General features: G+C 37.4%; 2 protein-coding genes and 2 long non-coding RNA genes across 17 annotated transcripts; 1 reads left to right on the forward strand and 3 right to left on the reverse strand.

Moving 5' to 3' along the window:
- Positions 1-3,711: 3,711 nt before the first annotated feature.
- Positions 3,712-4,410, reverse strand: LOC147517070 (uncharacterized). The gene has a single exon (XM_086593468.1). It carries the CDS (start codon positions 4,408-4,410, stop codon positions 3,712-3,714), a length of 699 nt encoding a protein of 232 aa, XP_086449594.1.
- A 4,443-nt stretch (positions 4,411-8,853) lies between these two features.
- Positions 8,854-27,781, forward strand: LOC147517071 (serine/threonine-protein kinase AFC1-like). Of its 12 annotated transcripts, none has more exons than XR_015211339.1 (10): positions 8,860-9,259; positions 9,336-9,663; positions 10,665-10,899; positions 25,613-25,761; positions 25,889-25,937; positions 26,015-26,129; positions 26,739-26,803; positions 26,912-27,071; positions 27,374-27,416; positions 27,572-27,781. XR_015211339.1 is itself a non-coding variant. In XM_086589481.1 (8 exons), the coding sequence occupies exons 4-8, from the start codon at positions 25,700-25,702 to the stop codon at positions 27,648-27,650; spliced, it is 348 nt and encodes a 115-aa protein (XP_086445607.1). In that variant the 5' UTR covers positions 8,860-9,259; positions 9,336-9,663; positions 10,665-10,899; positions 25,613-25,699; the 3' UTR covers positions 27,651-27,781. The 12 variants fall into 12 exon arrangements, 3 of the variants coding, with proteins under 3 accessions (XP_086445606.1, XP_086445605.1, XP_086445607.1); XR_015211340.1 differs by having other exon boundaries at positions 9,336-9,435; positions 9,498-9,663; positions 26,912-27,416; XR_015211341.1 differs by having other exon boundaries at positions 9,336-9,431; positions 9,508-9,663; positions 26,912-27,416.
- A 6,678-nt stretch (positions 27,782-34,459) lies between these two features.
- Positions 34,460-38,085, reverse strand: LOC147517072 (uncharacterized). Its single transcript, XR_015213797.1, has 3 exons — positions 37,911-38,085; positions 35,779-35,882; positions 34,460-34,758 (listed from the first exon to the last, which is right to left on the reverse strand). It is a non-coding gene; the product is annotated as an uncharacterized LOC147517072 (long non-coding RNA).
- A 25,157-nt stretch (positions 38,086-63,242) lies between these two features.
- LOC147517073 (uncharacterized) lies at positions 63,243-68,123 on the reverse strand. 3 transcript variants are annotated; one of them, XR_015213799.1, is made up of 4 exons: positions 67,655-68,123; positions 65,894-66,275; positions 64,693-64,774; positions 63,243-63,425 (listed from the first exon to the last, which is right to left on the reverse strand). It is a non-coding gene; the product is annotated as an uncharacterized LOC147517073 (long non-coding RNA). The 3 variants fall into 3 exon arrangements; XR_015213798.1 differs by lacking the exon at positions 67,655-68,123 and having other exon boundaries at positions 65,894-66,373; XR_015213800.1 differs by lacking the exon at positions 67,655-68,123 and having other exon boundaries at positions 64,693-64,800; positions 65,894-66,373.
- Between the last annotated feature and the right edge of the window lie 3,966 nt (positions 68,124-72,089).

The following is a 72,089-nucleotide window of genomic DNA, read 5'->3' on the forward strand; positions in this document are numbered from 1 at the left end:
TTGCCAACTTGCAACACAATCTTGGCTGCTAATTGTCCTTTGTATATATGCATGGATGATAAACGCTTTTTGAAACCGTCCCTCTCATAACCTAAGGGACATTCCTAAGCTAGCACCCAAGGTGTGCATAGAAGAAGTAGAATTTAACTTAACCCCCATAGGGTTTACCAGCGCTAGTGCAATTGCATGCTCCACTCACCTAAAAAATGGCCCAACACTCGGGCTAAATAATTAGTAGTAGCAGGCAATAGTTGTTTACTACCTGCGGCTCCAAAGATTTGACCTTGTTAAGAGAACGATACAATGGTAGTGGTGCTTTCGGTGGTCTTCTATACTAATCTCCCACACTAGGCATAGTTTCCCTTGATAGTTGACCTGTAAGCCAACCATCTTCTGATCGTCATTTGCTTAATTGCATCATAGACTTGGTCTTCAAGCGCCAACCATCTTCTTCTTTTTTTCGATAATATCTTATATATATATATATATATCAAACAGGTTCCGTTTACCATACTTTTTATACCATAGTTTATACCATGCCCCACAATTTCACCTACAACGCGAATTATAACCTAGTTTTTTGTGGATGTGTTCAATTAACCATGAAGATCACCTCTATAAAATTTCAACTCATTTGATAATGTTTAACTATGTCAAAAAATGATTGCAAAATTGAATAATCTGACCAGTTAAAAAAAATTCAAAGTTGACAATGATTTTTAACTAGGTTAGAGATTTCCAAATGAGATGAATTTTTGTGTAGATGCTATCTATGATTAGTAGATCATATCCACAAATTATTAGCCCTTAACTCATTTTGTAGGGGGGTGTAGTATAAACTATGGTATAAAAAGTGGTAAACTAAACCTCAATATATATATATATATATATATATATATATATATATATATATATATATATATATATATATATATATATATATATTGAGAGCACTAAAGCATTACAGGCATAACATTGTTTGTCAGTAGGCATTTTGGCAGCTGACACTCTTGTTGTCGATTGTTAAACCACTTCGCCAACAAATGTGCCTCTCCATTGGACACCCTACTGATCCAATTAAACTTACAAAACATGAAGGATTTACTCAAGTTTAAAACATAGTCTCTTAGGCTTTCAAGTAGCCATGAACAAGTAGAGGTATTGAAAGCTTTGATGACCTCTGCACTATCTCCTTCCAAAAGAACTGCAGTCCACCCAGAAGCTATTGCTAGCAAAATTGCCACCTCAGCTGCCACCATTTCGGCTTCTTCTGCTAACTTGGCTTTAAATCTTCTGGTTCCTGCTCCTACTATCTTTCCTTCATTGTCCCAAGCTATGGTGCCAGCTGATGCCCATCCTGTTGTGGGCTGGAAGGATGCATCAAACCTGAGATTAATACAGTCATTAGGGATACTAGGAAATATAGATTCAAACCCAGCTTGTTCATAGTAAGATACATGAGGTTTAGAGTTTAGATGTTTAGGGTTTCCTGTTACAAGGCCTGTATAGCATTTGTCAGCCTCCATAGTACTTCTCCTGATAGTTATTTCCCTATTAGGCCTTCTCTTATCAAACTTAGCTTCATTCCTTGTTATTCATAAGTTGTATAACAAGTAGCATGCTTTTATCCCAGCTTGGGATATCTCTTGATTCTTGCAATGACACCAAGAAATGAACTTAGTGACCCAAGATTTGGCCTTATTACTGCCTTGACCCTCTATTCTCAGACCCAAGTCCGATGAGAACCACATAGCTCTAGACCAGTCACAGCCAAAGAATAGATGGCCATCAGTCTCTAAGGTCTTGTAACACAAAGGACAGGAGAAGTCTCCACTCATTTTCCTTGTTGCCATCTTGTCCCCCATAGGTAAGACATCCATATAAGCTTTCCATAAGAACATTTGGACATTGGTTAGTAGTTTGGCTTTCCAGAGGAGTTTAATAGTGTGAGAACTAAAGCTGGAGCTCTGTCCTACAACTTTATCCTTAGTTAAATGTTTGTAGGCAGATTTTACAGTGAACCTCCAAACTTGTCCTCACTCCACACCATTCTGTTCTTGCCAATGTCCAAAGGTCTTATCAAAACTTCTTGGATTCTCTGGGCTAAAAAAAGAGGGAAGAGGGAAGCTAGCTTGGCCTCATCCCAACCAGTCCCATCTTCTCTAAACAAGTCTGCCACATGGAGGCCATTCAAATTGGAATCCTCCACCCTTAGCTCCCTTAGAGTCTTAGGCTTTCCATTACATAAAACCTAAGGATCATCCAGGACTGAAGTGGAGGTTCCACTATGAATCCTCCAAATCAAACCCCCACTGATGAGGTTATAGGTTCTGTGTATGCCTGTCTAAAAGTAGGAAGCATACCCAGGAGGTTTCTAGATGTCTCCAATCCAATTTTTCCCATAAATACTTGCTAAAGTTTTTGTCCATATAGAGTTTATATCCGTTGCTGCTTTCCAAGGAAGCTTGGCAAGCATTGCCAAGTTCATATCCCTCATCTTTCTGAACCACAAGCCTCCTTCAGACTTGGGTTTACAAATGTTATCCCACCCAATGGTGTGGACAGTTTTAGAAACTTCAGTGCCATGCCAGAAAAAGTCTCTACATGCTTTGTCTATCTTATTACAAGTAGACACAGGAAGCATATAGGTGGCCATAGCATACAAATGGGTGGCATGTACTACAAACTGGATCAGAGTAGCCCTACCAGTCTGAGATAGTACCTTAGCCTTCCACCCTTTGATCTTATTGTGTATCTTGTCTACCAAATAATCAAAATTCTCTGCCTTTTTATGAGATAACATAATAGGGATACCTAGATACTTATCCTTAGGATCAAACAATCTCATCTTCCAGAATTTCTTAAGCTTGATTTTATTCCTAAACTTCACATTTCTACTGAAGAAAATGCTAGACTTATCAAAATTGATAAGATGACCAAAGGTAGTACAGTAATCTTGTAGGATGGTTTTCAGGTGAACCCCATCCTCAAGGTTGCCTCTGGTGAACAAAATCAAATCATCTGCATAGAGAAGATGGGTAATAGGAGGAGAAGCTCTCCTGATCTTAATCCCATGGACTTTCTCATCCATTTCAGCTTTTGCAATCATCCTGGACAGGGCCTCAGACATGATCATAAAAGATATGGGGAAAGAGGATCCCCTTGTCTGAGGCCTCTTTCTGGGATGATCTTATTGATAGGACAACCATTCAGTAAAACTTGAAAGGACACAGAAGATAAGCATTGTTGAATAAGATTTCTCCGTCTTTAATTAAAGCCCAGTCTCTAAAAAATATGGTCTAGAAAAGACCACTCCACCCTATCATAGGCTTTCGCCATATCCATCTTTAAAGCCACCCACCCATGATTCTTAGACTTCATGTTCTTCATGTGGTGAAACAGTTCACAAGCCAAGCCAGTATTGTCTCCTATATTTCTTCCTTTTATGAAGGCCTCTTGGAAAAGAGAGACAATTTTATTCAGGTGACACTTAAGCCGATTGACTAGAATCTTGGAAATCACCTTATAACAGAAATTGCACAGCCTAATAGGCCTAAAATTCTCCACAGCCTCAGGATTACTTACTTTGGGGATAAGAGCAATGAAAGTTTCATTAAAGGTAGGATTAAGCACCCCCTTGATGAAGAAGTCCTTCACAAAGGCAGACATACTTGTTCTGACAATGTCCCAAGAGGTTTCGTAGAAACAGCCTTAGAAGCCATCTGGCCTAGGGGCCTTCAGGCTGCCCATCTTCCTAACCACTCTCCAAATATCCTCATTTGTAGGAACAACAGTAAGAATATTATTCTCCCTTTCTGTAATACAGGGCTGAAATAAGTTGAAAATACTCTCATTATCCTGAGGTTGGTTAGAGCTAAAGAGATTTCTAAAGTATGTATTAATGTTAGCCCCCACTTCAGCTCTCCCCATGCTCCAACCCCTATCCTTCTTTTTAAGTTTATCAATCTTGTTTTTTCTTTTTCTAAAAATGGTGAAAAGGTGGAAGAATCTAGTATTTCTCCCTCCATCTTTCAACCAGTGAGTAGTGGATTTTTGTTTCCAAAAACTCTCCCCCTTAGCCAACCAATCAAACAACTCAGATTTAAGCACCTTAGCTCTTTCATAGTTGGTTGAAGAGAAAGGTTTTATCAAAACATCCTCCAACTCCTTTTGTACTTTATTTATGTTAGTGAAAATATTACCAAAAACTTTCTTATTCCATATAGTAAGGCGTTGCTGAGTAACATTTTGTTTAAGAATCACATTCATATCAGGCATATCATGCATAATAGATTTCCAAGCAGTATCTATAACATGCATGCATGTCTTATCAGAAAACCACATAGTATAGAATCTAAAAGGTTTCCCATGCTCAGTTCTATTATCATCCTTATTATTGAGATTAATCATAATCGATAGATGGTCAGATGTCGCATTAACAACATTATTAACTTACATGTGAGGAAAGTTAAGGAGCCAGGCATCATTTGTCATAGCTCTCTCTAATCTTTCAATGATATGATCCTGTGGGGCTCTATTATTTCTCCAAGTATATTTTGGACCTTTGAACCCTAGATCAATAAGGCCAAGATCATTGATCAGCTCATTAAACTCTAGCATGCTTTTATCAAAAATACTTTTTCCCCCTATTTTTTCATCTAGTGATGTTATAGCATTAAAATCTCCAAACATGCACCAAGGCCCAGGGATCATGAGGGCAACATCCCTAAGCTCCTTCCAAACTTTGTGTCTATTACATGCTAAACGCTCTCCATACACAAAGGAGAAGTACCAAGATTCGGTGCAATGGTAATTATTAAGCTTACCTGTCACTTGGTTTCGAATTGCTGCCAAGATTTCCAGGTCCACTCCCTCCTTTCAGAGAACAGCAAGCCCACCACTAAGACCCACAACTGGGACACTGAAGCAACCACTGTACTTAACCATTCTACTAACCCTATTAATTCGGTCACTACCCACCTTTGTTTCTGAGAGACACACTATATCAGGATCATACCTACCTAACACTACACCATAATAGGATATTTGCAACACGCACCTTTTTTATTTTGCAACGGTTATTTACCGTTAGTAAATTGCCAACGCTATATAAGCGTTAGCAATCCTACCTATATTAATATCCGTTTCTCCCACAATGCTCACATTGAACCACATCAGCAAATTTTTCAAAAAAATCCATATTTTCAAAATATTAATTTTTCTTCTTACTAAAAATACCCCTAAAATTGGTCTATTTTGTAATATATAGAAATCTATTAAGTCTTTTCACATATGGTGAGAAAAAAAAACTAAAAATACGCATCATTTGAATTGTATGTCGGGGGTAAGTAAGTAATTAACAACCGAAAAAAGAAACCCAAACTGTCGTCAAACACCAAACTCTCTCAAATCTCCAAATCAGAAAAAAAAAAAAAAATTGAAACCAAATCTCACCGTCACCTACGGGTTCCTCTCTCAATCTCTTGATTCTTCTCGGAACTGACATATTAGGTGTGGAATTCTAAACTGTGAACATGTTACTGAATCAGGATTCAGAGAAACCTTTAGACATGATATTGACATTGGACGGTTTTAGCCACCTGGTTGTAGGAATCACAACGAGAACCTAATAATTGTTTCACATGGTCTGACATTGAGAGTGTTTCTAATGAGGTGGTATAAATGGACTGTGGAGCAATTTGAGGATCTCAACAACTTTTGCAATGGAGGCATGATTGCCATGCAAACTGGATATGGTGGAAGGTAATGTGATGCATATTCATATATCTTCTTAATGACGGAGACTTATTTTCTCTGATTTCTCTGATAGGAGGTTTAACTGTTTCTTGAACACCTATCTTCATAAGTAGATCTTGATCTACTGTCTCCCCTGATATCTTGGATTTTTTATTTGAACTTAAGCTGGATATGCTGGATATACACAGTGAGCCGACTTTTTTTTATCCAATTAAATGGTTGGAAAAAAAATAAGCTGAAAGAAATGGTACTATACAAAATTGTGAGAATGTGAGTCAGATTTTAACAAATTGAGACCATGAGTGCCGACTTGGGATATGGAACAGTGATTTCATCATGCATTTTGATTCGTGTTTGAGCGATGTTTGTTATCCCTGTGTTCAATTTGTATTTGTTATAGGGTTCAATTACTAATAATCACTTACTAAGTTTATCAATTGATATGATGACGAAGACATGGATGGTAAGGGATTGACCGCGGAAGAGCAAAAAGCTTTAAAACTTCTCATTCAGGAGCATATGATAGAGCACTGCAGAGAGTAGGCCCATTGTACCAAGGAAATTTGGTACACAAAGGAAGTTCACAAATGAGAGGATGGGAAGGGATCTGTATGCGTTAAGGCTGGATCCCAGTTCAGCTATTAACTATGCTCGAAGTAGATCCGTATCTAGGGGCAGAAAGAGGGAAAGGTCAATGGCAGGTGGAGCTGATGATATGGATGTTGCATTGATGTTGAATAACCCAACAAGAAGCTGCAACTGAGGTCTCAATCTCGATCGAGGTTCGTGTCTTGACCTCCTGGTGAAGTTGTGCCAGGAGAAGGCTTCAAGGACTCTCAACAAAAATTGAAGGCTGTGAAAATGGGTTGGAATTCTATCAAGAAGAGGAATAAAAATGCTAAAAGGGGAGAAGGGGATAGGGTCATTCATAATCTCAAGCCAAAGCATCTGTATTTTGGAAAGTGCAGAGCTGGGAAAACTGATCGGCGTTAGTTTGTTTATCCAAGGTAGACAACTTTCACACATTTATTATCAGGCAGGAGTTTTTCTTTTTTTTTTGTTTAATTTCCATTTGTCTGTCATTTTACACTTATTTGTTTTGGATTTTTATATTTCTGAATTGATTTTATTTTTAGTGATTGTCTCCTCATATTTGATACACACTCTTAATCTGTTAAGAAGATGTGACAATTTGAGATTGTAGTATGTTGTATCAAAAAATTTAACTTAATGGGATACCTGATGGTTCATGCATAAATTGGTTGGACATTTTTGTGTTCGTATATATCCTTTAATCGAAGTAAAATTCATCATATCTGACAGACCCATGAGCAATCAGTAGGTATGGCATGATCTAGGAAAGTTTCCCTTAGTGAGGTGATGTTTTTAAGTTGCTAACCATTGTTTTGGTTGTTGTTGTTACATCTTCTTGGATTATATCGATTACATAATCCTTTTATGATGTTAAGGCTTATTCAGTATTTAATGTTAGGTATAGGCCACACACCCTTCAGTTTGAATTATATGTGTTATAGAATGTTTATGAAATGCTCTAAAATGATATTTGTTGAAGTGGGATCAATAACTTTGGTAAAAAAATTGACTTAATTTAAGGCTAGAATGATTCATGAACTAGAATTTGCAACTAGAGTCTCTGGAAGCTACAAACCCACGTCCATCTTGCTTACGTTGGTTAAGCTTACCTTGGCTAAAAAAAAATTGACATGAAAAAAAAAAAAATCACCAAATTATATAGAAAACAACCGGAAGGTAACTGTCACTAAGGCCATATGTAAAGCTTAAAAGTTCAATTGAAATTGAAAGAAAATCATAGCTTGATTATGTAAGAGTAATAAAATGTCTTAATTTGAATTAAAATTCACCCTTTAAATTCAACTTCATATAATCATAAGCCATTTATATTGGAGGGAATGCAATGTAAAGTTCACTTACAGTTTTGTAGGCTATGTAGAATTGAACATTTGATGTTGTTCTTATCTATTGTCTCATAGCTGCATATCATCATTTATTTCAGTTTTGTATTTTGCATGATCTTATTATGTCAAGCTCAGCTTAGCCAACTTAATTTTATAACTGTTATTAGCGTCGGGTGTCAAAATGGTGTTGATGGTCAGGCAGCCAGATGAAATTTTATGTCATTTCTATCAAGTCCCTATCAATAGAAAATACTTCGTTGGAAAAGTTCTTGGTCAGCTGGATGGGTTGATGCAGTCTATAAAGATTGGTGAGACAGGGATCAGAGAAATCACAATGTACCTCCTGGATTATGATCACTCAATCTACTAATGTTCCACATACTGCCTTGGTCAAGATCACACACTATGTTTTCAACCTCAATGAAGGGATGGATGAGAAGAAACAGGTGAGCAAGGTGAGCACAATTGCAACGTTCAACTATTCGAGTAGTTTATTCTGCATGACTTTGATGTACGTGATGGGATGTTAAGTTTTCCCGTCGTTGTTGTGCATAGAATTGGGATTTTAGATATAAATCAAAATCTTTTGGTTAGGAAGCTTGATGGGGTTGGGGTGTTTGATCAGTAAGAGCTCATTCGTATCGATCATGGTCGATGACAGTGATAAAAGTAGCTATACGAAGCCAAAATGGCTTAATGTTTTTGGACACCATATGGCCAGGTTATTCATGTTGATTTATATTTGTATTCTTTTATTTCATTATAAGAATTCAGCTAAGGTATAATAGTTCATTTCAAATGTATATATGACTTTGTCAATGGTTTTATTGCTATCTTTTTCTGAAGTTTATATATAAACAAGGAAATTGCAAGTTTGTCATGTACAAAAACACTGTGAACGCTAACTTTTAAGACTAAAAGTACCATGACATCTTTCTTCAATACAAACTTATGTGATTAATAACAAACATACCCAAAATATGAATCTCTATAGTAGTAAGTCTGGCCATAGGACATGCAGATTAGCTAGTGTTGTAAAGCGTTACTTTATTTTGTTGAATTTATGAAATTAATTGCTAACGCTTGAAAATCGTCTGAGAAGTGTTACAAATCCAAAAAACCAAAACAACATCGAAATTTCGAAAAGATGGAAACAAAAAAAAAATCGCGCTCGGTATGTAAAAATAGAAAACCTCTCTTTCTCTCTCACAGCAGCCGCTAGGTCAGGGGTTTCTCTCCTTCAACCCCTCCTCCTCTTCCCCAGAACAATCACTTCCTACCTTCTTCTTCCTTTTCTAATTCCCAACAAATGGATTGTGTTGAAACCAGTCCATCCCGTCTTCTTAAAAAAAAAAAAATCTTGACTGACCTCGAAGCTAATAATAATAAATCAATCAATGGCTAGAAAATTATCAATCTCTTCCTCATCATCCAATAATCGTTGGAGATATATTCACCCATCTTATTATCTACAACGTCCTAAACGATTAGCTTTCCTTTTCATTTCTTTCGTTTTCCTCACTTTCTTCGTTTGGGATCGACAGTCTCTCATCAGAGAACACGAGGTAACACTTTATTCTTCTTCCTTATTATTATTATATTTTTAACTAATTAACATGATTATTGATTGGCACTTGGCAGGCAAAGATGACCAAATTATCTCAAGACTTGCTTCGATTGCAGAATCAGCTGCAAGAATTTAAATCTGGTTCAGCTGAAACTATGATTACGACGAATGTTGGTAAAATCTATATAAATCCAAAAGCATCGTCCTTTTTATTTTCTTCTCCTATTTGTTTCTAGGCACTTGCAGGGCGCTTTGCGTTAAACAAATCCAGCGGTGATTACGTGATAAGGCCCTCCTCGTCTGGACTCTCCAAAGCCACCATTGAGTGCCTTCGTCTATTCTTCTCTGACCTTGAAGGCGACCATATCTCCACTAAATCTGGGGATTTTCTGAATTCTCGTTGTACTACCCTTATCATCCACTCATTATACTTTCAATCTCTATTGTACTCTTGCTAGTATGTGTCAGTGGTCTCCATTTTTGTTTTGTTTTCTTCAGTCTCTCGTACTGGCGTGGAACTTTTTTTCTTTGTTGTCTGTTTGTTGATTATCGTAAATTGCTGCATGTATATGTAATATTGTTTTTCTTGTACTTACCTGCGTGTCCGGACATTTCTTATGCTTCTACTTTGTGATACATATTGACTATTGTCTTTTAAAATGTTCTACATATTTTTCTTTTCAAATTATTACTTCAAACACGGCGTGATTATGAGGTGATTCATTGAGAATTTGGTTGTTATTCTCATCACATGCTCTATCTTTTGTATAAAAGGTTCCTATGTATTAAGATGTGTCTCAGGGTTTTTACTACAGTTTTAATAAGTTTCGTTGACATGGATATGTGTCTGATACTAAGTATTCACATCTGCCACTGCAAAATTTCAAAAATTGAGGTATATCACATACCATTTGTGTATGTCCAGTCTGAGTATTTTTAATTAAAATATGGCATGTCCTTGTAACATAGGTTTATATGTTCCTCTCATCTGCTGTTGGTTCTTATTATCTGCTATGGGTTTAGCATTTGTCTATATTATCACATGGACACACCATATGTTAAAAATAATCTGTGTCAGATTTTCATGTAAACACAACGGAGGACACATTGATATACCTCACATTTGAATAGTTTGCCGTGTCGTCCACTTTGGATCTCATGTGGAATATGGACACATGTATCCGTGTCAATGTATCTTGGGTATCCTTTTTTCCTTAAAAAAGAAAACATGAAAATATCCCTTCTCTTCATTGGTCTTTGTTTTTTTCGACCATCAAATGAGATCGATATTTTATTTTAATTTTTTTGAATGTGAGCTGAGTAAAGTGACTTTTATGTTTTTGACTTGCCTTTTCAGTCTAGATTTTTCGTATTCTAATGAAAAATGCCATTTTCATGCACAGATCAGGTTCTCGGAGAAGTAAATATAGGTCAGCTATTTATGCACTTTTTTTTTGTACTTATGCACGATTCAGGTCTATTTTTCTACTATTCATGATTAATTGTGATTGTGACATTTTCCATTAATGATATGATTTCGTAGTAATTTTGCAAGTTATTGTTGCTTATTCCAGTAAAAAAAATTTGTATTTCAATAAACCTATCTGTTTTATTTGCTCCTATCACTCTTCAGGTGAGCATGTTGATAATGATAAAATGAGTACTCTACCTACGAAATGAGTGATGAATTCAAAACGTAAGTAAACTAAAACTGAACTTTTACGAGTCTATTATCAAAGCTTCTACTCTCAATGCGAATTGCACTAAATGGAGTATGAAGTTCGTTCCACTCCTAGTTCCCTAGCATGTATTGTTTTCTAAGTCTAAGAAATCACCTCTAAGTCAATGAGAGCTTTACGAAATGTTATGCTAACAAGACGCGTTATTTTAAATAACTAGATATAATAAATAACAAGATAAAATATAACTAAAGATAATCTACGAAGCTACGGAAATACGATTGTTTGACTCTAGATAAAGAAATAGAGGGGAATTAAATCCACCTCGACTCCAACTTAATAACCTAGTATAGATTGTCGTATCTCGATTCTTACGCTTTAACGGCAAGAATTTCGAAGTCTAATCCCTAGTGTTCATGGCATTCCTACCGGGATACTAACTAGCATGTGAGGTCGCCCACCCATTCTCATGGCTAAACACGACCTTCTAGAGTGGAATAGATTCTACTACCAAATTCTATACTAACCACTAAGTTTTCATCAAGGCTTCATCAACCCTCTAATGGAGGTTTAGCCTTGAGTCATCAACCCAACATTTCCCATTGAATCTAAACTAAACATAATGTAAGAAATTGAGATTTACTTAGTTAACAATAATGAATCTAATTTAATGGCTGGAATGGAATAATAACAAGAATTTATTTAGATCTAGAATGGAAATGACAAAATTCAAATGGACAACTAACTATTTTATTTATCTAATCAATCAAGAACAATGATTCAAAGATTTAATCTAAAACAAGAATTGAAATAGAACTAAAACTTAATTTCTTAATAAAACTAGATCTAGAATTCTATATATTAATTTAGGTCTAACTAGCTACCATTAACAAAGAGTGAAGCTTTTGTTTTATACATCCAGATCCAAAAATCGTGCATGGGCTTGGAGCCATGTTTTGGGCCGAGAATCGGGCCCAAAACCCAATTCTTCGATCCCAAAAGGCCTCTTCAGCTGCAGTTGGCTTCCACAGACTTTTCGTCCACTTCTGCTCCTCTGATTGGGTCAAGGATTGGACCATTGGAAAGCTCTTTCCGAGCCGGTCGTTTTGACATAAGGTAGGCCCAATTCGAGGGTCTCCGAGTCCAACGATATGGCATTCGAAGTTCTACCGACCGCTGTTGCTCATTTATCTCACTAAAGTGGCAATTACGCACATAATGGACTTCAAGCCCGAAATGCATAAAAACACGTCAGTATTAACTCTTACTTATTATTCACATAATTGGTCTAACAAGATGATTATTAAGGGGTTAAAACTACAGTTTTGGGCTCTTATCAAACCACCCCAAACAAACATTTTGCTTGTCCTCAAGCAAAGATGAGAAATTAGAATAAGTGACCAAAAATGGAGTTCTAACTACTCTCGTTTACTGAGTGCGATTGCATTGACCATATGCAACAAGGCCTTAAACCACTAGGAATTCCCTAGTGGACGAAGTTATAGCCTCATGAGAGTTTTCCAAAGAAGGTACTCACAAACTTCATCTATACTACAACGACTAAGAAATAAAACTATTGTTTTCTCATTCATGTCTCAACTATCTATACATCTCACTAGCAAATACATAAGAATAACCCAAATAACCCTAAGCTAATATATGCATAATAATCAATCATCTAAAATAAACATATAACAATGAGTAATACTATGAAATGTAATAGCGAGTCCGTTTAAAAACTTCGAATAAGCGTCCTTAAGTAGGTCCTCACATAAATGTCAAGACAAAACCACTCTGATTTTTCCACTCAAGTTTTCAAGCTACTCCAATTGTGCGATGGGCACACTTTACCTTACAATCTCAATGACAACAAGGAAGCCGGGTCGATCAAACACATCTGCCACTTACTATCACACTAACCTATTCCTAATTAAGCTAGAGGTCTTTATTAGGTGTTCATGGGATTAGGAGATGGTTTAAGAAGGAAGGAAATGGATATTCAAAAAGACACAAGTCCGAGATAATAGAGTCTTCATATTATGTAACTAGAGAAACCTTGTTATTTACTTTTGCTTCTACACTTTGTTTCCATCCTTAGCCATATTTTTTCTTTTTTTTTTTCTTTGGCTTTTGACTCCCTTTATTCTATTTTTGGAGTTTTGATTTATTTCTATTTTTTTTTTTTTTTTCTTTGGATGGAAACTTCTTTTCTTTATTTCCGGAAGCAACTACTAATTTTTGTTTACACAGGTTTTTCTCTTCTTCTTTCTTCATCATTCTATTCTCAGACTTATTCTAAATTGGGTAGGTTGATTTATTATTATTTTTTTATTTTGTTTTGTTTTTGTAAATGGGTAAAGGAATTGTGGTTTATGGAAGGCTAAAGAAAGGCTCGAGGGGCTTACTATCGGAAAATAATTCATAGGTTTGAATTTCTAGCTATATCGATCCAAAGAGGGCCTAAATTCTCGCTTAGGATATGGCATAGTGATCAAGCAAGTGGGCGTGTGATTTCTCTATCCGGATTTTACTTCTCCCTTGTGTCATTTCTCAAATGTTTTTTTCGTATCATATAAGGCTTTAGGCTATATTCTCACAGGATTTGTAGAATAAGTACTCTAGCCTAGATTTCATAAACTTCTTGCCAAACAATCATAGATACTCATGTAATATATTTATAGATAGATGCAAAGATTATTACCTACATATTAACCTAAGTTTCTAACTATTATTCGATGCAAAAGCTACTTGAGACTTCTAGATTGTTAAGAGAGCATAGAAAAGAAAACAATACAAATATTCCTAAGTGTATAGCATACTTTTTTTTTTTTATTTATATTTTGAATTTTTGAAATTTTAACTAGAAAACAAGTGCATATTATACCTATCTATATCCTAACAGATGTCTTAATTACACGCGTGTTTCTATGCCCCCCAAACAAGAAGCATGCTTTGTCCTCAAAGCATTTAAATAAAGAGGGTAGGAAAAATACCATTGAAACGCTGTGAAATCGGGAACATCTGCAAAACAAAGTTAAAACATACAAATATAGTAATAAAAATACTGACGCAACTCTATAAGAGTTCCACCCATTATGGGGTTAACAGAATTAAATTGCTTAGGACATAAGCAGACACTAACTTAACTAAAACTTACCTGCACCCAAAGATCTACTCGTCATCCTCCTCTTCTATATGAGGTTCTTTTCGATCCCGCCATGCCATAACAACTTGCCACGCCCGGCCGTATGTATCATCAACTAGTGCTAACCTCTCTAGTGTTATTTGGTCTTATGGGGTGTAAGGGGCACCAAAATGTGGTTGCACCCCATCCCGACCAAGTCATGGCTCGGAATGATCTTACCACCACGATTGGTGGGTCTCATGATTTCGACCCTTTCCCAATCTGGTAATGCGTATACGAGAATCTGGGTAGGCAAGCGCCGCGATAAAGGCGACAAACCAAGACAGGCATAAGAAGGTACTTATGCCTCAAGGAATGGCCTCGCCTTCGAGTAGCAACTAAAACTTCGGGGAATGTCATACCGACGACGTCCCTCGGCTAAAGCAAGGAAAACGCCACCAAATGATATTATTGGCGTATAAACTGCCGTTCCTAGAATGTTCATCATGATGAACAACATGGTTGGGCCTACATTCAGCGATAGGCTACTCGATGCGATGTTATATTGGTCTTGGTCCATGATATTTTAAACACCCTCCCCCCATAATACTCATGGAAATAGGCATATTCATATAGGTATGAGTTATCCGTCATATATCCCCCACGTGTGCATAGGGTCGTAATGGCAATCCCGAAACCAAAGCTATCAAGTGCTTATCAAATTCCATAGTCGTTACCATCAAAAGCAAGGGAAAATTTTTGTTCTCCTTCTTGGGTACAAAAGAAAGTAATATTATTATAGAAGAATTCAGTTAGCCCGTGAAAAGAGTCGTCATCACTTACCGTAAGATGCCGCCATCCTAATCGCCGCGATCCGGCCGCTGAACGATGCTCCATAGGTATAGGTTCCCATCAAGTCTTCAAATGACTGCTCAGAATCACTATAGGTGGTGTCATCTCAAAACTACTCAGAGAACAAATTTCTGCGAAACACGAAGAAAACTTCGAAAATCGAAATTTCACATTAACTTATCTTGAGAGAGGCGCTGGCGCTTTCGTATAGATGCCGAGTCGCGCTCTTAGGTTTTGAAATTACAGTTGTTTTAGCGGGTCGTGCTTTCTACTTGATGCTTGGGCGGCTCGATTTTTTTTCGATTTCCGGTGTTTGGCGGTCGCTTACTACTTGAAGCGTGGCTTTAGTGATTTTTCGATTTACTGATGTAATAGGGCGAGTCGCTCTGCTTGAAGCGTGGCGCTTCGTAAAGCAGAAAAGTGAGTTTCTAAGAAAAACAAGAAAAAAAAAAAAAAGGTTGGAGTGAAAAGTGAAAGATGATTATGGGGTGTAGTGTGGGTTGTGAGTGTAGTATGATGGAAGTTTAAATAGGTTACGGGTTTCCAAAACGAATCGGCAAATTGCCAAATTGTTTTAAGGCAATTTCGAAAATAGAAAACTGCCAAACCAAACCGAAACTAACCATAGTTTTGATTTCCTAACAACCCGGTATCTAAACTCTCCTACATATCATGCTACCACTATTTTCAACTTTTACTCCAAGACAACCTTACGAAAGATGATCAAAATAAATTATATTAAAATAATATGAAATCCAAGCAATCTAAAACAAACAACTTAATATTTAAATCTAACTACTGAAATAAAATTCCACTAACAAAACAATAAAAACGATGAAATAACAGGACACAACTGATGGTGAACACCTAGGCGTGTGAAGAAGATGGTCCCTGAGATGGAGACTGGCTCTGTGGTGACGAATGGCTTGAGCCATCTGGCCTGCGGCGACGACGCTCATGCCTCTCAGACTCAGCTGAGACAGACTCATCCACGAGTGGCATGCGTCGTAGCATCTCTATCCTGAACAAGCGCTGTGCTTCCATCTCAGTCTTGAGTACTGCATACTGGGCTTGGTGATTCTGGTGGATAATCTCCAAGTTAGACAAGATATCTTCCTGACCCCTTTCGAGCATTTCAACTCTCGTCTGAAAGTTCGTTTGCTTATTTCGAATTACAATTTGTCTATGTCGGATATCTTCACAGATACGATAACTGCATCGCAACCCAGTTTGCAGCATTATCATTCGTTCTAAATTAGAAGTATGACTATCGAAATTATCCTCAACCAACCATGTCATATATTAAGCGCTTCATTATTCGACTCAACTGTATTCTCTGCGGAGACAACGGCCAAGTCTCTTGGATGCATTCCTTATAAATACTTGCATTAGAATGCAATTTGATCTTAATAGGAGCAGATTTAGCGACGGCTCTAAATGAGAGCATAATCTTAGTGATCAATACGGGAAGAGGCGCCAGGCTCTTTCCCACTCCTCTAATCACATTCAAAATTAAATCAAGGATGCAGAAATTACACTCATTCGTTTGCAAAATCCAGAGAACGTGCAGACACTGAAGTCCGATGTCGCTGACTTTGTCTTTCCCGAGGACGTTCTTACCAATCCACTGAGCTACAGCCAGTTGATTGGTTCTCAGGGTCGTCTGGCGAACGCAATGAGATATCGTATTGTATTCACCCTCTATGACCGTATCTTTCATCAAAACAGGAACTGCAGTATACTGGGGTTCCTGAATGGTCGTATCTAGGTTGGTTACAGGCGTGATTCCTAATAGCTCAGCCAACAACTGTCTCGTAACTTCCCTCCGCGTTCCTGCTATCCTAATGAAAATCCTATTTCCCTCCGATTCTCGTTTCTTATAAAACTGTTCTACCAAATCATAGTGATAGAAATCCTCTGTCGAATACCACAGTCCGTTCCAATGTCTCTTAAACATCTGCGCGTCATAAAATGGCGCGAAACTGTCGGGAGCAAACGCGTTTTCCGGCAGAATTCTACGTCGTAGCGCCATTTAAGTTTGAACTGATTTGGGGTTTGTAGATGGTGGTGGATGCGAGTTTGATGAAAACTAACTAAACACAACGGTGGTGGTTGTGGTAGGTACGGCGGCAGGTTCGAAAACTTGAATTGGTGGGTGGTTTCTTGGTGGAAACGGTTGGAGATTGTGTTGGTGTTTGACAATGGGGGTTGGGTGGTCTTTCTATTTTAATGTATTCTATTTTTATTTATTATTTTTTTTTTATTTGGGTTGCTAGGGTTTGACTTTAAATTTGGACAAGCTGTTGGAGAAGATGAAGTCGCGATCTTCTTTTTGGAAAGGGGCTATTGGCTAGAGATGAGCCGAAGTTCGCCCAAGCCCATTTCGATTTTTCGAAGTTTAAATCGATTTTAAAGCAACTTCAAACTAAATTTCCCGCTTCGTTATCGGTCCGATTTTTGCGAATGAGATATGGAAATGATCAGGAAAGAATTTTCAATCCAATGATCCATAAAACACTCGATTCCAACCATGGGTGACGTATGAGAGGGTGGAAGGACGCCTCGAAGTGCGTGTGTGACGTAAGTTATGCGAACGAATGAACACTAAATTAGATGACGTCAAACCCAATGAACTATACTAATAGACCTAAGCAACGCAAAAGGAAGTTTCGAGCAATCCGGATGCAAGGATCGACTGCCCACCCCCAAACAAATTTTTAAACACAAAATTTGTTTACAACGTGGGTCGTTTAAAGTCAGATTCCCAAGACTTGTTGGATTGCTATGTCTATGATTTTTAAGAATTTTAATTTTCTTTTTTTTTTATTAAGAAACACGAAAAACAATAAATACATAATTCACTCCATAGAGGAACATGACTCAAAAATCGAGAAAACATGCGAAAGTGGAAAACGTGAATGTGAACTGTGGACTTAGGATCCGGTGCTTACAGCCACACACTCCATAGGGAGGGCCCGGTTACCTGAATGGTGCACTTACCATTAAATGGAAGTGAAAGGAAGTACACCAATGACAAGGGTCATTCCTCATATATAGGGTCCGTAAAAGGACTTCCTCTATATCGTGGGGACGTAGTTCGTGAAAATGTTTTAACCGTTGACCGTTAACTTGAAAGGTACTTGTTGTCCTTGGGATTTACCAAGGTAATTGCCCCCGTAAGGGGGTGACTTCAAACGACTTAAAGGGCGGACCAACGGGTTTTAGTTTCCACAGGAAAATATGTAGACGGGGAGTTGTAAAGCAAAACCTTTTGTCCGACTACAAACTCTTTGCGCAAGATATGCTTATCATGAACACGTTTCATGTTGGCTTTATAATCCTTCGCGAGATTGTAAGAATCGCTACGGATTTCTTCAAGCTCATTTAATTGTAACTTGCGTTTGACACCCGCCTCATCAATATTGTAGTTAAGGCTTTTTATTGCCCACAGAGCACGGTGCTCTAATTCAACGGGCAAATGACATGGTTTCCCAAATACAAGTCTAAAGGGAGACATACCTATAGGGGTTTTGAAAGCAGTTCTATATGCCCATAAGGCATCCGATAGACGCTTTGACCAGTCTTTCCTATCAGGGTTTACTGTTGTTTCTAAAATATTTTTGATTTCCCTATTAGAAACTTCTACTTGTCCGCTAGTCTGTGGATGATAAGGAGTTGCTACTTTGTGTGTAACTCCATACTTTTTCACTAGGGATGCAACAACTCTGTTGCAAAAATGTGTTCCCCCATCACTAATGATGGCTTTAGGAATGCCAAACCTACAGAAAATGTATTCTTTAATAAAAAATACCACGGTCTTATGGTCATTGCTACACAAGCTAGGGCCTCTATCCATTTAGACCGTAGTCCACGGCAACTAGAATATAAATATAACCGTGGGAAACAGGAAAGGGCCCATGAAATCAATACCCCAAACATCAAAAATTTCTACTATCAAGATTGGATTTAATGGCATCATATTACGCCGTGATTAAGCCCAAGTTGTTGGCAAATCGAATACACGCCTTGCAATGCACTTGGGCATCCTTAAAAAGGGTAGGCCAATAAAATCCATTATTGAAGAACTTTAGCGGCTGTTTTCATTCCGCTAAAGTGGCCACCACACTCTTTTGTCATGGCGAGCGATAGAACTTCATTATATTCCCATCGGGGAATGCAACGACGAATAATCTGATCCGCACAATACTTAAAAAGGTAGGGCTCATCCCAAAGAGTATAACTTGACTCTGGCCAAGAACTTCTTATGTTCATTTCTTGTCCAATTATAAGGCATAACATCAGCCGCTAAATAGTTTACGATGTCCGCATACCATGGTGATGAAAAAATAGCATACAGATGCTCATCAGGAAAAGAGTCCGGTATGGACTCGGAATCACTACCGCCGCCATTTGTAAGTCTAGATAAGTGGTCGGCAACTACGTTTTTCGACCCTCTTTTTTGTCCTTTATTTCTAATGTGAACTCTTGCAGGAGAAGAATCCATCGGATTAATCTCTGCTTAGCATCCTTCTTTGCAAGAAGGTACCTAAGGGCTGCATGGTCCGTGTAAACTAAAGTTTTAGAACCAACCAAATAAGGACGAAACTTATCTAAAGCATAAATGACAAACTAAGAATTCTTTTCAGTAGTTGAATAATTTAGTTGAGCATCATTTAATGTTTTACTAGCATAATAAATAACAATGGACTTATTATCTAGTTTACGTCCCAAGACAAAGACTAACCGCATAGTCACTAGCATCACACATGAGTTCGAAGGTTTAGACCAATCTGAGGTCAGTATAATAGGTGCGATGGTTAGGGCGGCTTTTAAGGTTTCAAAAGCCCGTTTACGCTTAAAATTAAAATCAAAGATTGCATCCTTCAAAAGCGTGTTAGTTAAAGGCCTAGCTATTTTCGAAAAATCTTTAATGAAACGCGCTATAAAACCCCCGCATGGCCTAGAAAGGCTCTAATCTCACCTGACAAACGTGGTTTAGGTAGAGGTCGCTATCTTATCTAGTTTGGCTTTATCTACTTGATGCCATCACTAGATACAATATGACCTAGTACTATGCCCTTTTGACCATGAAATGACACTTTTCCCAATTTAAAACGAGGCTCTTTTCTTCACACCGTGTCAAGACCTTAGGACAGGTTAGACAAACATTCTCAAAAGGAGTCTCCATAGATAGAAAAATCATCCATGAACACTTCCATAAAGCTCTACCATGTCACTAAATATATGAAGCATACATCACTTGAAGGTACCGGGGGCATTACAAAGGCCAAAAGGCATTCGCTTTATAGGCATATGTTCCGGGCGGACATGTGAAGGTTGTCTTTTCTTGGTCATCAATATCAATAATAATCTGAAAATAGCCGAGTAGCCATCCGGAAAACAATAAAAGGCATGACCGACTAGACGTTCTAGCATCCGATCTATAAATGGTAAGGAAAGTGGTCCTTTCGTGTCATAGCATTTAAACGCCTCAGAATCAATACTGATTCTCCATTTCATAGGACCTTGAGTGACAACATAGTCACCCTTCCCGTTACGCACCATGGTAATTCCCGATTTCTTAGGAACTACATGAATGGGACTTACCCATTCGCTATCGGAGATTGGGTATATAATACCCGCGATCGAGTAATCGCAAGACTTCTTCCCTAACCACCTCTTTCATGGCGGGGTTCAAGCGTGGCGAGGTTCGCGAGAAGTCTTCGCGTTATCCTCCAAATGGATACGATGAGTGCGGACATTAGAATCAATGCCCTTAATGTCACTAAGGACCAACCAATCGCAGACCGATGTTCCCTAATCACCCTTATTAAAGATGTCTCTTCATCTCTAGTTAACAGAGAAGATATAATTATCGGGTGACTACCATCCGGATCAAGTTGAATATATTTTAACTCCGGGGGAAGAGGTTTAAGCACTGGTGTGGACGGAATGTCCGTTGATGTTTCATAAGTGTCCTTATCTTGCGTAATGAAAACTTGCTTAGGTAGCAAGTCTTCATACTCAGTATATGGAGCAACCGACGGGTCTACAATTGGTGTGGATTCCAGGATGGTGTTGACCTCCTCTAAGTAGGAGTCATTCACAAAATCTGAAGTTCCAAAAGAAAAGAATTTGTACATATTGTTTTCAGGAAACGTGTTGTTAAAATAATCTTGAGCTAAACTCTCGATCATGCTAACCTCCCCATCTACGAATCATTAATCTGCTAACCGCTTTCATCATTTTAAAAACATTTACCTCAACGAAAGATGGCCAAAAGATAAGGACATCTTTCCATCGCGACAATTTATAAAGCGCATTGGCAAAATTGCCAAGAAGGGCGCCCTAAGATGATCGGTACAGAGTCATTAGCGACTTCTGTATCGAGGATAACAAAATCAGCAGGATAGTAGAAATCCTGAACTTTTACCAGCACATTTTCCACTACACCTTTAGGATACTTAATTGACTGTCCGCTAATTGCAACGTTATTTTTGTAGGTTGCATTTCACGTAGACCTATTTGTTTATACAAGTAATACGGAGTAAGTTAACACTTTCGCCCCGTGTCTAATAAAGGCGGTAAATCGTCGTAGGAATCTCCTAAGGTGCATTTGACAAATGGATCGACCGGTGGTCCTTGTACTTAACAATTCCATTATTTTCGGATAAAGTTGGGAATTGTTCGGTTAAAAAGCGCCTTTGGGTATGTTGGTCTTACGCCTAGTAGTGCACAACTCTTTAAGAAACTTAAGCGTGGTTAGGTAGCTTTTAATAGCTTCGAGAAAAGGAAGGTTTATCGTTAGATTCTTGAAAACGCGTTCCTAATTTCCTCAAAGTTTGTATCCCCGGTTAGCATGGCTAATTTTTGAGGAACGGTGGTTTTAAGCTCTATATTTCGCGATATGGCTCTACTTGCCGTGTAACCTTGGCTTTCGGTTTCTTTGGTTGTGATTTAACCGGTACCTCTACCGTGGTAGGCTCTTCGGTTTCTATTAGGTATCTAGTTCGATGTCCGGTGTAGGAGTATCGATGGGGTAACTACACAGCGAAGTTACTTTGTTATCAACCACTCTTCCGAACGGAGAGTGGTGATGATGCATTTAGGTCACCTACGATTGTAGTTTCCGTTACTAGAATTACCGCTTACCTCAAAGGCCGTGTTTGCCGTTTTAGGGTTTGGTATCGCTTGACTTGGAAACACGCCTTTTGGTTGGGCTTTCTCTTGGGCTAACCTTGTTGTATGCCCCGATTTATGGATTGTAAAATCTGTTGGTTTGATTGAGTCATTGTCCGGAAAAGTTGTTGGGTAACTTGTATAAAGGCCGATACGATCCGGTTGTGTAGGTGTAGTAGTCACGGGTGGTGTGGATCGAACTATCTCGTTGATTATTTATGGGTGGGTTGTGATAGTTATTATTATTAACCGAACGATACCTCTATTGGTATTATAATTATTATAATTATTCTGACCTTGTGCTTGACCTTGTCGGTGGTTTTTGGTTGTTATAATTATTATAATTCCCTTGACCTTGTCCTTGTCCTTGTCCTTGCCTAGGTGGAGCTTGGTTATAATTGTTTGCTTGCCTAACGTTTTGATTATTGTACCCTGGAGGTGTTACTTGTTGATTATTTCTCCAACTGAAGTTGGGATGTTGTCTCCAAGCGGCGCTTAGGAATAGGATAGTTATTAATAGAGTAAACATTATCTTGTTCTGGTGGTTGTTGTTCATAAGCTAGAGGACAATAATCGTCAGGGTGCTCTGGACTCAAACAGAAATTACATGGGTTGGAGTTTACATTCATGACGGGGATAGGCTTTTGTTGAGCGAAAATAGCCTCTACTTTTTAGTTAGAGATTCGATTAGATTTTTAAAGTTCGGATCGGTTTTCTTCTCAAACATACCGTGGCCTTTTCTTGTTGAAGAAGAACTAGGCGAGCGGGGATATCATCACTACCCCCAATTATTATTCCGTTTAGTTTGGTCTTCTAAAATTTATAAGCCTCGGTGGCTCCTTTACTTAGGAAACTACCCCCATTCATTATGTCAAGGACTTCTTTATGGTGGTGTAGAAGACCTTTGAAAAGGCACGAACTAACGGTCTTTAGCTAAGTTATGATGTGGACACTCTATAAGGAGATCGGTGAAACGATTCCATGCCTCGAAAAATGATTCATGAGGATTCTCATCGGAAAAAATGAATCTTTGAAAGCATCTCATCCGTCTTTAGGGGTGGGTAAAATGTTCCATAAACAAATTTGAACAAGTTTAGCCCACGAGTCCACGTAATTAATTAGGCTTTGGGCGCTTAACCAAGACGCCTTTATCGGCTAGGGTGAAAGGGAATACCCTCGGTTTAATTTGTTCGCACCAACCGTAGGATGGTGGAATGTCGTAAGGACTTGTTCAATCCCACGCGATAATGCCGATAAGGTTTTTCATGGTCTAACCCATGAAAGACGGGTAACAAATTAAATATGTTTGGGGATTCAAAATCCCCAATCGGTCCGCTAGAACGATGCACGATTTAGGGCTATCGCCAAGGCTTTGTAAAAGTCGGAGAGAGGAGTCTCTCTTTCTTCACCATTATGTCGGGTATGGTGTGTGTGATAGTAGTTAGAGGTGTCGGGGTTGTGTACTAGATAGACTTGTTTGTTGCCGTGTAATTACGCTTTGTTGTTTTGTTCGACCGCACCTAAATCTCATGCAAGACTAAGTTGAGCTTAACTAAACATGCAACACTCCAAACAATTCTGATATACTAGTAGAAAACCTCTAACCGGAAATGCGAGGTATGGAAGAAAGGAATACCCGATAAATGTCCTTGCTTCGCTTATGAATAAGCGTCTTGTGTATGCGCGTGTTCGGTGTATATAAGATATTAGAACACTGAAAAATATGAAAGATCAAAGTTTGAATCAAAACCGTGGAAATCCGAAATTTTAACATCGGGCCGGTCAGCATAGAAGATGGCCTTCGCCCGGAAGTAATTTTCAGTTCTGATGTTTTTAAAGGCGGGTCGCCAAATGGGGAAGTCGAAGTTCCAGTGTTTGGCTGGTCGGCGCTTTGTATGTATGCGCTGGCGCTTCGGGGTAAACAAAATTCCAGAACTTAGCTGGTCGCGCCTCTCTCCTGGCGTGCGGCGCTCGCGTTATTTTTTCGCGGAATTTGTCAATACTGAAAATGGGCAAACCACAAAGATGAAACAAACAAGGGTGGGTGGGTTTAATGGGACTTAAAATTGACTACTTCTACTATGAAAACAATGCTAAAGTGTAACTAAGACGGCAGCGGCGCCATTTGATAATGATAAAATGAGTAGTCTACCTACGAAATGAGTGATGAATTCAAAACGTAAGTAAACTAAAACTGAACTTTTACGAGTCTATTATCAAAGCTTCTACTCTCAATGCGAATTGCACTAAATGGAGTATGAAGTTCGTTCCACTCCTAGTTCCCTAGCATGTATTGTTTTCTAAGTCTAAGAAATCACCTCTAAGTCAATGAGAGCTTTACGAAATGTTATGCTAACAAGACGCGTTATTTTAAATAACTAGATATAATAAATAACAAGATAAAATATAACTAAAGATAATCTACGAAGCTACGGAAATACGATTGTTTGACTCTAGATAAAGAAATAGAGGGGAATTAAATCCACCTCGACTCCAACTTAATAACCTAGTATAGATTGTCGTATCTCGATTCTTACGTTTTAACGGCAAGAATTTCAAGTCTAATCCCTAGTGTTCATGGCATTCCTACCGGATACTAACTAGCATGTGAGGTCGTCCCACCCATTCTCATGGCTAAACACGACCTTCAGAGTGGAATAGATTCTACTACCAAATTCTATACTAACCACTAAGTTTTCATCAAGGCTTCATCAACCCCTCTAATGGAGGTTTAGCCTTGAGTCATCAACCCAACATTTCCCATTGAATCTAAACTAAACATAATGTAAGAAATTGAGATTTACTTAGTTAACAATAATGAATCTAATTTAATGGTTTGAATGGAATAATAACAAGAATTTAATTTAGATCTAGAATGGAAATGACAAAATTCAAATGGACAACTAACTATTTTATTTATCTAATCAATCAAGAACAATGATTCAAAGATTTAATCTAAAACAAGAATTGAAATAGAACTAAAACTTAATTTCTTAATAAAACTAGATCTAGAATTCTATATATTAATTTAGGTCTAACTAGCTACCATTAACAAAGAGTGAAGCTTTTGTTTTTATACATCCGGATCCAAAATCGTGCATGGGCTTGGAGCCATGTTTTGGGCCGCAGAATCGGGCCCAAAACCCAATTCTTTCAAATCCCAAAAAGGCCTCTTCACCTTTGCAGTTGGCTTCCACAGACTTTTCGTCCACTTTTGCTCCTCTGATTGGGTCAAGGCTTGGACCACTGGAAAGCTCTTTCCGAGCCGGGTCGTTTTGACATAAGGTAGGCCCAATTCAGGTGGTCCGAGTCCAAAGATATGACATTCGGAAGTTCTGGCTGACCGCTGCTCCTTTATCTCGCTAAAATTAAAGCCGGCATTAAGCATAATGGACTTTGAAGCCCTGAAATGCATAAAAAAACACATAATCAGTATTAACTCTTACTTATTATTCACATAATTGGTCTAACAGTATGATTATTAAGGGGTTAAAACTACAGTTTTGGGCTCTTATCACATGTGAAGGTGCTAAAGTGCGTGGACGCACTGGGGCCAAATCTGGTTGCCATCAAAGTTTTTCACGGTAATAAAGGTAGTCACGCCATGGGCGTGGTTGATATGCTCACTCCCCTAAAGCTTTCTATGCATGACAAAGGGGGTGTGAAGTGAGTGTCTTTTCCAAAATCTCAGAGAGCCTTTATTTAGTTTTATGCGGTGTTTCTTTGTAATGTTTATTGCTTGAAGCTGTGTTCTTTTTTCCAAAAGTGCTGAAGTTGGCCAATATTTTTGTAGTTTCGTGCAGATACAAACCTCATTTATGCATTCTAAGCATTTTTGTATTGTAAGTCTTTTGCCACTTTTTGACAGATTAGTTTCTCAAATTATTAAGACTAACGTTGCTTTAGTTTGTTTAAATAGGTTTATGAGTGTCTTGGACCAAGCTTATACAAGTTTCAATGCCAAAACAAGAATGAGCAACTTCCTATTGAGTTCATTCACAAGCTTGGCAGAGAATTGTTGCAATCCATTGCATGTATGTAGTAATTTGTAGCTTCTGGCATTTGTTGCTCTTCGCGACAGTCTGTACTCCATTAATTTTGAAACTACTGCCTTAACGCTACTACTTTTTTGTGTTTGGAACTATTTGTTATGGGTAACTTAAAATTGTGGGTACCCTGAGATCTGACAAGCCTGTTCAAATTTTCAGTAATGCATGATCTGCATTTCGTACATGCTAGTTTGAGTCCCGCACATGTACTTTTTGCTTCATATTACAAGGAGGATACTTTCGCCTTCAAGGCCAGTTTATATTTTTCTTACTGCTCTGGGTTGTTAGATACTACTGGCTGTAAGGTTTGCTAATAGGAAATATTGGCAGTTTCCCTGTCAAAGGCTTAGTTCTGGTTTATTTACCCGTTATAAAAGTCCAGCTGCTGTGAAACTGATAAATTTTGCGTCCTCGTTTTTTGAGTACGACGATATTCCTTGTATAAAATCAAGACGTCCCTACCGTGCCCCTGAGGTCATCCTCGGTATGTCTGTTTTTGTAGTTTCCTTGCTAATATTTTACATAATATATTTGACAAGAATTTGCTGTATGTTTCTGACAATGACATAACTATTGCGTTTTTTTCCCTGACAGGTCTCCGCTTGTCCTGTGCTTGTGATGTATGGAGTGTTAGCTGTATTTTGGTTGAGCTTTGCTTGGTGCGATTTTTTATTCTTAGCCGACGGTTTTCCATTTTCGTAACGACATTTGTCAGTCAATTATTAATTCATTGTAGTAAATACATGATACTCTTTTTCTTTTGAAAGGGGAAGCAATTGTTTAGAACTGCTGAGGACTTGGACCACCTTGCCATGATGGAGTGTGTTTTTGGGAAGTTGCCACAATACATGTTACAGAAAGCTGCTTACGTTTTGTTTTGTTGATCATGATGTTTTGTTACTTAGGTTTTCCATTATTTGCCTCACAGTAAGATTTATTCTTATCCCTATTGTCGTCTTTGTTGTATAGTTCTAATGCAGAGTGATGCATAAAACAAAAGAGATGCATAAAAAACAGTGAACTGCTTAATGACCTGGGTCTAACTTTTTAAACCCAAAACCGGAACTCGGGTACCCAACACGTCCCACATCGTTGGTTGAAGAGTCAAGAGTCAAAGTCTTTTGGTGGGGCCTACTACTGTGAAATCATCATCCCGTCTTCTTAAAAAAAAAAAGAGCTAATAAATCTTAAAATTTATTAATCCGCAAGTATGGTCTCAAGTGCTGCAGGCAGTGCTTCCGAAGCAATGCTAAGGAAATTGGCTTTATCAAGGTATGTTTTTAGTTGACACTAATGGGTTTTAGTCTTTTAGATCAAAAGAAAGAAAGTGGATTATTAAATTAGGGACATGCTTTCCCTTCTCTCCAAGGCTATTGAATTAATAAGATGCATATTATGATTTGTTGCTATTGTCTGCACTTTTTCAGTATCGCTAAAGGGTGGAGTCGGCGTGCTATGCTGGTGGAGATTGTTGTGATGAAGACATTTTTTTTTGTGGTGAATTAGGACCTTAATAGACGATAAAAAGTTTGATTTCAGTCGATTCAGTATGTTTAAATCTGTTGGAGCAAGATTAATATGACAATCAGTTGTACTGAAGATTCTCAGTAATTCTAGTTTATCATGATTACTGTTCCCATCTTTATTTGCTATTACTTGATGTTTCTTCTGGTGTATCTTGATTTGAATGTTTGCTAGGAATCAAGATGGGATTTCTCTGGGTTCATCTGCTGATACTTATTGGCTCTTTGATTCAGCGAGTGATATAGGTGTAGTAGATTTGTCTTAAGCTGTGGCTAGCTCCGTGAACCGATAGTCCCTCAGCCTTACCTCTTTGGCTCCAACAGATATTTATAGTTGTGCTGACACAATATTAGCATCGTTTGACCGTGGTTGGGGCAGGTTTAGCTGGTTGCTACAAAATATGAGAATTATTGTTTTTTATTTGCAACCCATTAGCAACATTTCATAACCGTTACAAATTTAAAAATGTTACTAAAATTTTGTACCAAACAGGCATAAACAAGTGTTACAAATAATATTTGTAACGCTTAAAAACCGTTGGAAATTTCTATTTGCAATAGTTAATAAGCATTGGAAATTTCAGTTTGCAACGGTTAATAACCGTAGGAAATTTCTGTTTGCAACGCTTATTAAGCGTTGCAAAAATTTCCAACGCTTTACCCAAGCCATATTTGCAACGCTTAAAAAGCGTTGCGAAAATTATTAGCAACGGTTTTTTGCCGTTGCAAATAGCCTGTTATGGTATAGTGTAACATGTCCTTTAGATTTTGAATTGCCGTGGAGAAACTTATTCCCTGGCAATTCCAGGCGTGTATCATTTTTGAAGAGGCAGTTGTTTGGGAACAGCTACCGTGAACTCTGGAGGAGGACCACACAGACCCCCACTACTACTTGAACCATTACTGACATAGCTAGAACTGACATCACCACCATACCCACAAGTAGTGCCCCTGGTTCCTTTGGAGCATTCACCTCTATTTTTCTTCTAGGAAGTGAAGTTGAGCTGCCTCTTCACTGTTGAGTCATCCCATGGCTGAGGTTGAGAAATACTATCCTCAGACTCATAACCCAACCCATCAAGGCTTCCTTGTACCAAATCTAGAGGCACATTCCCTACCGAGACTTCCTCATGTTGTTGATTATTGTACACCACCATATTGTGACCATCTTCCTCTGATGGGTCCTCTTCTTCTTCCTTTGAGAACACATCCGAAGGGATATCCTCTTCAGGAATGTATGGTCCAGAGACTTCAGAGGGGACACTAGAATCCAGGGAATGACCAGAGAAGAATGGTTCACTAGATTCCATCGTGTCACTAGAGACAGAGATGATGGGTGCATATTTCGGAATTAGCAAATGCCCCAACCCCCTAGCCCTCAGATCATCAGCTTCAAGCTTTGCCCTCTTAGACTTCTATTCAAACAACCTTAGACTAATCCTTCCCCACCCATTGTCATCCATTATAGCTGCTTCTATTCCTGTTCCATGATTGCTTACTGATTTTCTTTTGTTCCCCACACAAACCTTTAACAGCTCCTTCCTACTACTTCTGGAGAACCCACTCCTTTTTTATCCTCGGGAAGCCAGAGATTTGTACCCCCTCCCACGTGTAGGTAAGCCAATGAATCAAAAACTTGGCGTACCAACTTCAGGCTGGGTATGATCACACTTAGTCCCATCTGGTTCGTTGTTACCAAGGTAAGAAATAATAGCCTCGGAAAGGTGAGAGGAATTGTATTTTTGCGAGGCATAATCACCCCCTAGAGCTTTTCCAGTTCCAAAGCTAGCACCCTTCGAGACTAGGTCTCCTGTATCCACAGCGCCACAATCCGCGACTTGTAAAGTCTCAATCCTTCCAGAACTTGGATCAATATCTTTGACTATCTCAAAACCCGAAGCTCCCAAGGCCCTACCCAAACCCACTTCCGGCCCAAAGGCCCTATACAAGTCCCCATCCACCTCCATACCCGAGCAGTTCTTTCAAGGTCCCAAACAACCAAAGCCCCTACTTGTGGCCCATCTATTTGCAAAGGACCCTCCCTAAGTCCCTCGTGGGCTTGAGTTTGTATCATAGGCCCAAGGGTATTTTCAGGGAAAGATAGGTCCTCAACATCTGAAACAGAAACGGTCACTGACCCAGAAGCCATGTTACCAGAGATAGCCGTTCTGACCACTCCCCCACTACTCTCTCTCTCTCTCTTCCGTACCCACCGACCTGACATTAGACAGATTTTCCACATGCGCACTTCTTGGTGGTGTTGCCAGGAGCCCGACCCCATGCCAGTTTCTTTTCGCCGGTGAACCTCTATTCCTCGCTGGAATCTAATCATACCTTGATTTTTGTGGTGTACCGGAGACCATGACTGATATAGGGCATGAGCTAGCAGCTCCATTGAAGAACACATTTGCTCGCAACAAAAAGGAAAAGTTATTCTTTACATCTCTCGGAGATCCTCCGTACTTTCTTATATCCATGCTATACTTCTCTCGTTGATAACAGAAATGAATGTCATGGCCTATACACCCACAGAAATAACATAAAATATCCAACTTTTCATATTTAAAAGTTACTGGGATCACTTCCCCCAATTCCGTTCGAAGGTCTATACCTTTGAGCAGCCTTTCTTTTATGTCCATCTTTATTCTAACCCTTGCCACCGGTTTTTTAAACTTCGTTGAACATAGGAGGTCAACAGTTTTAACTTTCCCCAGGCTTTGCCCCACCTTGTTCTCATTCTCTTCATTAATCCTATTACTTGGAAGCCCATAGATCTGAACCTAAAAGTCCACCAAATCAAATTTCTTTTCCTCAAGGATTAACTTGGTGGATTCCCATTTTTTCATAGATAAGATAAAACCTTGAACCATCCAAGGGCCATTTTTCCGTACATGATCATATTCCATAGTACTCTCAAAAACCATCTTATAGAAGCCTTTTGATATAGCCTCCATCTTTATACTTCCTCTCGTTTGCCAACATCGGTGCAATTCATCTGCTAGCTCCTGTAAGGACAAGGTTTTACTTCCAAACAGCTTACCCAACAAGGTGGTGTGGTCCGCTGGACTGTCTTCCCCATTCTTACAACCAATATCAACCACCCGTTTTTCCTTAGAGCAGAAGAGATTCTGCATCTCAGATTGTAGTTGTTCAATCTTACCTGGATGATTCTCCTGGCTCCGACCCATTGGTATGGTCTCCTTCCATCAGATCCATGAGACCAACCAACCTTAGATAGGGAAACAGGGGGGAGGAAGGGAAGGAAAAGGGAGTATGGATGGGGATAGGGTTAGAGACCAGAGATGTGAAACTACCAACCCACCCTTAGCAGACTTCATGATAACCTTTCTCTACCAAACGCCTGATAAGTAGCTTTTAAGAACAAGCTTTAAAAGAGTAGCAGCTTAATAGGAAGAGAGATAGAAGATATCAGCTTGAGAGAATTTCAGAAATAATTCAAATTTGAAGTTTAGGGAAAGAGGGGGAAAACTGCTTTCAGCCGCAACAGAGCTGTTGAGTAAAAAATTCCCACATGGGATATGTTAAATCACTCATAACAATATGTAAGTCTTGGGCTTCTCCACAGCAATTGGTTTTAACTTAATGCCTATTTTCAATATATATATATATACAGTCACAAATTCAGAATTCGTAGTGAAATTCAATAAAAAACAAATCTGGAAAAATTGAGAAAGTCATAAATAGTTTAATTTTAACATTAAATATTATGGCAGTGTACAAAAATAAAAATAAAATAAAAAATAAAAATCTTGGCTTGGATGGAAAAGGCTTGAGTTAAAATAAATAAATAAAATTGTGTGTCATGTTATGGTTACTTTGAGCTCGCATATATCAATCCAAAGTCTATAAATATATTTTCAATGTTGTTTTTTGAAACATTTAAAGGTTTAAAACGGACCCACACTGATTACATTGAAGGACCTTAATTAGTCCGAAAGCTCATCAACCCCAAAGATAACCTAGCTTAAAGACTCTGGCCACAATCTCTCCCATGAGAAGAGGAGTACACAACCAATTGAGCTAGAAGCTCTTGTATTCAACTAGTTTTCGTACCCGTTTAACGAACGGGGACCATTTTTATATATTTGTTTTGATTTTTGTTAATTTTTTATAATTGAAGTTTAAAAATTATTATGTACTAAAAATCTCAACTCTAAAATATTGTAATGATTCAAGTTTTGATCAACCAAAATTTAGTGAAAAATGCAACAAATTATGTCGCCTCTTTTGGGAAGCTGTAAAAGATGAGTAATTTTAACATATCATTATAAGTTTGAAATTCAACTATAAAAAGCAATATCCAATTCCATGTAAAGCATAATCGGTTGAAGATCATTAGAGAGGCACAACAAAGAAATCACAAATGATAGAAATCTTAGACGAAAACACAATTTGTTTTTCAAAGGCCACCATTTGATTTTCTGATCATACCGTATATGAATTTGAACTTTAGAAGGATCTATATAATTTTAATTAGTATATTCACAGGATATACATCTCTCTTCATATATCATTACAAAATGTTAGCTAAATGTTGTTCCATGAACGGGTGCAGTTAATAAAATAGATATTTTTGCTAAATATTTTAAATTTACTTGAAATTTTATGCCTGGAATGTATTAAATAAAGTTAAGCAACAAAATTTTAAACAATTTCATTCATGTGAAAAAGATGACCCTTTTTCAAAATTCAACACTTTTAAAAGAAAATAAATTTCTCCTTAACAATCAACATTGTTTTATTTTCTTGATTAAACATACTCAAAAATAAATAATCGACATGAAATCATAATTGGTTGATGAATGTACGTTATGAAGTAATTATTCTTGATTAACATTTTTTGAAAATTATCATGGTTAGTTTCCAGTAGTTACATATCAAACATGAAAATTATGCAATAAAATGTGTATAATATCCTTTCAATGCTTTCATTGAATAAAATGTGTACCTTGAATTTAGAAAACAAACTCGAAGATGCAATTAATTTTTCCCTTTGTTCCACCTACAAAACTCATGCAAATCAAGAGATAAGAGAATATATTTGCTTTTTCATTCCATCAATAATTTCTTAAGAAAATAACAGCAGCAAGGGTATCCATTTTTAACTTTTCCACCTGCAACTGTTTACTTCCACCAGCGGTTTTTCTCAGTTTCAGATTTCATGTCAATCCTCAACTCTTCCACCTGCAAATAAAATTGATTTTATACTCAAGTGAGTGGAGCTCATGGAGATTAGAGCTGGCATTGCACTTTGAATAATTGGACAGAATAGTACACCATCTTACTTTGTGTGTGCGCGTCGCATCAGTTCATGCTGATTACGCAGAGTAGGTGTGTATCAAATTCAATTGCATGTACTTTATAAATAAAGTAATCAATGACAGGAGACTTCTATAGAGTATTGGCTATTATGACATTGCTTCATTTCAACAAAACTAATCAACAACCTATATCGATTGTTACAATGTTATAGTAATGGTACATTGTAAATACTATGGCAATGGCCAGACTACAATAACTCTAATAATTATATAAATTTACTCTACAAATTTGGCCAAAAGACAGGGTCAAATTTCTCCTAACTTTCCCACATTCATTGAATAGTCCATACTCATCATAATTTGACAAATAATGGTAAATAAAACTCGCAAATGCAATGAAAACGAATGGAGGTATAAAAGCGTGTCAAATGTGAAGTACTACAAATATCAACATTCTATGTGGCAATATCCATACGATAGTATGCATTACGAATCCAAAACATCAACTGCATTACCAATTTGTTAATGTTGATTAACTCAATAATATGTAAGATTGTGAGTATAATATGATAATAATCCAACACATATACCATTTATTTGTCGTAGAATGGGAACCATTTTCCTCACGCAAGAGCATTAGTAGCCGATGAAGGCATTATTCCAAATAACCCAAATGTGCCCTTTATGTTTCGAAGTCCTTATAGAAAAAAAAATGTTGAATAAAAACATAACCAAATTGCACACGACAAAACTAAGAAGAACAAAGTGAGTAGATAGCCAACAAAATAAATCGTGAGAAAGAAATAGAGAAGTTCAGTCCATGAGATTCATGGAAATGATGGAAAAGTAAAACCTTCATATTGTGGAATGCAAGAGGATATTACAGGGTGGGGCTCAATGGCATTGGATACAACTCCTGTTACATATACATTCCATGTAATACATGAAGTAGCTCCATTGATTAGTAGCACAAAAGTTTGTGCACACCCCCTACTATGAATATGGGCATATGGCAGTGCAAGAGGAATTTGGACATATTATACTGTCCTAACATGTGGTTCAGATGATAGCAACCATATGTCTACGACACTCCTCTAATATATCAGATGATAGCAACCATATATCTACAACACTCCTCTAATAGAAACATATCTATACTGAAGAATGTCGATATATACCGAAGACTCGAGTAGTAAAATACTCCACAATCTGAATACATTTACAATGTATAGCATAGGGTAGAGTAAAATTATGTCTTTAAGGAGCAATTACATATTCATGCTACACAAACTTCCCTTAGAGTAGTTGTGATTTCAAACCTTACAGAAGAATATCTGTGGGGGACATACTTGTGTCCTGGCCAACTTCATTTTCACTCGACCATTAGCTACTATAGGCTTTTAAACGGAGGTTAAATACCAAAGGCCACATCTCAAAAATGCTTCCACAGTTCCACCATGAACCATGAATCTGAAGAGTTCATCCACATTAAAAGAGAGAGAGAGTAACCACAACAGTTTAGATCTAAATCTAAGATCAACAATAGCAAAGTCTATCTGCGTTATATACCATTCAAAGGGAGGTGGGATTTAAGATACAAAGCAGAAAGCTATGCACTACATAATTTCCATTTCTAGGTTCAAAACATATTAGTAAATTAATTTAAATATCACACGGCCGCCATGAGTGCCATCATATATTTCAATATACTTAGGACTTTGGGCCGGTTTTCTTGACAACTTCGCAGAGCTTCAAGTAGTCCTCGGGATTCTGAGTCTTCATCAGTTCTCGCTCAGCTTCAATCCTCTCCTGCAGAAATAAATGGAATTACGTTATATGACTAAATAGACAGAGAGCTAGGTTGACTCATTGCAGTTTCATGACCATTTTGATCACCTATCTGACCCTTTCACTTTGGTTGCTAGTAGCAATTCCCTGACATGAAGATAGTAGATTAAGTGTATATTGGTTAGCGAGGGGTAGGAAAATGCGCATAAACGTTTCAATGCCAGACCAAGGGGGACATTGCCAATTATGCGTGGACATTGAGACTCCACACATAATTATGAGCCCTACAGCCTACTGCTGCATGGCCATTTGATCACACCTCTTTGGGACCCTCACTTTATGGTTGTTAGAAGCAATTCAATGCTCTGAAGATTGTAGATTGTGTATTGGTTAGTGAGGGGCGGGAAAATACACATAGACATTTCAGTGCCAGACCAAGAGGGACATTGCCATTTGTACATGAACATTGAGACCATTGAGACTCCACATAGTATTATGAGCCCAACAACCTACTTGCTGCATGACCATTTTCACCTATGGGACCATTTTATTTTGTTCTCTTACATATATAGTTACATGATTCTCTTATTTATGTGTCATTACAATTACATACTTGCACCATTAGCTACTGATGAATTGTTAATGTTTGTTTGTGTATACACTATAATCAAGGCGTGAAAGTTAATCTTATAAACAAAGCAGTTCAAAAGCAAAACTCCAGAGTGAGGGCAGGACTATTGTGGTTTTATTACCACAGTAGCTATGAACAGAGAAGCTATTGCAGCTTCAATTAAGAGACTCTGACATGTGAAAGAGTCTTCTGATACCCATTAATAAATTATAGGTAGTAATACCTCACGTTTAATACCCATGGATGCAGTTGTTTTCTAGCAATATTGACATTTCTCCAAACCATATACATTAGAACAGTATACATATTTGTTTCACTTAACCAACTATGATCATAAGTCCACAAACACCACAAACAAATACAAAAAACAACTTTATCTCATAAAAAATAGGTAAGAGAAAACAATGTACCTGGTTGTTTCTAGGACTTAGCTTATCAGAGTAATTTCCTCCTAGAAGATCCTCTATTCATTTCCATCTTCGACGACACTTCAGACTACTGAATCAAAAATCTTCTGCATTAAACATAGCCGGCAAAAAACTTTAATTCCAAACCATCAAATTGTAAGGGAATATAAAAATAAGAAGACATCTAATAAAATAAAAAAAAATCGCCAACTCCATTGAACAGAGTATAATCGCTTTCAGCTCAAAAATCCAATTAAATAAATCAAAATATTCCATTTAACCATCAGATACGAAGTAAAAAAGAATAGGATTATTAGAGTAACTTAATTCAAATTTTTAGGCAATATGATGTTGGGGGGTGATAAACGATAAAATTGATAGTCTACCTACGAAATGAACGATGAACTCAAAACGTAAGTAAACTAAAACTATTTTATGCTGCCTATGTTTTATCAAAGATTCTACTCTCAATCCTATGAGATATAGTGGAGTAGAGTGATTCGTTCCACTCCTAGTCCTTCCGCATGCTTGTTATCACGTGTAATTACTCTACTTAAGGTCTAATGAGAGATTTACGAAAAGGCAACTAGACTACGATGCAACTACCCACAAGATGCACTAGTCAACTATTAGGACAACTAAGGGAATGCTACGTTGATTCTATGATAAGGAGTTAGAGGGGGATTGATTCCACCTTAACTCGACTTAATCCTATTAACGACGAATCGTCGTAATCCGAATTGAACTGCTTCGCAGAACAATTGGTTCTTCCTACCCACAAGATGCACTAGTCAACTATTAGGACAACTAAGGGAATGCTACGTTGATTCTATGATAAGGAGTTAGAAGGGGATTGATTCCACCTTAACTTCGACTTAATCCTATTAACGACGAATCGTAAGTAATCGAATTGAATCTTCGAGAACAATTGGTTCTTCCTAATCCCTAATTACACATGGCATTCCTACCAATTCATAACTAGCATGTGAACGATTAAACCCATTCTCATGGTGAACTAATCGTTTCTAGAGTGGAAAGGAAATTACGACGATTCTACGATAGTCGGAATCAAGCTTTCATCAAGGCTTCTCAACCCCCTCTAATGGAGGTTTAGCCGAGAATCATTACGTAATCATTTCCGATTACATTTAAACTAAACATGATATAAATAATTGAAATTTACTAATCTAAATTAAACAATAATTAAAATCTAATTAATAACTAAGAATTGAATAACAAGTAATAAATGAATCAGATCTAACACAAATGTAAATGACAAGAATCGAAATTTAACAACTAGCTATTTTATTAATCAAACTAATTAAGAGTAATGATTCTAATAGTTTAATCTAAAACAAGAATTGGATTGAATTAAACTTAATTAAAAACAATTAAATAAAAACTAGATCTATAAGCTACTTTAATGGCTACTTTTTACTCTAACCTATCTACCATTAACTATCTACCATTAACAAAGAGCTAAGCTTTTGTTTTTATACTTTCAGATCCAAAAATCGTGCATGGGCTTGGAGCCATGTTTTGGGCCAGAGAATCAGGCCCAAAACCCAATTCTTTCAGTCCAAAAAGGCCTCTTCAGCTGCAGTTGGCTTCAACAGACTTTTCGTCCACTTCTGCTCCTCTGATTGGATCACGGCTTAGACCATTGGAAAGATCTTTCCGAGCCAGTCGTTTTGACATAAGGTAGGCCCCATTCCGAGGTTTGATTCCAAAGATATGGCCTTGAAGTTCTGGCGACTTTGTGTTTGTGTTTTACGCCCGTCGACTTTTCAGCTTTTGGCCCGGGCTTTAGAAAGGCTTTGTCTTCTTGAATCTTGGCCTTTAATCACGGAACTCCTTAGTAACCGACCTTTGCTCCTTTATCTCGCTAAAGTGGCACATTTCGCACATAATGGACTTTGAAGCCTGAAATGCATAAAAACACGTAATCAGTGTTAACTCTTAATTATTACTCACATAATTGGTCTAAAAGTATGTCTGTTACAGGGTTAAAACTACAGTTTTGGGCTCTTATCAGGGGGTCAGTAAAATAGATATTACCATCATCGATCATCTACAAAACTGTATGTAGTCATTGATTTGAGATAGTGATTCGTAGAGGAAAAGAAGAAGCATACCTTACTAAATATCTCGTTCTTAAATTGATGATGACGAAGGTGAACATATATGGTGTCAATAGAAATTAGATCGGTGATGAGTGAAGAAGCAAAGATGGTTTGCCGTTTTTTTTCTCCTGCAAAAACCCATATTTCTCTTGCTTCACTCACGATGGGTTTTTTTTTGTTTGGTTTGTTACGTGGGGATATAATAAGGTAAGTACTTGATGCATGGGCATGGAATTAATAGTATTTAGTTTAGTTAGTTATTATTTTTATTTGTTATGTAAGTAGTAGTTTCCTATTAGGACTCTAAATAGAATTAGGGACAAGGTTTATTACATAAAGGCATCTAAGCCTTCATTGTTAGGTTGGTTCTTTTTGGATTGTTTAATCAAGAGATTGAATTAAGGAAATTCGTTTTCCCTTTGAAACCCTAGTTTTTGGGTGTTTATCAATTTTATTCATTGGTGTTTATCATCGAAGTTGCTTCCGCCTTCGTACACATCAAATTGGTATCAGATTTTTAGGTTTTTTCTTGGTTTGCTCATCATGGACACTCAACAAAGAGGACGCGGACGACTACCAACAGTAACTACACGACTTAACCGTGTAGAAGAAGAACTACAAGGTAGCAAGATGGAATTGCGAGAGATGTTGTCGAAACTCGTACCTAATTATCGACGTACCGCAACTGTTGAAGAGCAACTCGTGCCAAGGGATGAAGACGATGCCCCTAGTGATCACAGTTTGCATAGTTCCAGTTCTGATGTCGATGTACGCGACCCTCTAGCACCTCGCCAATGTAGCCACGCACCTTCTAGACCACATTCACCCATAGTTTCTAGCGATACGGAACATCGTATTGCTCAATGGGTGGATGCCCCACAATCGCAGCATATCAAACCCACCATCTCCAATTCGTGGAATTCAAACTCCCTACCATACCCACAGAGTTAGAAATCACAGCACTTACAGCAACAAAAATCTTGATTTTGAAGGAGAAAATATAAGAACTCGCCACCACCAAGTTCCAAATTTGATTCCTCCAAATCAAGTTGGCAACTACCTCCATCAACGCAATCAAGGAGGTCGCCAAGAAAATCAGCAAGCTTACCTCACAGATCAAGCTTTTACTCCCCTGGCAGAACGTCTTCCATAGCCAGTTCGTCAGGGAAGAAGACCTCTTCTTTCTATGTCTGTTTGTGAGATTGAAACCCCACATTGGGCTTCTACTGACCAAGCCCAATATGCTACTAGCACTGGCCCAAGTTCTAATTTTGCACCTAACTTCCAACTGTGGCCTTATCCAGACCAGGCCCAAGGCTGAGCACAACATGCTTTCAGGCCCGATCCTAATGGTCACGCCCACCATAATTTTAGATGCCACTAGGGTGCTACCATAGCCCGTGGTCGACGAGCTTCACCACCAAGTTCTCCACGACGAAATCGACGACAGCCCCATTGCATTGCTCCTGATTTTGATCCACCTAATCCTTCAGACTTCTCATCTAGTCCATCACCACCTCGTCGCAATGGGAGAAATTGGAGAAATCCAAGGCATCGAAATTTTCATCACCCCCAGGTAATTTTGATATTAATCGTTTATTGTGCATTTTAGAGAAGAATCAGATGGGTGATATTAAATTGGATGTGCCTGAATTTGATGGAAAATTACAGCCTGATGCTTTTGTTGACTAATTAAATAAGATTGAAAAGGTTTTTGATTATAAAAATTTGGAGGATCTTAAGTGTGTTAAATTAGTTGCGACTAACTTAACGGGCTATGCACTTGTTTGGTGGGATGAACTTCAATTGACTCGTGCTAAATTGGGTTACAATAAAATTACCACGTGGGATAAGATGCGCCGAGAGCTGAAAAGAGAATTTATTCCTCATGATTATGAGAGGGATTTATTTATGCGCCTCCAAAATTTAAAACAAAAGCTTACGAGTGTGACTGAGTATACTGAGGTGTTTCTTTTATTGGTAACTAGGGCTGATTTATCTGAGACTATGGCATAGAAGGTAAGAAGATATTTGAATGGTTTGAACCAATCAATACAGAAAGATTTGGCATTTAAAAATATTTTTGATATGTCTGACGATATCAAATATGCTCTTAAAGCTGAAGAATTGCATAAATCTTTTGTTTCTATTGGTACACCACATCCAGTTTCTGTTCCTAGAAGCACTTTTGAGGCTACATGTTTTAAGTGCGGCAAAGTTGGACATAAGAAAAGTGATTGTCCACAGTTAAAGAGAGTGGCGTTAGTCCATGATGATCATAGTGAGATCAGTGCTACACAATTGCCACATAGTATGACTCAGTCTGTGATTGTTACACCTCCTGATTCTAGTGTTCCTGCTTTGATGATTCGTCGTTCCTTGGTTACATCTTCTTTTGATAAACCTTCATGGCGTCGTTTTGCCATTTTTGAAACTCGTTGTATTGCTGGAGGCAAAATTTGCAATGTAATTATTGATAGTGGTTCTAGTGATAAGCTCCAATTGAAGACTGAACCGCTTCCAGAACCATACAAAATACAAGGTTTGAGCAAGGGTAGTGCAATTGAGGTTACTCGTCGTTGCTTGGTTCCTTTCTCCATTGGCTCCCTTTACAAAGATAAAGTTTGGTGCACTGTGATTCCTATGACTACTATTTGCCATCTATTATTGGGGGCGACCATGGCAATATGACAGAGATACAACTTATGATGGCGCTGCCAGCACCTATTCTTTCATTTTTCAGGGCCAACAGGTTGTATTGTCTCCACTTCCTCCTACATCTACTGTTCAAAGTCTGCAACAACGTTCTCTCTTTTCTTCTTCTTAAACTCGAGGACGAGTTTGCTTTTAAGCCGGGGAGTATGATGCATGAGCATGGAATTAATAGTATTTAATTTAGTTAGTTATTATTTTTATTTGTTATGTAAGTAGTAGTTTCCTATTAGGACTCTAAATAGAATTAGGAATAAGGTTTATTATATAAAGGCATCTAGGCTTTCATTGTTAGGTTGGTTGTTTTTAGATTGTTTAATCAAGAGATTGAATTAAGGAAATTTGTTTTCCCATTGAAACCCTAATTTTTGGGTGTTTATCATCGAAGTTGCTTCCACCTTCGTATACATCAATATTGCAGTAACTTCTAAAGTATAAAGCAAATAGCATGAGGAGATCTATCTTCAGTGATATCACTCTAGCTATCGTCTAAAATTGATAATCACATCAATCACCATACACCTAAGAAAAAAATTTCTAATACTATGTCATCAAAGGATTCTAGTGAGTTTAATATCCCTTTGCACCACCATACACCTAAGAAAGATTAATTATTCTGCTACTATCATGTTATATATTTGTTTTATAATTTATATGAGCACACCCAATAAATCTTTTTCATATTCAATATATAAGTTTCACGACTCTTTTTGCTTTACTCATAGGCTTGCGGTAAGTGGAATGAAATCTAAGTTTAGAACGATACCTTAGGCTGAGCAGGATAGGTCACATGCATTTGAGTCATATGCATCATTGCAAATGGCATAGTTCTTCAATAATTTTTGTATGCACTTCCTCCAAACTTAGGAAAAAAAACATGTACACAATTTTAAATTAGAAGAATTGATTTATCACATGAACGTGCTCTTCGATGAATTAATGCATACAAAAGAGTATTCTCTTTTAAGAAAAGGCCTTCACCTATTTTTAGCTATGTGGTAAAACCTGATATTTAATTAACTATAGTAAACAAATAGTTATGTGGTAATTCTAATCAAAGAATAGACACATTTGAGTTAACTGAAATTCTTTAATGGTGCTTTCTCGAATATCAAAAATGGAGGATTGGCGTGATGCATGGGTTACTTTCACAACAAAGATCACCTAGGAAATTCAGACAGGAATTAAACAAAGCTCTTTTGCATAAGTATCCCATCATTGCCAAGATTTTTTTAAAAAAACTGATTCTTTAGCAAAAATAACAATCCTGTGCAGCCCATTCAAGTCAGAGAAGTACACCTTGACTGCGTACTTCTTTAGTTAGACGTTTCGTGATGGCTTGGACAGAGACTAAAAAGAAAGAATTTCTAAGACAGAAGGAAATGATTACAAAATGATAATAATAAGACCTAATTAGATAATTAGTTAAAATGAAGACATGTCTAGATATGTAAAATCCGACTTGCGCCTTATAAGGATAAATTGTTACCTGAGCTGTGAATGTCGACAGTGCTGGCTATGTTGCCGCTACTTGATCTGTTAGCTAGCTTAGCGAAACCTTCAAAAGTCATAGTGCAGCCTAACTTGGGATCTCTAGGTAACTTTATTGCAATTATATAACCTTGTAGTTTAGAATGGTACGGTGAATTTGCTTGGTGGCATGCATAAAATCATCTTGTAACTGAGACAGGGATATTACCACTGCTATCTAGACTTTCCAACGTCTTTAAAGAAAGAAATAACATAATCAGAAATAAACCAAATTGAGAAGCTCAGATATAGATTTAAGGTAATGCAAGTGAAAACCTTTTCTGATTACTTCTTGACATTGTGTCACAAAACAAAGAAGACACGTGCATTGATATTATATAAGTTCTTATCATAAGTATATGTTCAATAGAAAGATTGAATTAAAGCTTCACATGAGTCTAGTCATGAAACTTATACATTGTGCACTAGGGGTGTGCATAAAACCGATGTATCTGACTAAACCGACCGACCCGACCCGACTCAAGCCATACGAGTCGGTTATCCATTTAAGACGGTTCGGATCGGTTTGTTAAATGGCAAAACCGACAGGGTCGGTTCGATGCTCGGTTTGGATTTGGTATAACCGAATATAACCGACCCGATCCGCAATATCTTAATATACGAATTAGTATAAAATTAGAAATGTATCGTACCAAACTACCAAATTACCAATTAGTAAAAAGTAAAAACCCATTAACTAGGGCTGAGCCGCTACATCCCCCCACCAGTCTAGCCGCCACCATTCCTCCACCACTCTTCCATCAGTCAGCACCATCAACAAAAGGTAATAACTAATTATTTGGTTTCTTTCTTTCTTTCTTTCTTTTTTTTTGTTTTTTGTTTCTATGTTTCTCTCAAAAATAGTAGAGCCAAAACCAATCTAATTAATGAATTAACAACACCATCTAAATGAGCCAAAAGCATTGATGGTGTGTTTCTACAACAGTATTCCCACATCTAAAGTCCGGCCAAGTTATTATTGTTTCGTTTTTGCTTTTCCCTCCACACTTGTTTGTTGAAACTTAGAAGTGCTAAAATAGTTTGCAGACTTGAAGTATCGTATTTGTAGTTTCTTATCAAAGTAAGTACAACTCAAAGAGGCAAAGTCCCAACTACCAAGCACAATATTTTTTTAAGGTATTCAACAATGAAAGATTGGATGTGAATGTATTAATCAATTAGCTGCTTTAGGCCTTGGGGGTATTATTTTTTATGAAATCAAGTGTTGGCCCCTTTCTCATTGAATTCTAAGTTGGTTTATTAATATCAAAGTCTAGATAAAGTTTTTTGTTTTGATTTGAGCTAGTTTACAAAAGCAGGTGGTCCTATTGTCACTTTAAACTTTTAAAGAGTTATTATTCTATTTCCTTTCTTTATGAAATGGTGACCCCTTTCTCATTGACTACATATCTCGATTCAATTTATTTGTCACATGGTTCCCTATTTCCCACAATTAAATATAAATGAGTGCACTTTCAGTTTTTCACACTTGCTAAATTTATCGATCTGTCACAGGCTTTTTGTTTTATCTCGATTGCTAATATGTGTCATTTTTATTAGATGGCTTCTACTGAGGTTCCTAGTTATGGTCCATCTCTATAGTCAATTGTCAAAAATCTTACGGATACGGTCGATCCTACTATGGCAGGTAATAAAAGAAAATCCTCATCTTCCCCTGCTTGGGATCATTTTCATAAGATAGAGGGTTGTGATCCCAAAAATCCAAGAGCCAAATGTAATTATTGCCCTGTTAGTTATGCTTGTGCTTCGAAAGGTAGTGGAACTTCTAATATGTTGAGTCATATGAAAGTATGTAAGAAAAATCCTAACAATAAGGTGGTGGCTGATAAATCGTAACAAATATTGTCTTTCAAAGATAAAGAGCTTGTTGTTGTTAGTTTTAGCTTAAAAGCTTATAGAGATGCTCTGTCTATAATGATTATTATTGATGAGTTGTCGTTTAGTTTTGTGGAGGGTGAAGGGTTTCGACATTTTGTGAAGGTTATACAACCCAAGTTCACAAATTTGCCCTATCGGACTCAAGTTGGTAAGGATTGCATCGAACCTTACATGTAGGAGAGAAGAAAGTTAAAGAGTTTTCTGCATGGTAATAGAATATGTATAACAACTGACACTTGGACATCTATTCAAAACTTAAATTACATGGTTTTGACTGCTCATTTCATCAATAGTGATTGGAACTTACAAAAAAGGATTCTGAATTTTTGTCTAGTTCCAAATCACAAAGGTGCGACAATTGGAAAGATGGTAGAGAAGTGTCTTTTAATTGGGGTGTCCATAGTCTTTTTACTATAATTGTTGATAATGCAAGTTCTAATTCTGTTGCCATTGATTACTTGAAGAAAAGCAAAAAAATTGGGAAAGACACCGTTATGGAACATAAGTATTTACATATGAGATGTTGTGCTCACATCCTGAATCTTATTGTTTGTGATGGCTTGAAAGATGTTAATGATGCTATTTTTTTCGAAAGCACGCATCTTTGCAGTGAGGTATGTGAGGTCATCTCCATCTAGGTTGGCCAGGTTCAAGGAGTGTGTGAAGGAAGAACAAATAGAGTGCACCAAACTTTTATGCTTAGATGTGGCAACTAGATGGAATGCGACATTCATGATGTTAGAAGTTGCTGAGAAGTTCCAAAGTGCCTTTGAGATATTGGAGCTTGAAGACCCACAGTACACCCTTTACTTTGATGATGACAATATCAAGGGGCCTCTAACCTTAACTGATTGGAATAGTGCTAGATTATTTGTGAAATTTCTAAGAGTTTTCTATAAGGCAACATTGCAATTTTTAGGTTCTCGTTATGTTACCTCGAATAATTTCTTTAGTAAAATTCTAATTGTTCAGAAGAAATTGATTCAGTTTAATGGAAGTGAGGATGCATGTTTGAGATCAATGACGCTGCGTATGCAAACTAAATTTGATAAGTATTGGGATATGGATAAGATTAACATTTTGTTATATGTTGGTGTTGTGCTTGATCCCCGCTTCAAGATGAAGTATGTGTCACATTCCTTCAAACAGTTGTATGAAGAAACTAAAGCTAATGATGAAGCAAAGAAAGTGAAAGATGCTTTGGTTGCGTTGTATGAGTGGTATGTTGGGCACTATCCTTCTTCAAATCAGCCACCTATTGATGTGAACGTGAGCCAAACAGCAAGCCGAATGGATGTTGACGATGATGAGCAAGATCCTACTATACTAGCCGCCGAATTTCAGCAACACTTGCTAGAGGAAGATAACTTACAGAATAAGTCTGAGGTTGAGAGGATTTTGGCTGAAACTAATGAAGTTGGTGGGGATAAGTTTGACATTTTGGGTTGGTGGAAGATCAACCTTTCTAGGTACCGGATCCTTTCTCTTGTTGCACGTGACGTTTTGGCAATTCTGATATCTTCCGTAGCTTCTCAGTCGGCATTTAGCACGGGGGGGGGGGGCGTATAATTTTCGTAGTTCGTTAGCTCCTAACACGGTGGAAACCCTTATTTGTGCACAAGATTGGCTTCGTTCTCCATCAATTCCAATTAATCTTCGACAGTCAATGGATGATATTGAGCAATATGATAAACTAGATAGAGGTAATAATTTGCATTGTAATGTTTAGTCTATCGTTATTTTCTTATGTTAAAATATGTACTTGTGTAGTTCGACTTACGTATGTATATGCGTGTGTTCTTTTTTTTTTTTGCAGAATTATTTGGATCGACTTCTTCTGAGCCTAATGCTGCGGAGAATTGATTGGTAATCAGGTTTTTAAGTTTATTTTTTTGTGAAGTTCATTCACTATGTCTATTTGTGAACTTGAATAAGTTGAATTATTTTTGTTTGTTATGAAATGCAGTTGTGCTTAGAGCTTGATGGTGTGGATAGGCAGATAGATGTAGATCATGTGGATAGCTTTTGTTTTGATAGTTGTGGCTTGTGTGGATAATTTTGGCCTTTGTGGATGCTATTGGTTTTTGGTTATATAGTAAGTTATTTTTTGTTTTGGTTTATGATCCATTTTTTCTTTTCATTTTTCTGTTTTAGATTTGTTATATGGTATTTGAATATGCATGTGATGAGTCGGTAGAAGCCAAATGAGCATGGGCTTGAATTTAATCCAATTTCTAGCCTACAGGAGACTACATTAGTGTAAGCATAGGAAGAAGAATGTCTACATTTTTTTTCACTAATTGACACACTGATAATTTGGTATAGTCACTCATAGAGTCATAGCATAGGGATCAATTGGATGATTTGAGAGATCTTCAAGTGAGAATCGATAATTAGCAATGAAGACACACAGCCAACTTATTTGTAGCAAACAAAATCAATCTCTTAATTCTCTTGAAAATGCCTATTGTTTGCCACTTTGATCTTCTTATCCTATGTAAATAATTAGGTGTACTGTGAGCATGAAGTGATAATGATGAAATTTGAAGTCCATTGCCTCATATATGTGTAGGGCATCATTGACTCATTGCTCATTAGTCACGATAAGGTTGAAAGATGTATCCTTCTTTAAGTCATAGGAATGTTGACATTGGCGAATTTCTTCACTGGTTCTACTAATAATGTTTAACTGCTAAACTAGCAGTTTGTGTCGAAGAACAATATGCATTATGCAATCAGGACATTCTCTCAACGAATGCTTTTCAAGTTAAATATTGACTTCTGAGACTACTAGGCCAGAAAAGAGCTTCTATAAAAAAAAATTCCGGGTTCAAGTAGTGTTCCTCCAATATAGAAGTGCTTTACATAATAATTTCTATGCATTTGTATATCAAAAATACAATTCATTAACCTATTGTGCCTGCTAATGTGCTTGGCAGGTCCGAAATTGTGGCATTCCTGTTTTGTTGGTAGGAAAAACAAATTATTTACCCACTTTACATAATAATTTCTATGCATTTGTATATCAAAAATACAATTCATTAACCTATTGTGCCTGCTAATGTGCTTGGTAGGTCCGAAATTGTGGCATTCCTGTTTTGTTGGTAGGAAAAACAAATTATTTACCCACTTTACATAATAATTTCTATGCATTTGTATATCAAAAATACAATTCATTAACCTATTGTGTCTGCTAATGTGCTTGGCAGGTCCGAAATTGTGGCATTCCTGTTTTGTTGGTAGGAAAAACAAATTATTTACCCACTGTCTCTCTGAAAAAATTAATTTCTTCGCAGATTTTGGTTTATCTGTGATGGAGCATCTTTTGGGTCTTCTCAAAATTTGTGTCCATCGAGGCATTAATCTTGCTGTTCGTGATGTCTGAAGCAGCAATCCTTATGTTGTTTAGAGAGTTGCAAGCCAATTTGAAGTTGGGCTTAAGTTGTAGCTATTTAAACTTCTTCAGTATTATGGTGTTGGTATACTATCTATTTTGCTCTCAATCTATGTGGCTTGTTTACTAAATGATGGAAGAATTTCAGCTATTTGCTTTCATGCGGTCCCTTTGCTTTTAGGAAATTGTGTTCCGGATTCAAGTTTACAGCAATTCAGCAGTCACATGATCCATAATTGTCTTGCAGGAAATTTATTTTTCCTTCTGAGAAATGTAAAAGTGTAAAACAGCCGGTCACCTTTCCTGTAAACTGGCAACGCACGTACTCCTATTGTAGATCTATTAGCAAACTATTTATGCAGTTGTAAAATGCTGATGTAAACCTGGTGTTAAAGTCTCTCTCTTTTGTAACTTTCATTTGGAATTCTGTAGAAACTATTGGCTACCTGTTGATTTTGTAACCCATTGTTTGTTTTGCAAGTTGCAATCAGCTGTATTAAACACATGATTAAGAACATATTCTTTCGTATAATATGATTGCAACATTCTCGTAAACGTGGCATTTAACTATTCAAAATTATAGATATATAGTATCCAAAGTATACACTAAAAGCTGAGCTATACCATAGTGAAACATCACAATGCAAAATATTCAACAGAGAGTCAGAGACAAAAGACTAAGAAAGATATATAAAGAGCTATATATTGATCCGTACAGAAAATTGGAAAATTACATTTTTCAAATGTAATGTTGTGAACCCCAGGTAATGGGATTAGGCTAGGTTGTTGATAAAGTTTCCCTTGTACATACGTAGTTACAACTTACAAGAAGGTCTCCAAGCCTGTTAAAAACAAAGGAGAATAACCTTTTTTTCTAGACTAATTTTCTTTTTCTGAACAAAGGAAAAATACATTATCTCCCCACGGCCCCACTCATTGATCATTTGTCATTCATGGATGGGTAAAATCTCCTTTCTAGCTACACCCTTGAATGCCCTCGAAGTGACAGTCGCTTCCATTCAATCTCTGTGGCTTGTTTGCAATTGATCTTTTGAATTTGGGGTCGGGTCAGTTATAATCGGTAAACCGACCAACAGTCGGTTTTGGTCGGGCATTGGTTAGAACAGAATCTGGTCGGATCAGTTGCAGGTTGGTTGAGTCTATAAGGTCGGGTCGGTTCAGTGGTCGGTTTTAACCCAAAACCGACCCGAACCGACCTGTGCACACCCCTAGTGTGCACGTCTAGTCAATAACCAATGTGCACATGGTCACCTTATAAACTACCCATGCTATGTCAAGGCAATATGGAAACCTCTAAACTTATTCTTGAGAACAATAGTCAAACACTTCCTCATTTTCTAATGTATCTAATTTAGTTCAAGAACATGCCACAGCCTGAGCAGTCCTTCCTAAAGTAGAGAAAGCAATCAATAAGGCCAACACAATCACCATAGATTTTGGTGTCACACCCCGAATTTCGACAGAATTCGGAAAAACAATATTTGTTCCCGACTCTTCGATCTTCGAGGTGTGACACACTCTCAACTCCCAAAAACCCATAAACAGTTTAAATATGCGGATAATTAAAAACCAATAAAAATTTTAACTTAAGCAAAAGTCCTCTTCATTACAAAAATTTACAAATAAGATTAGGTTACAAATCTCTTTTCAATAACTCTTTATTTAAATTTACAAATGAAAATACAAATAACCTTGTCTCAACTGAAAATCTATATCACCCCCGGGAAAACAAAACATATCCTAAAATGCAACGCTAACGCAAACATCAAGCAGCAACCAACCTTCTTCAACACTAAACCTGTCAAGACTTATCAACTATGTTCATTTTATGAACACACCCGATAAGCAAACATGCAAATCGGGTCAGTATCATAAAAATGCTAGTGTGAGAAGCTCTAAAATACAACATATACTTATACATATACATACACAATCCATAAGGCAGTTAGTTCCTCCACCGAGGCGCCTTAACTTCCAATAACTAATACGACATTCTTAACTACAATAAGTAAAGTAGGTAGTTCCTCTACTGAGGCGCCTTAACTTCCCACTAACCACACAACAAACCATACACATAATAAAAAGGCATTTAGTTCCTCCATGAGGCGCCTTAGGTTCTAACTAAACTAATAACCAGCCAAGCATATTCTATACTTACCACATTTCATGCTCAATTACAAAGTGGGTCGTCTCTGCCCAAGTAATTAGTTTGACCCACACTTCTGCAAAACTATATACAATCATCTATCTAAAGATACATCATTAACCAACACATTACCATAATTATATTAATTAAGGCTTTCTTTGCGTGTCCCTAAAATCACGCCGTATCTATGTCTTACCTAGTTTCCCTGGCTACCACAATCGCTTCCCAACGCCGAACATATACATCCACATGCCTCCCCTTACATAATGAAACACTCCGTGCGTAACTACCCTGAGCGGGATGCCGCACACTAGGTAACCCTCACACGAAAGCCATTATGTAAGTACTGCCACTATTCGGCATAAAATATCGCACGTCTCGTTCTAATTTTGCGAACGGAATAATCAAGCCACTATTCGGCTATGCCAGAAGGGCCATTCAGATTCACTGAAACGCCAGAAGGGCCAATCATATCACGTACGCCCATCACTAGGGCCAAATCACATGAGTTGTGGTAGCTAGGTTCTAGGATTTTCGTTACGTAATTTATTCAGGTGTCATACCTTTATATCTCAGAATAATCATTTCACTATATCCCGTGCATGTCAAATACATTATTTCACTAAGCAAAATATATTTAGAATTATCTCAATACATCTCATAACAATTTTCATTCTTTCACGTGCCAATATATTATTGCACTAAGCCACAATCCCGTGGGAAAATATCCACACATACTATACTACCTCATAGTAGCATCTCACATATATAATAATGGAGCGTTTATATCCATTTATTTCTCCAAAACTATTGCATTTAATATATATATCCCAACATGTTATATAATGTCACAATTGCTTCAAACGTATCGCATAACAATTTTATAGCGTTTTAGGAATATTGTATCTCATAAAGTTTCTATCTCGTCACGTGTCAAAATATACACAATATCAACGTCAAATCTTTCTTAGATAATGACAACCAAATTTATACAAGCTTCCACAGTATTTTAGCATTTGATTTGTCCATACAATTTACAACGTAAAACGTAGCACAATTAAACAGTCCACAGTCCACAATCAAAGCCCAAAAATCTAAAGTCCATGAATCTAAGTCCGTATGTAGTTTAATACTCATAAAAACATATATATCTAAGTCTTATTATCATAATTCCCCTCTTGTTACGTGCCAATATTTATATGCTTTACACACTACTTACGTCAAATCTTAATTAGATAATGACAAACAAGGTTATACAATTTCCGACAATATTTTATTACTACCTTTGTCCATATTCTTAAATATGTGAAAATCTGGAAAAAGTCAACATTCCACAGTCAACGGTCAACAGTCAATGGTCAACGATCAAAGTCAAAGTCAACACGTCATTGTCAAAGTCAAACTATCGTTTCCATGTTCAACAGTTCGTGGTCACAACCATGGTTCATGGCTAAGGTCAAAGGTGCATGGCTCATGGGCTCATGACTAAGGTAATGGTTCGGACCCACCTAGCCAAGCCCAAACCCAAACCTTAGAACCCAGCCCCAAAAGTCTAAACTGACCTAATGAATCAACCTGACCCACTTTAAAACATATGGACCAAGCCCAAAACAAAAATAGAAAAACCGGTCCAAAGAAAACTAATGTGAGCCGACCCAACAACAATAGATAGAACTGGCCCAAAACAAAACAAATAGAAAATGACCCAACCCACTAACTAACTTAGTCCGGCCCCCAGAACTAAAACTAAAACTGATCCCAAAACTTAATTAAACTGGTCCGGCCCAACAACTAAAACTAAAACCCAAAAACTAAAACCGGCCCAAACCAAATAGATTCCGGCCCAAGCCCAACTAAGAGGAACAGGTCGTCCTCTTCCTTCTTCCTTACAGCAGCCTCCACCACCGGATCGACCACCGTCAACCTCCACTCATGCACCCATTTCAACCAAGCGGTTGGACTCCTCAAGAAAAACCCACCATCTTTAATTCACACCAACACCGGTTTTGGCAACTATTGAGATCACTCTCCAACAGATCTCGACCGCCATTGCTGGCTGTTCAAGCTTTCATCAGCCTACCCCCCCGCCACTCTACAACACTCAACCATACCCCCTACAACCAATAGACCAACCCACCATACAAAATAACAGTTCAAACTACACAAATCCACACCACCACAGTATCGCAGTATCAACCTTGGATCCGACCGCCATTGTCGCATCCTTGAGCTTGACAGCACCCTACATCACCCAAACATCAACCCACAATCTTCCCCTACCACCAACAGTTTTACCCAATCCCACAATCATAAACCAACGTCACAACACAGTAAATATAACAATAAAGGTTCAACTAAAATACTGGGCATTTTCTTGCTGTTGGACTCGCGTCACCGCAATTGACGAATCTCCAGAGTTCCAACCATTCCAACAGTTTCAATAATCTAAGCAAAAGATACACTAACATTACCTAGTTTAACAATTCGACAATATCGCCAAATAACTACAGCCGAACAAACAGAAAATGAACCGAAACATTTGACAGTAGAATTTTGTCTATATACCAGTAAAACTCTGGATTCCGTGAAATAGAAAAACTATCTACTCACCTTAATTAACAGTTCAACGAATTCCTCCTAGTCCGAGTCGTCGCGCTCCAATGCTCGAGCAAACAAGCCGCCTCCATTTTTATTATTTTATTATCTAAGAACTCTATTCTCCAGAACAATACGAATATATACTTGGGTTTGAAACCCAAGCCCAACACAGACTCGGGCCTAGAAACCAGGCCCACATATCCCAAATCCAATCCAATCAAATTTTAAATAAATAAATAAATACGTATTTTAAATACGGGCGTTACATTTGGTCTCATTACCTCTAATTAACTATATTAGGTGAAACCTGCAAGTACCATAGTGAATTTAGCTAAGGGCTAAGACCATTAATTATTGATCGAAACAGAAGAGAAAATAGTCAATATGAAGGAGGAAAATAAATTTAGTAGTGTAGAATTTATTGATTATATGGTTAAGCTAAAAGTTGATTGAGGCGACACGTGCAAACTTTGGACGTGTTAAATCCTAAACTTTGACGTCCAATTTCAAGATGAAATCACAAAAAGAACAACATAAAGTTTATGAACATACAAATCAAAGTCCTTCTCATAATAAGAAAATAAGAAAAGACAGATGCATTTAATCTCTTCTTCCATGATTTAGATACCACTGAACTATGTAGAAGAACTGTAGCATTCCTCATATCAGTATAGTTAGAAAAAAAAACACTTATGCATGAACTTCTGCTTCTTAACAACGTTTCAGCTTTAGTAGAAATAATAAATCGCTGACTTAGTTCCGATATTCCCTTCTTTGTTTTTTTTTCCTCCTACTCAGTGAGACATTGTCACAAACACTTAGACCCCAAATCAATTCAACAACTATTACTAATTGAAAATAAATAAGGGAACAATTGAAGAAGTTGTCAAAAAGATTTTTTTTACTTCAAAATCACTGAGGAGTAGAGCAATACTCTGAGGAATTCGTGAGTGATTAAAGAAACCACAAAATTAGCAAAAGATCTCACCTGAAAAATTCCTCACCAAACCCCAAAAATTTAATGAGGTTGAAAAGAGAAATTAATGACTTCTCTAGGTGTTTGACTCGTTGATGGTAGTGGCCAAGCTTACAGAAGTAAACCAGTGAAGATTGAGAGAGACAAAGACAGAGATGAAAGGAATTAATACATAGTGTTTCGGGAGGCGAAGGATTTCTTTTTTTGTTTTGATTTCTCGAGCTCAAAATAGGTAAAGTTCCATTTTTGTCTCTTGAGTTTTCATAATACCCCTGCTGACATGGATAGCCTCAGAGAGCTGGAAAGGGGACTGCTATTATATATATGACACCATTGAACATCCCACAATTAATTGTCCATTGGTTATTTCTAACTATGCAAGTGATCAAATCATCTAATGCGTTTCTAACAATGCATGTCAGATAATTGAAAGCGTTTGAGAGTGCCTCACATAATAAAAAGCTAAATGAGGATACGTTTCAGATATATATCCATGTACTAATATATGTGTAGCTTCCTTACTCCATTACCTCTTGCCTCTTGGCATTCAACTTTTTTTATTGGTCTTCTTTTCCAGGAGGGGTGTCTATATGTAATCTATACCAACGTATAACATATGGATAGGAGCATAACCAAAAGGGAAATTTACACCAAGAACATATGTACGTGTAAGTTAACCTGCAAACAAATCTAGTGAACATACATGCCTGTTGTGTAAACAACAATGAATTGGTTATGTAAATTAATGTACCCAGAATCACGTGTTACAGATTAAATAACCAAACTAAACATGATGTAGGCTTCCTAGAGATGATCTATTGGCAATGTTGCTTTCTACATAGATCATGAATAAGTTCGGACTAATCTTAAATAACATGGAGTTGAAAAAAAAAAAGGTATCTTACATGTTGCTTCAATCAATAAGATCCAAAACATTGTCACTCAAATGAATTTGTGCTGAATTGGAGAGAGGCCTCATCAACAAATAACCTACAACCTAATCATTTTTAGTGATGCAATAGCATATAGTCATATGGTTTGTAATTAATGTAAGTTCGAACATTTTCTCTAATCTTAAATAAGAGTTAGACAAACAAAATAGAAAATCAAAACTTTGAATAAGAAGAATCAACTATGAAGAAAAGGATTTTAACTAAAAACATACAATAGAATATGAAAATTAAAGGCTATGTGCAAGATGTCATAGCTTGACTGTAAATAACTAATCATCTATTAACCAATTATAATCTAAAAACCTGACACCAAAACTATCACCATAAAACAAGATCTTGCATAATCACTTACAATATAGATGTACTCCAACGTCTTGCATTAATTGGATGTTGATTAATCTTCATGAAGGTTTTGATGACCTTATTATATCACAGCGGATGAGGTCTTCAATTTTCAAATCCATTTCTTTGGGAACACGGAATCGATATGTATATGACGTCCCCTCTTCTTGCTTGATATGGGAAACCCTTTTTTCTTTCTTTGTGGAGAATGAGTTTTTTTTTTTTTTTTGAAGAAGGGTTTTAGAGAAAGTTGGAGATAACACATTCAATTAGGCTGAGCTAAAGAGAAATTGGGAATGGAGAAGGCCGACTTTTTCAGATTTTAGCCATGCTATTTTTTTTTGGGTTTAGGCTTTCTAAAATTTGAGACGTCCCTAATTTCTCATAACATTCCTTTTTTGTCCTCCTGAATTATCGTGAGTACAATTTGACGTGGACACCTTTAGAGAGCTCTAAAAGGGAATGAACAACTTTACTTTTTAAATTAAATCAATCTTTGAGTAAGAGGAAGCACTTGCGACCATCTCAGTTTGATGATCAGAGAGCTACACCACGATGGAGATGAGAGAGCCAAGCTGTTTAATCGTGCGACAATCTCATTTTTTCCATTTACTAATTTTTTTGGTTTTAGAGTTTTATTAGTTGTGCAAATCTATATATGTTTGGGTTTTCTACGTGAATTTAGAGTTGGAGAAAGGTGGTTTTGTGGGACTTAATAGGGTTTTGCTTGAGTACAGAGGAAGGTTTTTTCATTAAAGATTTTTTCCAATTTGTATTCCATTTTTTCTCCTGATGACGTGGACACCTTCAGGGAGCTCAAAAGGGGCTTGCCATGTATGATGTGAACAACTACCAATTTGCTTACAATGTAGTATGAAAGATGTGAACATTCTCTTATTCAGATCGGAGTTCACATTGCAGACTACTTAGTAACCACTGTAGGTAGTTCACCCACACTATATCATACTTGAATTAAGTAATGGATTAAGTGAAAAATTTACATACCTTTCCAGTGTCTTGCCGAGTAACACCAGTGGTCGACTCAACAGTAAAAGCACCAAGTGTAGCCAACATAGCCCACCTTCCATGTATCAACTCACACTCCCTAAACCTTTGCAACCCAAAGACTTCATTGTATGGTTGAAATGGAGTTGATTTTATATCAGCATCCTCAAACCTGGTCCTTATAATATCTCCAGCTAACTTCTTTGCCAAGTGTCCAAATCAAATTACAAATATTCAATCAGCTAGTTTCCCTAAACCGAACGGGTCAAATCCGTAATCACCTACCAAAGTCCCATCCAAATATTCAGGCGTTTTTGCACCCGGAAACCACAGTGGCCGATCGGTAGTGGGCTTCAATACTTTCTTTGGTGTTGCTTTCTTTTTATCGAATCCAAACTGGGCTTGGAATCTACCAGAGTTTTAGATAGTGGTTTCTTGTAAACGGGTGCTCGAGGAACTTACCATGAATCCACTGATTTCTGTTGCTTCCGTTATTGTTGTTGGGTTGGCCGTAGGGCTGGCTTCTATTGGACCCGCAGTTGGTCAAGGTACTGCGGCAGGCCAAGCTGTAGAGGGTATCGCGAGACAACCGAGACAACCAGAGGTAGAGGGTAAAATAGCTTGAGGCTAATGTGTACCAAGTGTGGTGGTAATAGCGGTGAATAGGAAGTGGTATGGTGATGAAGAGTGGATTTATTAGAGATTGAGGAAGAAGAGATAAGCAACTTTTTCAGTTTTTGCCGTTGGTTTTTGCTTGGGTTTAGGCTTTCCATTTTAAATTAGGGACTGATTTATCCTAATATTCCTTATTTGCCTCTTGATTTCTAGTGAGTAACAAAATGATTTCTAGTGAGTAAAAAAATGACGTGGACACAGTGAGAGAGCTCAAAAAGGGACTGCTATAAAGAAACATGTTGTACAAAAACATAAAAATTTCTAAATTCTTACTTTTACTGACAAATGGTGCTAGCTAGGTAACAAAATTCATAACAAATAACTTTACACTCGAGCTTAAAGCTTAAAGCAGATAAATTTAATCCGTGAAAATCAAATTAATAAATTGTCCAAACTTTAGAATATAAACTCAAGGAATCAATTAAATATATATATATTTAAAGACCTTGAAGAAATCAATTGTGCCTTTCAATCATCCGTTAGTTGCACTTTCTTATATGGGGCAGCCCTCCTATATATTGGTTTGTGGAAATAGCCCATCCTACTTCATGTCTCCAATATCTGTTATGTGGTTGTCCTACATACTAAAGTCGCTTGTAGTACGTAACTTGGACTTCTTTCAAAGGGTCCTTCATCTCTGCCATTAAAACCAAAAGGTTCAATCAAAAGAAAAACTAAAATTATTTCCATATAACTAAAGTTTCGGAACTAAATTACGGAAACATGTACTGACCTTTTTGCATCAATCTCCCCCTTTTGAGTCAGCAATAACGTCACTGCCATGTGTTATCTACTACTCATCAATATCTTTTGTTTGTCTGATTACTGCTTGTTTGCAATCAATATTTTTGAAATTAAGGCTATCAAGAAAATCGAGCCTACATTAAAGAAGCGGCTTCTTGTATTGAAATTGTTGGTACTACACTTGTATTATGTGCAAATATATAACACAATAATGCAAAAACCAACAAAACAAAAAGAATAGGCACAATAGTATTATATTTGCTAAACAAAAAATAATATTTAGTTAATAGCAGCTATAAGCAATATTAGCGCTTAACCGTCCCTTCAAGTCTAAAAGCTACATCAAACAATCTTATCCAGTGCCCATATAAAATCAATATTTCATTAACAGTAGTGGGCCCTTCCCATGCTAGTACATGATAGACAGGGAGGAACGTAAGGCGACAAACACAAAGATCAAAACAGAATGACATTCTTAGGATAGTCTTTTGTTTGTTTTGAAGGCATTATGTGAGGAACGAACAGTTTCAAAAAAAATTAAGAACTCCATTGCACACGATGCTATAATGCTAACCTTCTCTTGCAAGAAGTCCAAAATTTTATTGTTAGTTCCATTTGTACCTCTTTCCTGATATATACTTTCCTTGAGATCCAGGTACCTTTCACAGAAAATCCAATAACAATTTCCCTGTGCAATGCAAAATGCCTAATTCCAATGTTTTTTTTATAACATGACATGCACATGTAAACTTGTAAAGTTCAATTTTTATCCAATCAAGCATGCATGTTCATCCCCAATCCTATCAAATGATGAATCCCCAAACATCCAAAAATAAACACGTTACAACAACTACCTAGAATCAAATAGAGTACATTAGAATAATATAATAATATGACAGAAAACTCAATTACTATTTTTCAAGGAACCTAGAAGTTCATTCACATAACATAAATAAACCAACATGTAGGCGTAAGGTTAAAGGCTGCATAAATAAAAATCTTGCATGGCATATATATGATTAATTTTGGGCTCAATGATAGTAATTCTTGTAGCAGATATTTGAAATAAAGCTTGCAGTCAATATAAAACAGTGATGCAATATGCATGCATGAATGTTAGATAACAAAAAATCTGAATTATTTGTTTTAAAAAGCTTCCATCCTCTCCATAAATCGAGGAACAATAACTTCCACAGTGGTGGTAGTAACAACAACGTGGTGGCTTCCACTGCATCCACAACAAAAAATCATTTGCAGCAATGTTAGGAGGAAAAATGTATAAAAGAACAATGTAAATAAAAATAAAAATAAACAAAACCTCCAAATCTTCATTGAGGAGTACTTCTAGCATACTCTAACATTCCCATTGGTCCACCAACATCAATTACTCCCTAAATCCAAATTAATTAGGAAACTTGTTTAAAACGGTCTTCAAAAAGTGATGTTAGTTATGGTAACATGAGAATTGCCTTGTCCAATGGAAATACAGTCATCACCTATGCCAATGACTGAGTTCGAAATTAAAACACCTGTCGACCTCTCAATGTGAATCCCATCTGTGTTAGGATTGTTGGCTGGAGCACTGATTTTGATCCTTATTCCATGGAAGTCCTTACAATCTAGTAGCACAATGTGGAAGAACTTGCTGTTCGTAGACGTTATCCCTCTCAATCTTGTTTTTGTCATTGATAAAAACTTCACATTCTAGAACCATGACAAAGTATTTCAAAAACTAATCTATAGCTAGATGAAAACATCGTTTTCAAATTATAACTAGTACTAAGACTGGAGGACTAACTAACTGGCAACTCATAACTGAAAATGAACAACTACCAAGTTACATCACCAGTAGACTCACATGCTGCTTTCCAAGCCGATGTGAAGGCCTAAATTCAAAACCCCCAAAGCATTGTTAGACAGTGAATTGTATCAAACAACTGGAGAAGGAAATCGAGCAGCCTTGGAGCTGCTTTTATCATGCATATAAATATGATGTATTGATTTACATAGGGGAACTGAAACTTTTTTGCCCTAGTGCACTTGGACCCCGGTGTGTTTATCAGTGGTTTGTGACTTAAGTCTACTCTGTTGCTAGTTGCTACTACTTGTGTGAGCCTCGTTGCTGATTCAAATGGTAATCGCATAAAATAATCATATTATCAATGAGGGATGTAGTGGAATTGATAAGGGTGCTGAGAGACAGAGAGAACTAATAGAGTACATACATTTGTTGTTACATCAAAAAGTAATTAAGCATTATATAACTCAAGTTATTACTAAGCAAGTAAACATCTACAGAGTCAATATTAACTAAATGAATTATGCCATACAAATATACAATAACAGTCAAAAAGTATTCAAACACTAAATGAGATGATGACAAAAAGAAATAATAAGGTAAAGAGATCAAAAGGTCATACCAGTGTACGTAATGGAAAAAGGTCACTAACCCACCACTTCGAGTATAGTACTAGATTCACTATAATGTACGAAAAGTAACAACAAAGAATTGAGAACAGAAGATATAATTATATTGGGAGTGAAGATTTTTTTACTCTACTTTTGTCGGAATTTTGATTTTGAGGAGAAGCATTTTTTTGAGCGGTGAGGAAACAGGAAAGGACAGTGCCGTGGTGATTGAAGAGAAGAAAGCCAAGAGTAGAACTTGAAGAGAACAAAATATGGATTTGATCTTTTGATCAAATTCATTTCCTTTTCTCTAGATTCTCTTTTGCTAGTTTTGGGTTTCATAATTGCTTCCAGCAGAACTCGGCAGCGAACTAAAAATGGAATCCTGCTCGCAATTCTAGCTTTTCAAACGCGTTTTTCTATTTGAAATAGGTGATGGCTATAAACTGATTTTGATGTTGGCACAAAACCAATAGATTAGAATAGGGCTATGGAGAATGGAGACCGAGCGATTGAAAAGAAATGGCTTCGTGGTTTTGATGAAACGTTTTTTATTTTTGTTATTTATGTATTTGGCATTGGATTTGTTGGTTTAGGTTTTTTTTGTTTTGCTTTTTTCATTATTATTTGTTTATAAAATTAGAATTTGGGGAGGTCATAATGATTTTAAAATAGTAGAGGGAGAATTAAACAAATGTAGGGAGGTGTTACTAATTATTATTCCATCCTATTTTTTAAAAGCCAATCATATTGCTCAGGGTGCAAAACAGAGCGATATGGTGAGGAGAGAAAATATGTGCGAGCTTTTATATATATATAGAAGCCTCATTATTATTTATAGAGTAAATTAGTGATTCCCCCACATTTGGAGATGACTTTTGTGATACCCCCAATTGAAGATGATTTGCAATACCGTATTAGGGATGTCCATCTTGCCCGAAATCTGCCCAAAACCCGAACAAAATACCCGCACCAAACTTTGCCCGAATCCGACAATACCCGAACCCGAACCCAAACCGAAATACATAGGGTAGGGTTTGGTTACACTCTCTAAACCCAAACCGACCCGAGCCCGACCCGATAATTTAGCCATAAACCCGTTAAAAGGGCTAAAAAACTCGAAACCAAACCCGGATCAAAATCGAACCCCAAATCCGGTTTCAATTGCATACTACTAATCTCATATAAAAGAATGAGTTAAATAAATATTTGGATTATGATCTCATACATGTTTACAATGATGAGTTATTTAATATATTGGATTATGAAAAAAATTATGTCGGGATTTCCAATTTTTTCAGTAATTACACGTGATCATGTGTTTATAGTTCATTCCGAATCCATCTATTTTTAAATCATATCAAATAATTATGTCCGATTATAGGTGATAATTACTTCCAAGTTCATTAGAAGTTTTATTTTGTTTGAAGGATTGGTGGATAACCGAAGAAGGAATAAAATGTAGATATATATTTCAAATAAAGTTTCTTATTGTCTTCTTTTTTTTATTTATACCAGGTTTTATCCTATTCGAAACCCGAATCCGAACCCGATGGGTACCCGAAATATAGGATTAGAGTAGGGTTTGGTCACACTTCTCAACAAAATACCCGACTTCAAACCCGACCCGTTGAAAACCGGTCCGGGTTTGGATAACCCGATACCCGTTCAAAACCTAAAAAGTCAGGTTCAGGCCGGGTCGGGTACTGTTTGGACATCCCTAGCAATACCCCTCACATTTTCGTTTTCCATCGGTCAACAATTAGTTGACTAAGTCAGAAGTTAGCCCTCTTTTATTTTGTGACAAAAGTACCCATAAGCTTTTAATTACGAATTTGCCGTTAATTCTGGTCCACTCTAGTCTTAATTTGGGTGGACACTTGGTCCCTATCTGATAGTTGAGATACCCATAATCGAACGGACGCTATCTAATTTAATGAAAGAACATGTGTCACTACAGGGCCCATTGATAACACTTCAATCTGACGGATATAGAGGGGCTCATAATAATACTCGGAAAATATAAAAAGTTGGTAAACAACGAGGATTTATAGATTTTTACCGTTTTTACTGTTTATTCATTTTAAAAATTGGTGGGGCTGAAGCCCGCTAAGGTACGGTCATGCTGAAACGAACTGAAATAATCTGTGCTGCTTACCATCTCGAGTAGTAGTAAATAGAAATCCTATAAAATGATTTTAAAATTATTATAATTGTTTAGAGCATCTCTAGGTGGTGGTAGCATTTCTTTCAAATTTGAAGACGAAATTTGAAGAAACTGAACGCAAATTTTGACCAACTCTAAGTGGTCGCAAATATCGACCGCAAATGTGATTGTAGACCCTACCATGCGCGCCATTGGTAATGTTGCGCGCTATTAGTACTGTCGCACGACATTACCAATGTCGCGTGCTATGCTTGTTTAAATATCGCGCGACAGTCGGACATTTGTCATTTCACACATTTTTTTTCAACATAGTTTCTCTAGTTCTAACAAAAAAATGGATTCCGACAACGAATACGTCTATAATAACCAAACAAGATGGAGTGGTGACGATGAAGAAGATCAAAACAGTGGTAATAGTGCACTGGTTTAGAGCAATCCCATGAGTGATCCGTCTATAAGTAAATATCAGTCTAGCACTTTATTTTGTATTCTAGAAATAGTTCCGCTAGTCATCTTTCTACTATCTTGGAAAACTTGGTTAGTATGGTTGTTTTTGAGATTTTGGTGATGAAAGCTACCAATATTATTCAATCATGTTGAGGCCACAACTTATGAAAATAGAAACATGTTTCAAGCCATATCCTTACAATAACTAAATGCCAAGATACCAGCATGGCTTAAATATGTAACTAAGTATGTTGATGATAATTTCTGTATCATATTATGTGATCTTCTTCTTTTTCCCTGTCCACTTGTTATTGATTTCCTTGTCTTGTATATCGTAAATAGTTTATAGTGCTTATTGCTGTCTTTGCTTGAATACCAAGTTACTTAAGTCTCTCATCTTCATCATTATTTTCTTTGCTGGGTATACAGGTCAGCTTGACGTTGAATGTATCAGCAGACTTGCAGTCGATGTTCACATGGAACGCAAAACAGGTAATCTGTTATTGGTCTATTATTTATGACCGTTTTTATTTATTTATTTATTTATTATTTTTTTTTTATTACTATTTCATTGATAAAAACAAATACTAACTTTTTCATTTAGAGCTGTTGGACCATTAGTGGATAATGGTAGTGCAGTACAAGTAGGACAGAATTTGCACCCGCACCCTTGGAGTATAGGAAATTTATAAGATTTAAAGTTTAGAGCACAAAATGTTAAAATAGTGTTTGCATGAATCTCTAAGACCAAATCCTGACATCAGTGCAAAAGGGATTAGATAACAATCCCTGTTATAGCTTGGAAGATGTGTGAAGTGCAGTAATCAGGAAAGAAAAGAGTATAATCACTACTAAAAAATATACTTATAATGACGGCTAAAAGCTATCATAAAACAAATTTAATGATATTTTTTCATTAAAGAAACAACAGTTATTATAGAGCCTGCATAAAAGTTTACAAAAACCATTGTTAAAATTATGACGGTTTTGGTAAAGCTATTATGTACCTCAATGATTATATGTCGAAAATAGGGCTAAAACCGTTATAATAGGAGAAATTGTTTTGACAGTTCCATTGGTAACCGTTATTAATTGGGGTGCAAGCGTCATAGGTTTCTGTCAAAACTGTCAAGAAAGTTGTTCCGTTTGTGATGGTTTTTCAAAACCCGTCATAAAACAAGATACATTTTCTGGAAAAAAAAAAATTAATTTTATACCCTGATAATTATAGAAATCATTTAGATCTCCAATGTAACAAACTCACCAATTCATGATACATTCACAAAACATAATCCATTAATTAGCGAATAAACATTGATCTTCACTACAAGTAATTGCTTTTCATAAGATTATCAATATATATATACCATTGTAACAGACTTTATACATGATCATTCAAAAACTTTTTAAAAAAAACTATTCATATATATGAATATGTGAGGTAACTCCCAGCCTCTGACAAAATGAGTCTGCCATCGTCACCCTCTTCTGTCCATCCTTTGAATTTACCTACAAAAAATAAAACAAGGAGTGGCTGAATTACTTTATGTAAATAAATTGGAAATGTCGTGAACCACCTAAATAAAAGTCAAACCAACAAACTAAACAGGGCCGGCTCAAGCCAAAGTGTGGCCTTAGGCGAGGCCTTTATTTGCGAGGCCTTTATTTCTCAGGCCATCTATAATCACCAAAAAAAGTTCACTGTATATTCACAATTTTATTATAAATTAAGAGCGAAAATCTAGTATCATGACTCAAATCGAACGAAAAAACGACAAGAACGTAACCAAATAAACATCAAAACTATAAATAAATAAAATAATAGATTCATATTGAAATAAAAAAACAAAAACAAAACAAATTTCACAAAAACTGTGAGTATTAGATGATGAATTGATGATTAACTGTTTAGAACTCAAAAGTGAAATTGACAAACGGTTAAACTTGAAATTGGTGAAATAGAACAAGTGAGAGAGAAAGATTTAATGAGAGAAGTGTAATGACAATTTCTTTAATTAAGACAAGTTAATTAAGATAGAAAAGAAGAAAATGCATAGAATATGGAGATTCTTTTACTAAACGTGGGATTTTCCATTTGTTTTTATTCTTCCAATGAAACAATTTGATTAAATGAGCACACTCCTACAAAAACTGAAATTACTATGCGCTTGTAGTCATTGGATTCATATTAATACATCAGGATGTCATTTGTACGGTGGACTATTGGATTGTATACACTCCACATTAATTCACTCCGAAATTTAGTGCGTGGATAGAAAACCCATTTGTAAACAAATTGACTATCATATCCTTTTTTGGTATTTTTTTCTTTATAAAATTAGGTAATAATAAACAAATATGTGGATAAATTAGGAAATATGAGGCCTTCCGAATTTGAGGCCTTAGGCCGCCGCCTAACTCGCCTAAGGGTTGAGCCGGCACTGAAACTAAACCAAGTGTGCAAGTGATAGTTACAAATTTTGACGAAGTATCTACATTCTCAATGCATCTATAACCACTTCTAGCGAGGAGGCTAGGTGTTAAATATTGTCGACTACTTACTAGGTAAGCAAGGGCTACCACGATCACCAACCCATAAAAGGAAGCTAACCCTTAGTGCAAGGTAGCTAAGTATGGTGAATCACACATACTAAATGAGATTAATCTGGTCTTGAGGTGTAGTAAAACTATGATCAGCAAAAAAAAGTGTCTTAGAATTGTAGAATACTCCAACAAAAATAGAATCCACACAGCCTAAACTTCAAGTAAGACTTACACATTTAGTTAGCTGGTTCTTGCGAATTCGGAGTTTGTGCTTGCGCTGAACCCATAACTAGAAATGAAGGTGTGCCTAAAATCTGTGAAGTACACATCTAATGAAACTCTGTGAACATAAGGCAAACGTAAGGTCTAAAAATTAACAATCACATGATATGATTGAGAACAAATCTTTAAGAATAAAAATTGGTCTAATCAGTTATTAATTAGAATTGAGCTATTAAAATACAACATCATCAAGACCACTACAACATCATGAAGACCAGATTTAACTTTAGTATGAATTCATGTAAATGAATAAAATGACAAGGAACAACTAAAACTTGTAAAAATGTTACTACCAAACAAGCCATACATATATAATATGACTACGTATTACACTCTCAAAATAGAAACTAACTCACCAAGTCTAATCAAGAAAAGACATATTAGAAAGCTACTATACTAGTAATAACTCAAGGTTCAATTAGAGCAATGAAGTCACCCACCTTTACTAACACCGAATCATTAGAAAACTAAGGAGGGGAATCTATGTGCTGCTTCAAATCTAAGTTTCAAGTATCAAACACCAGATACAAAGTATCTTTCAATGTGCCCTACATCTTGCAAACCGTGTGTGAAAAAATAGACTAGTCCAGAAAAAGCTAACAGTTTTACCAACGATGAAGTCTCAATAATTAATCAAGTACCAGTTGAATGCATTTCCATATTAAGGATTGCAAATGATGACAATAAATATTTTAGCTAGAAGACACGTGACATGGATCCACACTCTATTATCATGGGAAATATAGAATTGCTTGCCCAGCCAGGTCTTTAAAATTTCGTAAAGTAAGTTAATAAATAAAATAAAACGATAAATTCCATGCTTCCTTCTTACTGTGTAAGTAGCACAAATAAATTTTACCACAAAAAAATGATGTGAAACAAAACCAGACCAAGAGCACAATATCTCAACTAAATGAACCTTCATTGTATCCACTCTTTTATCGTCAATTGACAAAAATGAAGATATATGCTCATTGAGAATCAATCAGATTAATTAATCTTCAAGTAAAGCATATCTAAAACAGTTACAATAAACTTAAACTGATTCATATATCTACGTTCAAAGAAACGCAAAAGCACAAATTCTAACACAAAGAACTGAATTGAAACAGATGAGAAATAAAGACAGAAAAACACCAAAAATGGATTACCTTAAGTTTGATATCATCATAAGGATAATCAGCAGCAACAAGAACTCTTAACTGGTCATAGGGATAATCAGCAGCAAGTTCATGCATGTATGTAAACATAAGAATTCCAGAAGGTCATGTATGTATTAATATATGTATGTTTAGTGTCTAACAAATTCACTACTTGGTACATCTTTTAAGTGTTTAAGCTTTGTTACTGCATAGTGGCTACTGAGATTCTATAGCATTCAAGCAAAGCATGGTGGGAAGGGATCAAGTATCAAGAAAATCCACAATCCAACATAAGAAATATATCAGCACATACTTGCCATGTCTTGAGCTGGTCTCAGGCTGAACCATGGCTAAGGCTAAGCTACACAAGACGAAAATGAGGTACCTATATCTGTACATCACATTCACTAGAGTCAGAGTAACCAAAAGGACAAATGAAATAGTAAAATACTACAAACACTCATCAATAGTGAACTATTTGAGCAGTATACTAACTAGGGGTGGGCAATGGGCCGGGTCGGGCTAGCCCGGCCCTAAATATTTAAAGCCCTTCAGATATTAGGGCCAGGTCGGCCCGGCCCTAAAGTCAGCATAGGGCCGGGTCGGGCCGGGTCACAAGTCTAAACCTCAAGCCCTGACCCTGACCCTAGCCCTCTTTAAGGGCTTTAGGGTCGGGCTTTAGGGCCGGGCCTATATATTTTCTTTTTTTTTTTACTACATCAGTTTTAAAACTCATTTATATTACAAAAATGTACAATAATCTACAAACTCAAAGTCCAACCAATCTAGTAATAATCCTGTATAAGTCCAAAAATTTAAAATGCACATCCACAATCTAATGAACTGAAGTACATCGAGAGTTCGGAATTTGTTCTTCCTTGTACTCAAACCTCACTGAAATTACATTTAACATTGAAATACATAGACAAATAATTATATTATCATTTTAAATGAAGAAGTAATAGATATAAAGAATAAACATAATAGTTTTGGTTAAAAGGTCATGGAAGTTGTTAAACTATTTGTAATATCATAAATTATTTCTATAATAGATTCAAACAAATATAATATTACCTTTCTTCTAATTTAAAAGTGATTCAAGCTTTGTATATGGAAATGAAAATATTGGCTTTTGAACAAGTGATGGAGAAAGGTTTGAGATTACAAATGTCATTTTTCTGACAAAGGGTGTTTTTGGTTTATATGTTACAAATGTCCGCTCAGATTTTGCTTTTTAATGGTGTGGAAGGAAACCTTTAGTTTTAGACTTGGCTTGGATGTGAATAAAAATATAATTTATAAGAAATAAGTGAGAAAAGAAATTGAGAATAATAAGTTATGGACTTTGACTTGATGATCAAAGGAATAAAGTCTTATTTTTATTAGGCTAGTGCTCATTGTTCTTCATGGCTGCTAAGTTGACAAGTTTTTGTTATATAAAACAAGTTATTGGAAGTACCCTTGGGTGTAAGTGATAAATTACAAAGGACAATGTTATTTTAATTGAAAATATTTAACAAAGAGTTGGACAATTATGGTATGTGTATTTATAGTGAAAGTATGAAACAGGGCCGGTTAGGGCTTGGTTAGGGTCGGGCCTATGTTTTAGAATCTTAGCCCTAGCCCTGCCCTAGAAGGCATTAGGGCCGGCCCGGCCCGGCCCTAAACTCTGTGAGGGCTTTAGTTGTGAGGGCTTTATAGGGCTTAGGGTCGGGTCGGTCAGGGCCGGGTTAGGGTCGTTAGGGCCAAATTCCCACCCCTAATACTAACCTACCCTACGCTAGGATTCAATTCTTGAACTTGGTCAAAGAAGAATGCAAATTCAAACAAAAGGGGTTGGTTTGTTTAAGTGGGATACACCTAGATAGGCGAAAGGAAGATATTAAAATCAAATGCATACGAACCAAAAGAAGTAAATACACAAATATTTTATCAATTTAATTGAACTGATCAATAATCAATTTCATTTCTTAATTGATTAATAATCAATTAATCAATCCATTAATTAGCTAGCTAGACTGCACTACGACTGAATGAAACATAATGCAAACCCATCTGAGCGTTTTATCAGACATCTTGTGCACAAAACGAAAGCTTGTGTAGAAATCCCAACACACACACACCCATATTGTAAAGTTAATTATACAATAGCTGTAAGAGTTCAAAATATCAATTTTTAACTTGATATGTGAGTTAGAAGTGCCTCGGAATGAAACATATTAGAAGATTTCAAAATTTGTTTATATGACCCATTAGAAAAAATTGACCATATCATGCTTATGGGCAAAGGAGAATGAACTAATAGGGTTAATTAGACTAAACCCCCCATTTTATGATTCCTTAGACATAAACCCCCATTTTGTTTTCTCCCATCACACCAACGTCAATATTTTACTTAATACCCTAACTGCCCTTGTTGTGTTTAGTGCACAAACTCGTCAACCCTGCAAAATTTAACACTCAATTCAAAGTCTACAAATATTGAAAGATGAAACATACTCTTTGCAAAAGCACGACACAACGTGCATAAGCTGGATTCCTCTATAGGCCTACTATGGTAAGGTTTTTTTTTTTTTTTTTAAATCAATGGAAGAAATGAAACATACTCTTTTCAGCTTCTAGAAGCAAGTTGAAAACATTTACAATATTTTAACTCCTCCTTATTGAAACCAAACTGACTGTGAGATTCTTGCAGCGAGGTTTAAAATGGACAGGGAGGTAATTAGGACAGTTTTCCTCAAACGCTCTACACCAACAAATATAACCAAATATGATGTAAAATAAATTAGATTAGAAAGCCGGCGAACAAGCTCTAAGGATTATACCAAACTTCTGTTAGGACACATCATCACTTCATTGGTAAACCAAAATAACATGGATGTTGCTTTTGCACCTAAATGAGCCAATATACATTGGTAATAATGTTGCAAGAGAACAATGCAACTTCCTTTGCAAAAGCAATCTCTACAATCTCCAATCACTAAAAAAAATGGAAAAGAGCATTGGATTATTGTAGCGACCCAATTTATGATGGCCGACGATCCGGCGGGTGATGGATCCAGAAAGAGGACATGCAGTGGGGTGAGAAGCATTCTATTAGGGTCGCGGACATAGGAGTCAAGTATGAATTGAAGGCTAAGAACCGAGGACTGACAGTGTAGAGCTGTGACTTGAAGGGATAGCTGACCTGGAGTTGTACCATCAGGACACGTGCCCAGCAGGAGCATGGGGAAAACCTTAGGGTCGTACGGGAACCCTCCACGCGGCAATCAATGGACCGAGAGATAGAGGGACAGGTGGATGGCCTAAGAGAGAGATGAGGGATTATAAATAGAACAGGAGAGGAGGAGAGGAGGATAGGTCACAACATTTGGCGCCGTCTGTGGGGAGAGAGAGTGGAAAATAGTGAGATGGCAACAAAAAGAAGAGTGGGTCAACCAAAAAAGACGACGGTCGCCGAGATGGATGTGGAATCAGTAAGGAGTGAAAGGGAGGAACAAGGTAAGGAAGAGACAGTAATGTCAGAGGCGGAGGAAACAAGGTTGTTGCATGAGGAGATAGCGAGGTTGAGAGAAGAAAATGAGGGGTTAAGGAGAGAGAAAGAGACAATAGAGGTGTCGAGAGCATAGAGAGAGGAGGAAGGGGGAACAGATGTGGAAGAACAGACAGTGGTGGGGCTCACCAAGGAGCAAGTCAGAGAAATGATCGCCAGCGATCCGGCGCTAGTCCGAAACAGGCCAAGGGCATGGGAGGTGCGGCGAGTTAGGTGCTGGCAGGGTTGAACCGCAACCCACTGGCGGACGCGATCTGGAAGTCGGAGGTGTCGAAGAGGTTCAACAAGCCAAGGTTTGAGAGGTACGATGGGACTGGGGACCCCGCTGACCACATTCATCACTTCCGGCAGCAGATGCCGTTGTGGCAGGAGCCGCGGTATGACGGGCTGAGATGTATGATGTTCCCGGCAAGCTTAAAAGGGGGAGCATCTGACTGGTATTACATATTACCTTCTAAGAGTATTAATAACTTTCAAGAGTTGGAGCAGGCGTTCATTGATCATTTTATACACCAGAAGAAGCGTGTTGTGGACATCACGGCCTTGTTCAACGTAAGGCAGAGGTCCGCTGAATCGGTAAGGGACTTCTTGTGTAGATTCAAAGCAGAGACCTTGAAAGTGGAGAATCTGGACGAAAGGACGGCGGTGATAGCTTTCAAGAGAGGATTGCGCCTGGGAACAAGGGTACATGAGTCGGTAGCCAAGAATGAAATTGCAACATTACAGGATCTGTACCGAGGGTGGAGAAGTACATCGTCACGAAGACACCATCTGCGAAAGGAGGTGAGAAGGCCGGGAAGGCGGTTATATCGCTGGAAAAGGGCGGGCGTCGGCAATATGAGTCTTCGGACAAAGGGGGCAGCGGATACCGAGGATATTCGTCGCGGCCCGAGAGGAGCAGAGAAGATGCTAGGAGGGAGAGTCGAGACAAAAAGCCATATCGTGAGGTAGAGCAAGTGCCACTGAACAAGTCGTTGAGCGAGATAGTACCGTTAATTCAGAATTTGCAGGGGTATGAGGGTCCGCAAACCAAACCAGTAGAGGTACAAGGTAGACCCTATTGTGCCTATCATCAAATACACAACCATGAGACGGACGGCTGCTATGCGTTAAGATGGTTGATTCAGAGGATGATAGGAAAGGGGTTGTTGAAGGAGTTTATAACAGAAGAAGAGAAGGTAGAGCAAGCAAAATGCGACCCGGGGAGGATATTAGGGGACGATCAACGGATCTTGATGGAGAGGTATTGAGCCACAATGCACACCGAGGCGAATCTGGCGGCGGCGAGCATACAAAGAGTCCATGAATCAGCAGGACATTCGCGAGCGACCTCCTGGTCCGCAAATGGAAGGGGAAGTATAATGTTCACCGATGCGGACCTTCAGGCCATCGATTCCCCGCATGAGGACGTGCTGGTGATCACAGTGGCGATGGGAAATTCCATGGTAAAGAGGGTGTTAGTGGACTGCGGCAGTGTAGTAGATTTACTGTTTAGAGGGACAATGGAAGAAATGAAGATAGAAAGGAAGCAGTTGAGACCCTGACAGACAAATTTGTATGGTTTCAACGGAAACATGACGGAACCTTTAGGGGAGCTTCTGCTCCCAGTGACCACGGGACCCGTTACAGTGTTCTCGAGATTCAAGGTGGTGGATGCCGACTCGCAATACAACGCCATCCTGGGAAGGAGGTGGATTCACGAGATGAAAGCGGTCCCTTCTACATACTACCAAGTGATCTGATTCCCTACTCCTACCGGGGTATATAATGTCCAAGGGATCGGTGATGACCAAAAACAATCCGCGAGTACAGTGAAGAGATTGATCCGCGGATCAAAGGAAGAGACTTCGCGTTCCAGAAAGAGGCAGGCATAGCAATTACAGTGCACCGTCGGGGAGGGGTCGGCAGAGTCAACAGAGGGACCAAAGACCTTGGATGAGATAGAGGTAGTGAATTTGGGGGAAGGCGACGAGGAGAAGTTCACATCAGTGGGGTCCAGTTTGTCTGAGGAATGGAAGGTTAAGTTAGTACAGTTTTTGTCTGCCAATAAATATGTGTTTGCGTGGACAATTGAGGAGGTCACCAGATTAGACCCAAAATTCGCATGTCATAGGTTATATATGAGGGAAGACGTTAAGCCAGTAAGATAGAATATGCGAGGAATTAGACCGAAATCTGGCGAATTCGCGAGGAGGAGGTTCGGTTGAGGTGAAAGGCGGGTATAATCTGAGAGGTGTCGTTTACCGACTGGTTGTCAAATGTGGTCGCGGTGCCTAATAAGAATGGCAAGGTACGTATGTGCGTCGACTTCACTGACGTGAATTCAGAATGTCCCAAGGACAGCTACCCCATGCCGAGAGTAGACGAGCTAGTAGATAGAACTGCAGGGTTTAAAGTGTTTTCCTTCATGGACGCATCAATGAGATATAACCAGGTTGCCATGTATGGGCCAGATCAGAAGAAGACAGCCTTCATGGTGGAAGGCGGTACATATTGTTATACAAGAATGCCGTTTGGATTGAAGAATGCCGGGGCCACATTTCAGCGGCTAGGGGAGAAAATGTTTGAAAGCAAGATCCGAAAAGGGATTGAGATTTACGTAGATGACATGGTGGAGAAGTGCATGTCGAAGGAAGAGCATTTAGAGGGTTT

Source organism: Coptis chinensis, chromosome 2 (genome assembly GCF_015680905.1).
Source record: "Coptis chinensis isolate HL-2020 chromosome 2, ASM1568090v1, whole genome shotgun sequence".
In the NCBI taxonomy this organism is placed as follows: Eukaryota; Viridiplantae; Streptophyta; class Magnoliopsida; order Ranunculales; family Ranunculaceae; genus Coptis; species Coptis chinensis.

Coding starts and splice junctions, on each gene's coding strand:
- LOC147517071 (XM_086589479.1), top strand. CDS start 9,092: ATGGCTAGAAAATTATCAATCTCTTCCTCATCATCCAATAATCGTTGG. Junction 9,260..9,335: donor CTCTCATCAGAGAACACGAG/GTAACACTTTAT, acceptor GGCACTTGGCAG/GCAAAGATGACCAAATTATC. Junction 9,664..10,664: donor GGATTTTCTGAATTCTCGTT/GTACTACCCTTA, acceptor TTTCATGCACAG/ATCAGGTTCTCGGAGAAGTA.
- LOC147517070 (XM_086593468.1), bottom strand. CDS start 4,410: ATGATTAATCTCAATAATAAGGATGATAATAGAACTGAGCATGGGAAA.